This window comes from Cibotium barometz, chromosome 22 (genome assembly GCF_041138505.1).
Source record: "Cibotium barometz isolate CiBa-2024 chromosome 22, ASM4113850v1, whole genome shotgun sequence".
Lineage (NCBI taxonomy): Eukaryota > Viridiplantae > Streptophyta > Polypodiopsida > Cyatheales > Cibotiaceae > Cibotium > Cibotium barometz.
In genome coordinates this window covers 26361492-26432760 of record NC_141067.1, presented here as the reverse complement: position 1 = coordinate 26432760, position 71269 = coordinate 26361492, and the positions used below count along the sequence as shown (strand labels likewise).

At 42.4% G+C, this 71269-nt stretch overlaps 12 protein-coding genes across 12 annotated transcripts; all 12 read left to right on the top strand.

The window, feature by feature from the left end:
- The first annotated feature begins 15181 nt into the window (after nucleotides 1-15181).
- Nucleotides 15182-16996, top strand: LOC147626471 (pentatricopeptide repeat-containing protein At2g13600-like). Its single transcript, XM_086816820.1, has one exon. It carries the CDS (start codon nucleotides 15182-15184, stop codon nucleotides 16994-16996), a length of 1815 nt encoding a protein of 604 aa, XP_086672946.1.
- A 1159-nt stretch (nucleotides 16997-18155) lies between these two features.
- LOC147626470 (pentatricopeptide repeat-containing protein At2g13600-like) lies at nucleotides 18156-19946 on the top strand. The gene has a single exon (XM_086816819.1). It carries the CDS (start codon nucleotides 18156-18158, stop codon nucleotides 19944-19946), a length of 1791 nt encoding a protein of 596 aa, XP_086672945.1.
- A 1507-nt stretch (nucleotides 19947-21453) lies between these two features.
- LOC147626469 (pentatricopeptide repeat-containing protein At1g08070, chloroplastic-like) lies at nucleotides 21454-22896 on the top strand. The gene has a single exon (XM_086816818.1). It carries the CDS (start codon nucleotides 21454-21456, stop codon nucleotides 22894-22896), a length of 1443 nt encoding a protein of 480 aa, XP_086672944.1.
- Nucleotides 22897-24055: 1159 nt separating this feature from the next.
- On the top strand, nucleotides 24056-25846 carry LOC147626468 (pentatricopeptide repeat-containing protein At2g13600-like). The gene has a single exon (XM_086816817.1). The coding sequence runs from the start codon at nucleotides 24056-24058 to the stop codon at nucleotides 25844-25846; it is 1791 nt and encodes a 596-aa protein (XP_086672943.1).
- Nucleotides 25847-27005: 1159 nt separating this feature from the next.
- LOC147626467 (pentatricopeptide repeat-containing protein At2g13600-like) lies at nucleotides 27006-28796 on the top strand. Its single transcript, XM_086816816.1, has one exon. It carries the CDS (start codon nucleotides 27006-27008, stop codon nucleotides 28794-28796), a length of 1791 nt encoding a protein of 596 aa, XP_086672942.1.
- A 1159-nt stretch (nucleotides 28797-29955) lies between these two features.
- On the top strand, nucleotides 29956-31272 carry LOC147626466 (pentatricopeptide repeat-containing protein At1g05750, chloroplastic-like). Its single transcript, XM_086816815.1, has one exon. The coding sequence runs from the start codon at nucleotides 29956-29958 to the stop codon at nucleotides 31270-31272; it is 1317 nt and encodes a 438-aa protein (XP_086672941.1).
- Nucleotides 31273-31697: 425 nt separating this feature from the next.
- LOC147626465 (pentatricopeptide repeat-containing protein At2g13600-like) lies at nucleotides 31698-33488 on the top strand. The gene has a single exon (XM_086816814.1). The coding sequence runs from the start codon at nucleotides 31698-31700 to the stop codon at nucleotides 33486-33488; it is 1791 nt and encodes a 596-aa protein (XP_086672940.1).
- Nucleotides 33489-34647: 1159 nt separating this feature from the next.
- Nucleotides 34648-36438, top strand: LOC147626464 (pentatricopeptide repeat-containing protein At2g13600-like). The gene has a single exon (XM_086816812.1). The coding sequence runs from the start codon at nucleotides 34648-34650 to the stop codon at nucleotides 36436-36438; it is 1791 nt and encodes a 596-aa protein (XP_086672938.1).
- A 1159-nt stretch (nucleotides 36439-37597) lies between these two features.
- On the top strand, nucleotides 37598-39388 carry LOC147626463 (pentatricopeptide repeat-containing protein At2g13600-like). Its single transcript, XM_086816811.1, has one exon. The coding sequence runs from the start codon at nucleotides 37598-37600 to the stop codon at nucleotides 39386-39388; it is 1791 nt and encodes a 596-aa protein (XP_086672937.1).
- Nucleotides 39389-40536: 1148 nt separating this feature from the next.
- Nucleotides 40537-42324, top strand: LOC147626462 (pentatricopeptide repeat-containing protein At2g13600-like). The gene has a single exon (XM_086816810.1). The coding sequence runs from the start codon at nucleotides 40537-40539 to the stop codon at nucleotides 42322-42324; it is 1788 nt and encodes a 595-aa protein (XP_086672936.1).
- Nucleotides 42325-43270: 946 nt separating this feature from the next.
- LOC147626461 (pentatricopeptide repeat-containing protein At2g13600-like) lies at nucleotides 43271-45274 on the top strand. Its single transcript, XM_086816533.1, has one exon. The coding sequence runs from the start codon at nucleotides 43484-43486 to the stop codon at nucleotides 45272-45274; it is 1791 nt and encodes a 596-aa protein (XP_086672659.1). The 5' UTR covers nucleotides 43271-43483.
- A 1159-nt stretch (nucleotides 45275-46433) lies between these two features.
- Nucleotides 46434-48224, top strand: LOC147626460 (pentatricopeptide repeat-containing protein At2g13600-like). The gene has a single exon (XM_086816809.1). It carries the CDS (start codon nucleotides 46434-46436, stop codon nucleotides 48222-48224), a length of 1791 nt encoding a protein of 596 aa, XP_086672935.1.
- Nucleotides 48225-71269: the final 23045 nt, after the last annotated feature.

Below are 71269 nucleotides of genomic sequence, written 5' to 3'. Positions count from 1 at the left end.
GTGGATGAGTGTCAGATTGTGAAAGGTAAGAGGTTAGAACAAATGCGTATCACACTTATGAATTGTTGAAATATACAAGTGAATAGGGTGCGTGTGGGAACAAGCCCTTAGCAAGAGGTTGTAAAAGAGAATCTGTAAATGTGAGAGAAGCTATGAAAAGGTGAGAAGTATCTAGTGGGAGAGAATAAAGGGTAGCATGAGGAGATTTAGGAGGTGTGGAGATATTCTGGGAAGAGGTGGAGAGAATCAAGCAAAAGGGGTGGAGTGAATCAAGGAGAAATCAGTGGGATTAGATGCTTGGATGTAAACTCTATAAATTGAGACATTGGCCTAATGAGAATTTGCTGGTTTTTTATTATCCATGCCTACATTAAGCTATCAGTTAATTGCTCACTAATCACATCTTAATTATCATCTAATCTCTTTCTTAATGATGTTGATTCTAGCATTTGATCCACCATAGCTCATCACATTTCTACAAATTTAACATGGTATCAGAGCCTAGCCTAGAATCCATCAAATTTATGAGCCCATTATCTTGCTAATCACCTAGCTAATCAAGATTAGTAGATAATCAAGTTTTACTTCTTCTTTTCAAAGACCTTCTGTACCCCCAGCTGGTGGAGGGGCTTGATCTCCCTCTAGGATTAACAATAGCCTCCAAGATTTTAGCCACACATAGCCACAAGCCTCATGCTCCAGCCCATTCAAACGATTCGTCAAACTGCCTATTCTAGCTCTGCCAATTTTTGCTAAAACACTAGCACCTTTTTTTTTAAGGGAATTGGAGATCCTATCTGCAACCAGATGAAATGGCACTAATTCCTCTTGGCCCTAGGGGTTTTCAAGGGTGCTCTACAAGCTGGTGAAGACAATTTTTGATTTGATTAAGTCTACAGTGAGATCCAAGCTCTTCATCAAATCTGCAGAGGTGACTTTGGTAAAACAGAGATTAAGTCTACAGTGAGATCCAAGCTCTTCATCAAATCTGCAGAGGTGACTTTGGTAAAACAGAGATTAAGCATTCAATGTTTGGTCAAATCTTGTGTTTCTTGGCTTAATCCTCTATTAGACTAATTGCTATTGATGGCCTTGAAAGGATTTGAGCTCATTTGAACTCTAAGGCCCCAGATCTGGACTCCTCGCATACTCTGCTTTTTGCACACAAAACAGAGAATTAATTTGCTAATCAATGATTAATCAGTACTAATCACTATATTTTGGTGCAATTGAGGGTTCAAATTAACCATTGGGTATCTAATACAGATCCCTGTAACTTCAAATTGCAATTCAGAGATGGTTTGATACTCCAACCATTCCGTACATATTTGTTACCCTTGGTTTAATATAATTTCTAGTGAATTTATGCTGATAAATCTGTTGTAATCATCACACCTAAACACCAGATTGAGTTGTAAAAGGGTAGACACTGCCCTTGAATCTTGAAATCGGATCAAGAGGTAAGACCCCCTTCACATCATCATGAGTACGGCACAAGAGAGCCAAATTTATTAATGGGGAGCAGTTTTACACATGGTAGACAAAAACCATGTATCTGCTTTTATGAGGAAAAATCTGTGGGGGCTAGTTGAGGGAAGAGATGAATGCCCAAAGGTGAGAGGGGAAAATGAGTGGAAGAGTAGGAATGAGAAAGCATTAGGACTTATCGCACTCAGTTTAAACACTCAGTTTAAATGATGAAATCATTCCTCACATCACAGGGATACAATGGGCAAAAGATGCATGGGATGAACTCAATAAATTATTTGGCACTCAAGCAAAAAATTCAAAGATAGATCTGTTAATGCAATTCTACAAACTAGATATGAAGGAAAGTGAACCTTTAATCACACATTTGAATAAATATAAAAGCAATAAACAACAAGTGTCAGCTATTGGCAAAAGGGTAGAAGATGATGAGGCCCTAGCAGTGCTTCTGAAGAGTGTGGACAAAGGTGAATATGAAAACATTGTAGCAACATTAAAGAATGTACCTGAATTGAAGCTGCATGAGATAGAAGGAGCTCTACTAGAGCAAGAGACCAGAGTCAAAGAGAAGAAATGGCTGGACTCGACAGCTGGAGAAGAAAAAGCATTCTTCACCCGAGGAGGATTCTCTTGAGGATGAGGACGAGGAAGAGGTAGAGTAGGAGGAAGGACCTTCACTTGTTTGCCACCACAACTGTGGAAAGCCAGGACACATGGCAAGAGAATGCTACAGTAAACCCAGTGGAGAGAAGGAATGACATTGGCAAACTTCATGGTGGAGGCTCCTTAAAGAAGTGGAGTCAGATTATCTTTTCTGAGAGAGAGAGAGAGAGGGAGAGAGAGAGGGAGAGAGAGAGAGAAAGAGAGAGAGAAACCCCACAACCCAACGTAACCTGCCCCAACAGAGTAAAACCACCTCTGAGCCACCGCCGATGATGTAGGCCATGTGGTAGATGTATGTGTGAGCACTTTAGTCACGGGCACTTGTAGTAGAGAGAGAGTGTGTCAAGGACTATGAGTTTAGGGACTTGAGGCATTGGTCGCGGACTATCAAGTAAGAGGGAAACTTGGTATAGGGTCCAGGTGTGCTAGGAGTATTCACTTGAGGGGAGGTGTTGAAATATACAAGTGAATAGGGTGTGTGCGGGAACAAGCCCTTAGCAAGAGGCTGTAAAAGAGAATCTATAAATGTGAGAGAAGCTATAAAAAAGTGAGAAGTATCTACTGGGAGATAATAAAGGGTAGCATGAGGAGATTTAGGAGGTGTGGAGATATTTTGGGAAGAGGTGGAGAGAATCAAGCAAAAGAGGTGGAGTGAATCAAGGAGAAATGAGTGGGATTAGATGCTTAGATGTAAACTCTATTAATTGAGGCATTGGCCTAATGAGAATTTTCTGGTTTTTTATTATCCATACCTACATTAAGCTATCACTAAAATCACATCTGAATTATTATCTAATCTCTTTTCTAATGATGTTGATTCTAGCATTTGATCCACCATAGCTCATCACATTGCTACAAATTTAACATGAATGAGGTAATGGCATATGCAAAGAGTGAGATCAACATGAGTGAGGAGATTGAGTTTCCTTTGGAAGGTTATAATGAAAGCCCAAACAATCAGACGAGCGATAGGGAGAGGGTTTGCGAGTCAAAATTTCCCTCTTTTAGTGTCCACTCCTTATAAGAGGGAGATATGGTGGTGTGGCTGGGGATGTTTTAGGTACCAAACGAGACACATGAAGTGTTGGCTTGGATGTTTGATAGGATACCCTGGATTACCAATGTTATCAAAGCACAGATTCAAGGGGAAAAATTAGAAGTGGAGGGTAAGGCAACTTATGCAGTAGACTAGCATTTAGGAGGTGACTTGAAGATAATAAAGTGCCTGCTTGGGTGTCCACAAGGTGCTAACACCCCAAGTCCTTGTCCATGGTGCATGAGAATGGTGAGAGAAAAGAAACATAAGAACACAGGAAGGAAGTGGAAGCTGGAGAACCAAGATGATGAGAATGACACAGTGGATGATGATGTTGGCAATTAGGTTGGTGGTGTCTTGTCTCTGCTAACATGCTAGCTGAGCCAAATAGGCATTTGAGACCCGAATGGAATCCTATTATTCCTCAAGAATGTCTACTTTTATACTTTGTATGCATTCATGCATGTGTTTGATCGTCTGCTCAAGTGTCACATTGATTATGCATTTACCATGCAAGGCAAGGAAAGACAACATGAAGCTCTTCAAAAAGTAGAGGAGCTACTCAACTTAATTGGGTGCCATGGCGGCAATGTGCAGCTTACTATTAACAAGAAGACCCCTGGCATGACTCATGAAGTGGCACAGCAAGTGTCCATGAGTGGATATAAGGCAAGACATTTTCTAGAGGCTAGAAAAAGTAAAAAACTCAAAGTCCTAGGACTTTGTGGAAGGATTTGTGTAAATGTACGACACTCGACTACACCAATCCAAGCTTTGTGTTAATTCCATTTTGGATTAACAAATATGCTCCTCCATTTGAGGACATTAATAATAGTGTCATGCAAAGGCACTGAAAAAGTTGTACATTATGAGATATTGGCCACCCAAGGCCTTAGTTAAGTAAGTTTTGGGCACCCAAGTGTGAATAAGGGCCAATTGTATATAAGGCATTTTCTCATAATTAATGAATGGACACAATCTCCCTTTGTGCTATTGAGAGCTCTTGTGTGTGTCTTGAGAGAGAGATTGAGAGAGAGCATTCTAGCACTTGTGCCTCTTCTATACTTGTATGTTGCATGCTTGTGTTGAAGAGTGAGAGAGAGTGATTGCCTTATGTGGTGGTGCGAGCGACTCTACAGGGTGACAGCGTGGAGGTGGAGCTTGGAGGATTGAAGCTCTTAAGTGAGCTTGGAGGCCTAAAGGGACACAAGTTTGAAGCATTGGTAAGTGCCTTTCGACAATTGTGTTCTATTGCTCTTCCCTTAGGTGAATGCTTGAGTTCCCTCTTGGAGGTGTGGTAGCCCATAACATACTTGGAACCGCTACCGGGGAAACACCTTTGTTTCTTCCATCCTCTTTGAGTTTTAGCTCCCATTACATAAGATTCATCATTGCCTTTGCATTCTAGTAGTACATTGTGTAGGAAATGAATGGATAAGATTTGAGTGGAAGTCAAAAATTGTGAGAAATTGGTTGTGTTTGTTGTGTATTTGTGTGGTGAAGTGGTCTTGGGGGAGAGAGCTCCATTGTGTTTTCTAGTTAATTTTGATGTTTGCTCACCGAAATCGTAGGGTGGTGTTCTGTTTTACTTTCTTTTCAAAAAGTTACAAAAATCATAAAATTAAGGAGCCATTGATTGTGCCTTGAACTTGTATTACATTCCTTAGGCATGGCACAATCATCTTGGAAGCGATTGGATAAGGATTTTGTACCCAAAACCACCTCAGTCGACGTGGGAAGTTCCCACGTGAAACTACAGGAAAATAGTTCACGACATGAATTATTTTCTGCAACGCTCTCCCGGAATCAACGCCGCAATTAGCACTGCAAATTCATGGGATTACCTTACCAAAAATAGGTAGCCTTATCCTGACACCTCTAACACCATGGGGTATGACAAATTAAAAGTGTAGAAAATTGTTTACGACGTGAACTATTTCAGAGCATTTCACGGCATGAAACATTTCATGACGTTGTCAGGCACTTTTTTTATGAGGTTTTTTCAGCATATGTACATTCGCATGCATGGGTTCTTAAATAAATGTTTGCCCATTTCCTTTGGCCGGACAACTATGTGGGGCCCACAGGTGTACAGGCAGGCGAGAATATGCATAGTTTATATTTTTTTATTATTAGCAGTATTCAAGTTCTTTTATGCAATAAAATGGGGTGACTGGTGTGTTTATCGTCTTCAAGAAGCTTTAGGAGGATTCAGTGGGTGAGGTCAGCATGTGCGCATAGGTGGTGTCACAGGGTCAGAAGAGTCGAATCTTGCACGCGATCACTTACAGCCACAGCTAGTTTGGTTTTTTTTGACACGTTTTGCGGAAAGGTCATCACGAGGTCACAGGGTGGAGCCCATGTCACACGGTTGTAGGTCTACTAATGATAAAAGTGGAGAAATAATGCAAGAAAAGACGATTGACAGAGGCGGACGGGATGACACAATAAGACTTATGCGAGAATTTACTCCTTTTTGGGAGATTTTCTTATATTTTTGCATTTTTCTCATTCCAAAACTTGTATTAACCCTATTGGCCCTTTAGAACAGTCTTTGGACCTCAATCCATAATTTTCTGAAAATGTGGACCCTTAGGCTAAGGTGTCTAATGTACATATCAATTAATTTCTAATGCACATTTGAAAACTCTTTTTAAACTTCTGTTTCAAGGGAATTCATCTTAAATAAAAGGGATAACACCCGGTTTGCCTACAACTTCCTCACGCTGGGCCGGTTGAATGATTGTAGTGGTGCTTTGAGGGGGCTTTTCCTCAGCGAGCGACGAGTTTGTCGACATACAATAGTCCCGTACAAACACTGGCCAAGAGTGTAGGCTACGGGCAGATGACGCCTCTTGGTGGAAGAGTGTGAAGACCACGGATGCTATGGTGAGGCTCATAGTTCATCTAATCTAACAAGCCTATCAACAGCCAGCAAGCACCAATCGGCAGCCAACAAGAATCCTAGGTAGTAGGCGGCCAGCACCAGTATGAATGGGCACCAGTGTGGGCAATGTAGTAAAGTAAGCGTAGCAATATAAAAGGTATTATATGGATATTACTTGTCCAAAGGTCGACAACAACTCAACTGGCCGACCACCACCTCTTCCAAATATACAAGCATAAAGTCATCCAGCAAGCTCAAGAAGAGGCTAAGGCAAGAGGCTAAGGCAAGGGAGGCCAAGGCCAAAAAGATACTCCAGAAGAGAATGTTGCATGATGTGAACATGGCTTCACTAACTCTCCTAGACGAAGAGGAACTAAACATTGAGCCAGCGTGACTCAGGGTGGGACTGTCTACGGCTAAATGTCATGCAATGAGCATTGCATTGATAGATACGAGATCAAGATCTCATATGAGACATGGGTAGCCTTAGATAAACCGCACCTTGAAACCACCAATGCACAAGTACGCAGTGTGCACTTGACAACTATGAAAGCAAAGGGATTTTTAAGGGTTAATGTTTCCATCAGAAATAATTCCTTGGTTGGGAATGTGTTTGTTATGCCTATAGGTTCCATGAAGCAGGAAATGATCCTAGGACGATCCAGGATTTGCACCAGCAATTGTAATATCCAATGGGAGAAGAGGACAACACTGTTGAACGAGGGCAACAATGTCATTTCTACACCCTTATGGAGCCCGATAAACACAGAAAGTAGGCCATGATTGAGGATATAGAAACACCAAGCACGGTGACATCAGCTCATGGAGCAAAAAATGCATCAATTCCACAATCCCTACGCAAAAAGTAGCCCAAGTCACAGGGTACACAGTAGTGGGTGCCTATGGGTCAACTTGGAAAATAGCTCTACAAGGATGAGAAGGGTGTCAATAAGGAATCAACAAGAAAGGTTCATGATGGAGACAAGAATTAGAAATGGTCTTCATAGGTAAGTTGGCAGTACTCTAAACAAATAGCACTCGACAAAGCATTCGTATAAGCAATGGGTTTGAAAGGACTTGCTAATGGCAAAAGGTTATTACCAGGGCAATACAACAGTATGGGTGCCCAAACTCCACCCAGTGGGGCCACCGTTGCAAACACCTTCCGAATACAAAAAAAAGGGTAGTAAAGGCATTCAAAATCAACTCCCAACTACAACCAATGCTAGAAGTGCACAAACACTGGTATGGAGGAAGAAGCCAACCCAACAAGATGGGTTAAATATAACAAAATCAATACCTGTAACCACCTCGATCAAGGATCTAGACAAGGACATTGAAAGGAGGAAAGAGAAGGTGCAACAAATTGACACTTATACAAGCCCCAATCCATAGAACTCAGTAGAAACACTATTCAGTTAGGTGGAGGGAAGAATCAAGCACTCTCACACGAGGTTAAAACGCCTATAACAACACCTACCCAAAAGTGCCAAAGTACCACACCTTGGTTTCCATGGTAATAAAAAGATGAAGGTATCCATTAGTCACAAAATGGATACAAGGTAAAACTGGGTATCATTCGCTTCTTTAAATGCATGGTTGAGTGTCTGAACATGAAGAGAAATATAGGGTGTCAATCTTGCACACACATGCTCCAAAAAAGTTCATGCCGTGAAATGGTCTTAAAAGCTTCACGCTGTGAATTGATCTTAAAAGCTTCACGTTGTCGCGTGAATTGATCCGAAATGCTTCATGCCGTGAACTGGTACAAAACAATTCACGCTGGTGAACTGGTCCAAAGTGCTTCACGCCGTAGGAAGACACGTGGCATTCTTCATTAAGGCAGCCGCCCAGTTCAACGGCTGTGCCATAAAATCAAAATTCCTTCCTTTTTTGTCATTTTGCATTCGCCGATCATTGTGTGCACAACGCAAGATTTGAGCCCTTCCTTCTTGCATCGCCTTCATTCTCACTTCTTCGAGTACAAGTCAACACATATGGGTTGAGGTGGGAGCTTAGGCCTTTCCCTTGTGTTTTCTTTTCTTTCATGTATTCAAATCATTGATTGTAATCATTGAATACCTTGGATGAACAATGTCTTTGCATTTCGAACAATGTCTTTGCATTTCGAACAATGTCTTATGTCTTCGATTGTCGAACAATGTCATAATCATTGATTGCCCCCGTTATCATCCTTGTACAAACCCCGCTCTGCGGTTTGATCAAATCATGCATTCATCAAATTTATTAAAAAAACAAAACCTAAATAATTTAGAGCCACAAAACCTGCAAGATCACGGCTAGAATCACAAAACCTGCAAGATCACGGCTAGAATCACAAAACATGCAAGATCACGGGGCTAAAGCCACAAAACCTGCAAACTCATGGAATTACCATTTCACGTAACTAAATCTCACAGAATTCCAACTCACGGAATTACCAATTTCACGGAATTCCAACTCACAAAATTACCATTTAACGTAACTAAATCTCACAGAATTCCAACTCACGAAACTAACTCTCATGGGTTTACCCCATTTCATGGGATTACCCCTCACGGCTTGCACTTTCACAGTTGTAGCACCTGCACTTTCACGGCTTTAAGACCTGCACTTTCACGGTACTTCACCCAATCATGGGAATTGGACCCTGTTATATCACAACTAATATACCCCATTAATTGCTCACACCACTAACACACTTCCCATCATAATTAACCTTCTTACCCACTTCCCATCATAATTAACCTTCTTACCATCAAAAAAAAGAGAAAAAATAAAAAAGACAACGACAAGGCGTGGCGCATGTCCCACCAGTCTATGGACTGACCTTTGTTTCCATGTACAGATGTCGACATCAACAGCATCCGACCCGGAAGCCGCAGAGACCCCCATGGTGACACAAGCTAGTGCAACGGGATCCCCGATGAGCCAAAAGAAAAGACTAACATGGGGCCCGAAGATGAGCTACCTGGGTCAATACGCCCAGGCTTTCCATGGTGCCATAATCAGCAAAGAGATCCACACGGCGCATGGAAAGGTGGCTTTACAATACCATAGCTCGGAGTGCCTCCAAATTCTGGAAGATATAGAAGTTAAAGACAAGCTAGAGAAGGTGGGCCTCGGGCGGGATGGCACAAATTCTCCCACGCAACATAGACACATAACTATGTGTAGAGTATATAAAGACTTATGACAAAGCCACTAAGAAGAGTGACTAAAGAAGATGGCACCACGGAGCAAGTATTGATCACAAAAAACTTAATACGTGAGGCTCTGCAGCTACCACCACCAGTAAAGATACATACACATGCCTTTGACAAGATGCCCCTAGATGCAATGTTGAAGAAGAGCTTCTACAACTCTAATGGAGCCGAATACGAGAATATCAAGGATGAAGTCACAGAAAAGGCATGCAGGGCTATGTCATTAATCATGCAGGTAAAGCCAGTGGTGGTGGACAGGTACAACAGGGTGAGACTAAACCAAATAGCAAAGGTACATGAAGAAAAGGAGGATGATTGGGCCTACTATATCCACAGCAGGGAGATGGAAAATTACCTTAAGTCTCATCAGTCCAAGATTTGCAACCGGTACACCTGATGACACATGTACTAAACCATGTGGCTCGGAGGCCTCTCCCAGAACCAAAACCAGAAGAGAGAATGCAATTGGCACTACTAATAGAGCAACCAACATTGACTGCTGCAGAAATGCAAGAAGGGCAAGCTGTACTCATATAATGAAGGAGATCAAGAGAGGAAGGAAAAAGAAGATTGAAAGAAAGATGAGGGGATTCATACCAGATGTTGCTGAAGAAACATAGAGAATTGAGGCTGAACTGGCGCAAGAAATAAAGTCATACCAAGAAGTACTAGGGCAACAGGAAGCGAGTGTGTTAGCGAGGCAACACAAAAAGAGAGGATGGAAGCATAGCACATGACTCCTCAAAGCCTGGCCCAATTAATCTTCAAAAATTTGTCTCCCTTGAAGAATTCCACGATGTCAAACACACTTGCGGGGTTGCAGCCCACAAAGCCTAAACAAGAAGCATTGCCAGCAGCAGCAGGGAGAACCCCAAGGACTCGAAGAAGCTACATCTCTCACAGTGCAACTCACAGAAGAGCCACTGGATAATACAGGCAAAAGGCCAAGGGCTGAAGATACACCAAGTCCAAGAAAAAGGAGACATCTGGAGGACGAGGAGGTGATACCAGAAACTTCATTCCTACATAATCTGGATTATGAAAAATTCTTTCAGAAAACCGTGGAAGGACTGGATGAGCTCGTGAATCTGCCACATGCAAGACTGGAAGGGGCCACGGCCCCCACAAGTGCTTCACTGTGGGAGTAGGAACAACGGGTATGGCGGTGCCATCTACTCACGACCCACATGCTTCATGATTACAATGCCACACTTTGGAAGCAAGTTCAAGAGGCAAACAACGAAGTCTAGACATTGCAAGAACACCTCGCAGCAAGCAGAGGCAACCCATAGGGATGTGATCCTAAAGAGTTTAAACGCAACTGAGAATTAAAGAGAATACAGATTTAAAAGCACATATGGAGCAAGCCAAAGAGCAACTTCAGAAGGAAGTCACACATAACTAGGAGCTAGCAGCTATCCATGCCCAGCAGGTACAAGAGCTCAAGCACACTTCCCTAGCCAAGGAAGAAGAGCTATAAGGCCAAATCTAAACACTATCATTAACCCTGAAAGAAGCAGAAAACAAAGTGACCCACTTGCAACAAGAAAGAGAATAGAACAACAAAGCAAATGCAGAGAAGATTAGAGCACTTAATGACACCATCAGCACCAATCAGGCTGAGATACAAAGAATGATGATTACACACCAACAAGAGGCAATGGTACAAGTCACACAACAGCTATAAGACAGTTAATAATTAGCTGCAGAAAGACTTCAAAGGATCACTAAGGCTCAGGGAAGAGAGGCTACCGTGCAGACGAGCACAAGAAAAAGCAACAAGGCGCTTTGAGGAGCTAGATGCTACCAGGATGGTCAGTGAAACAACGATTTCAAACCTTCTCAGCACCAAGGATTCATACATCCAAGAATTGGAACGTCAATTGGCCATCCAAGAACAAAGTCAACGACAAGAACCCACAGATGAGATGCGCCTACTCCTTGAGCGAGCCTTGGAGATAGGTCAGTTGTGTCAGTAACTCCTTAGGCCCCTCCTCAAACTCTTACTCTCTTTTTGTCTACACTAACCCTCTCATTGCTTTAATATGATATAAACTTGTCTGAGGACCTAAGCCTAGGAGAACTAACACTCATTAAGAAAAATACGGAACGTGATGCTGACCCCATTATCATTATGGGAATTTTTTGGGGGACGTAGTTCTAACTGATCCTCAAGATATTTACTTTTATCCCTTGCACCCAATTGTGCTAAACCTTCGTAGTTGGTGTCAGGTTCTCCAGAACTCCAAAATCCTAGACAATAGCGTCGATAAATTAGACCTGTTTGTTCCAAATGACATTCCTGACACACCGGCCAACTACGAGGTAGTAGCCCAAAGTTATCAATGGATCATAAGCCATGGGTGGCTAGAAGTATACACCAGCACTTAAACCTATGTGAATCCTCGTTATATCATCCTTTTGGTATTCTAAAACTATATCATAATATCTACAAGCATCTAGAAAAAGCAATGTTAACCAAGGTGCTTTACACTTTTGATAAAACACATATTAAGTATTCTAACATAAATCGTGAGGATATAACTGAGCTCCAAGATTATATGAAGCTACACAAACCTAGCCACCCATCCCCAAGTTCAGGCCATGGTCAGGAAGAAACTTCAAGTTCATCATTTAACCCTACTTACCCCGCGTATTCTAATGTCGCTAGTAAATTACTTAATCCGTATCCTAATGCTCCTCGTACTGACAAGTCTCAAGCAGACTGCATTTTTTCTACTCTCCCTTCTCAACCCTTAGAATTTCCCACTAACACTCTCACCCCCGAGGAGGTACCGACACGTGACCCGTCTCCCCCATGACAAACCCAGGAGGTACATCACACTCTCCCACCCACAAGACACCATTGAATCTTTTACTAATGATACTATTCTAGAGTCCTTGTCTGGTGCAGAGTATGAAGGATTTATTTGGGCTGGGAATCCACTGCTAAAGCCAAAACTTATGTTCAAGGTGTTAATGAAGAACACCCTTTGAACCAACTTGGTGGATTTTACCAAAAGCATACTCAGATGTCACACCGACAAAGCAACCTTATGTACCGTACCCTCTCCGAGCACCTCGCCTGGAAATAGAAGAACTCCTACCTTTGGCTAGAGAGGGCACTTTATGGTCTAACGTGACACGGCACACCAAGTTAGCAAATCCACAATTGGTCGACCTGTTGGAAATAAGAATGGTGACATTTATGATCAGTTATTGCTTCCGCAAGTGGAGGAAAGTTCATCCAGTCCACACAAGAGGAGTGTATACAACAATTATCACAGATGCAAACCCCAAGCTGGAAGATTTCAGCATACAGCTAGACTGGAGGAAAGAGTACCTCACAATCCCACAATATAGTCGTGAATATATGTGTGCGCCACCAACTCAAAGAGTGGATCCCTTGTACATGCCACTGAAGAGAATATGGACACCTTTGGAGTTCAAGAGGCCAAGCAACGGGATTCACATGTATGTTATAACTTCCCCATCTTCATGCCAGCCACATTTACAGACATAAGAGAACAAAGGAAGCACAGATGCTGAATTGGATACAGGTATGGCACCGTATCTTGGACCCGGCAATAGTGGCCAACGTTTGATTCTTAAAATTGCTCGTGGTCCTGATTGATCAACCCAAGGAACGATATGATGGGTATGATACGGAGCAGCTGCAGTTTGACATGAATCAAGGACCCTCTAAGAGAGGCATGTGGTTGTGTTATCATCACCTAAGTTGTCTTCTAGCCTATAAGCATGTCACATTCGTAGACATGATCGACATTAAGTTTTGGAGATCACACTCGGGATTCAGAAGAACCCTAATGTCAGGACTATGGTCCTACGGAAGTCGAACCCTAGCATAAGTTAATAGCTTTCGGAGTCTCGAGAGTATTATTAGTGCTAGCGGGGTTCAGGGGTTAATGGGCATTAGGGTTTGGTCGATGTGTGTACACATCTAAGTTAGCACGGCTCTTAAGTAAGATGGGCAGCCGGGCTAGGAGGTGTGGACACAGGCCAGGGTTTTGGTATAAAACCCAACGAGAAACCCTAACTCGTCATTATATGGTTGGGAGGTGAACCGACTTCCACCCTCTCTTCTTCTCCACAAAAATATTCAATCACGCCGTAACTTCTATCGTTCGGCGACCATGTCTTTCGACCTCGGTAAAACAGGTTCCGAGGATAAAACCTACATCAAGTAGGGCTGATGTCATCAAAGTGTGCCAAATTGCCACGTGTAGAGCTTACGTCATTAAAGTGTACGTCTAAATGCCACGTGTAGGGCTGACATCATCAAACTGTATGCCAAATCACCATGTGTAGGGCTTACGTCATCTTTGTCATCATGATGACATTGCACTATATAAAAAGGAGAAAATATACAATTTTTTTGTCGGGTTTCATTGATGGATCGAGAGCTATTTTTCTTTATTTTCGAATTTATCTTATCGCTCCGTGGACGGCAGGCACCTCCTCGCATCGGTTTTTCCTCCTCGCTCAGTGGTGGGCAGCAGGCACCATTCCATCGAAAGCACAATACTAATCATCAACTTGAATTGGATTTGCTCTATCGCTCCGTGGGGACGGCAGGCAATTGGTTTGGCGAGAGGCACTCATTCCGTCGATAACGCGATATAGATCATCATCTTGAGTTGGTTTTGCACTATCGCTCCATAGACGGCAAGTATGACTTGTACGAAGCAGACCGTGATGATGGGTATGATACGGAGCAGCTGCTGCAGTTTGACATGAATCAAGGACCCTCTAAGAGAGGCATGTGGTTGTGTTATCATCACCTAAGTTGTCTTCTAGCCTATAAGCATGTCACATTCGCAGACATGATCGACATTAAGTTCTGGAGCGTAAGGGGTCCTTTGGATAGCATAAGGGGTCCTTTGGATTGAATAATCCACTCGAGGTTAGTGCTAGAAATCTGTGGTTCATTAATCCAAAATTTGTGGATAGCATTAGGGCTCCTCTGGATTGAATAATCCACTTGAGGTTAGGATAAGGGGTCCTCTAAATTGAACAATCCACTCGAGGTTAGTGCTAGAAAAGAGATCAAACTTGGTTCATCCAAAATTTGTGGATAGCACAAGGGGTCCTCTGGATTGAATAATCCACTCAAGGTTAGTGCTAGAAAAAAGACATTTTTTACTAACCAGTCAATATAAGGGGAAGTCTTGACCTTGGCCATTTTCTTGTTCAAAAATCTACATATCAATTGGTTTTAAGGGGAAGACTTGACCTTATCTTGTTAAAAAATCTACATATCAATTGGTTTTACACCAAAATCTTAGCCATAAAGTTTAAAGCCAACAAAAATTTCAATTGAATTTTTTGTTATTTCAATGTAAAAATCTCCTAAGGACAATTTTCTTCTAGCACTGCTCGAGGTACATATTATTGTAAGCCTAATGGATGTTAAAAGTATGGACGGGCATGTGATTGCCGCTTCAATACCACCATTACTAAGGCCGTGCGGCGTGAGTAGATATGGGCACTATTACTCTTGTCTAATTCAAGTGTGGGATAGGCCACCCCATTACCTAGATACAAAGAACTCTTTTGAATCCATTATATGTAGGATATGCTTCATTACCATGATACCATCATTTCCAAGCAGTGTTCACAAAAAAACCTGCATACTATATACAATGGACCTGAAACATTATTGTTTTTACCTCCGAATTTTATTTTTTCAATTTTAGCAAACTGACAAAATTTAAAGCTAAGATGTTCAAGAAAAACCTAAGGCTCAAAGATAAAAATTTATGTGAGCTCTTACGAGCATTGCCAAGGGCCTCGAGTGTTGTGTGAGGGGCATGAGTGTGGCATAGGCTCTTTTACCCGGACACGACGAACTCGTCTGAATCCGTTTTCTGCAGGATGAAGATGCCGCTTCGATGCCCTCGCTTGATGCGCTCGGATCTGCTAGAGGCTGGGTCAGCAAATCTTGCTAGCTGGGCTTCCTCTCTGCTGAAACGCGTGGGCCAATCAAAAGCTCTACCCGATGGGCGGCGTATCCACGACAGTCTCATCAGACATGGACACGTGGGCGACACCCACCTCGGCAATTGCCTCATTGAAATGTACGGCAACTGTGGTAGCGCCCACGATGCCAGGTCAGCCTTCGATAGCATCGCTTACCCTAATTTGTGCTCTTGGAACATGCTCATCAAAGCTTATGGTCATAATGGGTGCCTTGAGTATGCACATTGCATGTTTGGCCGCATGCCCCATAGAGATATCGTCTCATGGACCGCCATGATCTCTGTGCTTGCCCAGCATGGCCATGGAATAGAGGCGCTTCAGCTCTACCATCAGATGCATGTGGAAGGCATCCAACCTAACAAGATCACCTTCATTGGTGCCCTCAATGCATGTGCTAGCATGCAAGCCCTAGCGGAGGGGCTAGGGCTTCATGTCGCTATCCTTGAGGCGGGATATGACGAAGATGTGGTGGTTGGAACGGCACTTGTCAAAATGTACGGCAACTACGGGAAATTGCATGTAGCATGGAGTGTGTTTAGCGGAATGCCTCGCCGCGACGCTATTGCTTGGAATGCAATGATTGCAGTTTTTGTGCAGAATGGGGATTTCAACAATGCTATGCGAGCATTTAAAATGGCACCCGAGAGGAATACGGCTTCTTGGAACACCATGATTGGTGCATGTATGCAAAGTGGATATGGGGAGGTGGCGCTCGAAATCTTTCATCAGATGGATCTAGAAGGTTCAAAACCGAGTGCGATAACGTTTGTATGTACTCTAAATGCATGTGCGAGCTTGGCATCCCTTGAAGATGGGCAAATGATACATATACAGATAGTTGAATTGGGATTTGAGCATGGAGTCGAGATAGATAATGCACTAATCAGCATGTATGGCAAGTGCAAGTGCATGTGGGATGCAAGGAGTGTGTTTGGAAAAATGCGCTATGTGGATGTTGTATCATGGACTGCAATCATTGTATCGTGCACTGAAAATGGGCACGTCAAGGAGGCGCTTGATTTTTTCCATGCGATGCAGCTTGAAGGAGTTCAGCCAGATGAAGTAGCTTTTATATGCTCCTTGGATGCATGTGCCATGTTGGCCACCCTTGAAGAAGGGCAGAAAATGGCTAATGCCATTGTTAAGCTTGGGTTAGACGAGCGTTGGATGGTAAAAACTGCCCTTATCGACATGTATGGTAAGTGTGGGAGTTTGCAAGAAGCAAGGCACACGTTTGGTCAATTGCCCAGGAGCAATGTCGCGACTTGGAATGCCTTAATGACAGCACTTTCTCATAATGGGCTAATGGAGGAGGTTGTTGATCTCTTGCATCAGATGCAACAACATAACATTAAGCCAAATCCAGTCACCTTTAGCTGTGTTCTTAATGCATGCAGTCATTCAGGATGGGTTGATAATATAAGTCAAGTTTTTCTCTCCATAGATAAAGATCATGGCGTTGCATACACAGAGGATCATTACCTGTGTGTGGTTGACCTTCTTGCTCGGGCAGGGCAGTTGGAAGAAGCAGAAGACATGATCAAGAACTTTCCATTTGGAAATGATGAGGGTTTAGCATGGCAATGCTTACTAGGTGCTTGTAAAGTCCATAGTGACATAGAGCGAGCGGTACGGGTGGCCAATCATTGCTTTGATATTGATCCGGAAAATGCTTCCCCATATACACTGTTGTGCAATATTCAGTTCTGCAGGTGATAGTTGGGATGCTGTTCAGAAGCCACCAAATGTGTGTTTGAGCATGTGGAAACAGGGTTAGGCTCCATCCTTTGCTTGATGCAGCTGATAGCTCATTTCTAGCTAGAGGCGAGTCATTTCTAGTTAGAGGCGAGGCCTTGAGGAAAATCAGGAACTAATCAACATTCTTGCTTTTCTCTGGCTGGTGTATATAGAACAGAAGGTCGCGGAAAGTTGCTATCGATTTGTAGTACATGTAGTGGTTACAGTCTAGGAGCTCAAAGTTTCACGTGCTGCCTTGCCTTCGGCAGCGCACACAAGAGGAGTTGAGCTTTAAATGACATGGCCAGTTGGTCCTAATTAGGAGGGCCAGCTCTAAAGGCATCTTGAATTCAAACTTGGAGCCCATAATCAAAGCTTTGATTCTGTGTTTAGAGGCTCTTAGACAGATGAAAGAAGGATCCTGCTTATGAACTTTAATTGCCATTTGAAAACAACAGATTGAGATGGTCTTGCTGTTGCAGATAGACTGAAGGTATTTATACATGCCAAAAGTCTTAGCCATAAAGTTTAAAGCCAACAAAAATTTCAATTGAATTTTTTGTTATTTCAATGTAAAAATCTCCTAAGGACAATTTTCTTCTAACACTACTCGAGGTACATATTATTGTAAGCCTAATGGATGTTAAAAGTATGGACGGGCATGTGATTGCCGCTTCAATACCACCATTACTAAGGCCGTGCGGCGTGAGCAGATATGGGCACTATTACTCTTGTCTAATTCAAGTGTGGGATAGGCCACCCCATTACCTAGATACAAAGAACTCTTTTGAATCCATTATATGTAGGATATGCTTCATTACCATGATACCATCATTTCCAAGCAGTGTTCACAAAAAAACCTGCATACTATATAAAATGGACCTGAAACATTATTGTTTTTACCTCCGAATTCTATTTTTTAAATTTTAGCAAACTGACAAAATTTAAAGCTAAGATGTTCAAGAAAAACCTAAGGCTCAAAGATAAAAATTTATGTGAGCTCTTACCAGCATTGCCAAGGGCCTCGAGTGTTGTGTGAGGGGCATGAGTGTGGCATAGGCTCTTTTACCCGGACACGACGAACTCGTCTGAATCCGTTTTCTGCAGGATGAAGATGCCGCTTTGATGCCCTCGCTTGATGCGCTCGGATCTGCTAGAGGCTGGGTCAGCAAATCTTGCTAGCTGGGCTTCCTCTCTGCTGAAACGCGTGGGCCAATCAAAAGCTCTACCCGATGGGCGGCGTATCCACGACAGTCTCATCAGACACGGACACGTGGGCGACACCCACCTCGGCAATTGCCTCATTGAAATGTACGGCAACTGTGGTAGCGCCCACGATGCCAGGTCAGCCTTCGATAGCATCGCTTACCCTAATTTGTGCTCTTGGAACATGCTCATCAAAGCTTATGGTCATAATGGGTGCCTTGAGTATGCACATTGCATGTTTGGCCGCATGCCCCATAGAGATATCGTCTCATGGACCGCCATGATCTCTGTGCTTGCCCAGCATGGCCATGGAATAGAGGCGCTTCAGCTCTACCATCAGATGCATGTGGAAGGCATCCAACCTAACAAGATCACCTTCATTGGTGCCCTCAATGCATGTGCTAGCATGCAAGCCCTAGCGGAGGGGCTAGGGCTTCATGTCGCTATCCTTGAGGCGGGATATGACGAAGATGTGGTGGTTGGAACGGCACTTGTCAAAATGTACGGCAACTACGGGAAATTGCATGTAGCATGGAGTGTGTTTAGCGGAATGCCTCGCCGCGACGCTATTGCTTGGAATGCAATGATTGCAGTTTTTGTGCAGAATGGGGATTTCAACAATGCTATGCGAGCATTTAAAATGGCACCCGAGAGGAATACGGCTTCTTGGAACACCATGATTGGTGCATGTATGCAAAGTGGATATGGGGAGGTGGCGCTCGAAATCTTTCATCAGATGGATCTAGAAGGTTCAAAACCGAGTGCGATAACGTTTGTATGTACTCTAAATGCATGTGCGAGCTTGGCATCCCTTGAAGATGGGCAAATGATACATATACAGATAGTTGAATTGGGATTTGAGCATGGAGTCGAGATAGATAATGCACTAATCAGCATGTATGGCAAGTGCAAGTGCATGTGGGATGCAAGGAGTGTGTTTGGAAAAATGCGCTATGTGGATGTTGTATCATGGACTGCAATCATTGTATCGTGCACTGAAAATGGGCACGTCAAGGAGGCGCTTGATTTTTTCCATGCGATGCAGCTTGAAGGAGTTCAGCCAGATGAAGTAGCTTTTATATGCTCCTTGGATGCATGTGCCATGTTGGCCACCCTTGAAGAAGGGCAGAAAATGGCTAATGCCATTGTTAAGCTTGGGTTAGACGAGCGTTGGATGGTAAAAACTGCCCTTATCGACATGTATGGTAAGTGTGGGAGTTTGCAAGAAGCAAGGCACACGTTTGGTCAATTGCCCAGGAGCAATGTCGCGACTTGGAATGCCTTAATGACAGCACTTTCTCATAATGGGCTAATGGAGGAGGTTGTTGATCTCTTGCATCAGATGCAACAACATAACATTAAGCCAAATCCAGTCACCTTTAGCTGTGTTCTTAATGCATGCAGTCATTCAGGATGGGTTGATAATATAAGTCAAGTTTTTCTCTCCATAGATAAAGATCATGGCGTTGCATACACAGAGGATCATTACCTGTGTGTGGTTGACCTTCTTGCTCGGGCAGGGCAGTTGGAAGAAGCAGAAGACATGATCAAGAACTTTCCATTTGGAAATGATGAGGGTTTAGCATGGCAATGCTTACTAGGTGCTTGTAAAGTCCATAGTGACATAGAGCGAGCGGTACGGGTGGCCAATCATTGCTTTGATATTGATCCGGAAAATGCTTCCCCACATACATTGTTGTGCAATATTCAGTTCTGCAGGTGATAGTTGGGATGCTGTTCAGAAGCCACCAAATGTGTGTTTGAGCATGTGGAAACAGGGTTAGGTTCCATCCTTTGCTTGATGCAGCTGATAGCTCATTTCTAGCTAGAGGCGAGTCATTTCTAGTTAGAGGCGAGGCCTTGAGGAAAATCAGGAACTAATCAACATTCTTGCTTTTCTCTGGCTGGTGTATATAGAACAGAAGGTCGCGGAAAGTTGCTATCGATTTGTAGTACATGTAGTGGTTACAGTCTAGGAGCTCAAAGTTTCACGTGCTGCCTTGCCTTCGGCAGCGCACACAAGAGGAGTTGAGCTTTAAATGACATGGCCAGTTGGTCCTAATTAGGAGGGCCAGCTCTAAAGGCATCTTGAATTCAAACTTGGAGCCCATAATCAAAGCTTTGATTCTGTGTTTAGAGGCTCTTAGACAGATGAAAGAAGGATCCTGCTTATGAACTTTAATTGCCATTTGAAAACAACAGATTGAGATGGTCTTGCTGTTGCAGATAGACTGAAGGTATTTATACATGCCAAAAGTCTTAGCCATAAAGTTTAAAGCCAACAAAAATTTCAATTGAATTTTTTGTTATTTCAATGTAAAAATCTCCTAAGGACAATTTTCTTCTAACACTACTCGAGGTACATATTATTGTAAGCCTAATGGATGTTAAAAGTATGGACGGGCATGTGATTGCCGCTTCAATACCACCATTACTAAGGCCGTGCGGCGTGAGCAGATATGGGCACTATTACTCTTGTCTAATTCAAGTGTGGGATAGGCCACCCCATTACCTAGATACAAAGAACTCTTTTGAATCCATTATATGTAGGATATGCTTCATTACCATGATACCATCATTTCCAAGCAGTGTTCACAAAAAAACCTGCATACTATATAAAATGGACCTGAAACATTATTGTTTTTACCTCCGAATTCTATTTTTTAAATTTTAGCAAACTGACAAAATTTAAAGCTAAGATGTTCAAGAAAAACCTAAGGCTCAAAGATAAAAATTTATGTGAGCTCTTACCAGCATTGCCAAGGGCCTCGAGTGTTGTGTGAGGGGCATGAGTGTGGCATAGGCTCTTTTACCCGGACACGACGAACTCGTCTGAATCCGTTTTCTGCAGGATGAAGATGCCGCTTTGATGCCCTCGCTTGATGCGCTCGGATCTGCTAGAGGCTGGGTCAGCAAATCTTGCTAGCTAGGCTTCCTCTCTGCTGAAACGCGTGGGCCAATCAAAAGCTCTACCCGATGGGCGGCGTATCCACGACAGTCTCATCAGACACGGACACGTGGGCGACACCCACCTCGGCAATTGCCTCATTGAAATGTACGGCAACTGTGGTAGCGCCCACGATGCCAGGTCAGCCTTCGATAGCATCGCTTACCCTAATTTGTGCTCTTGGAACATGCTCATCAAAGCTTATGGTCATAATGGGTGCCTTGAGTATGCACATTGCATGTTTGGCCGCATGCCCCATAGAGATATCGTCTCATGGACCGCCATGATCTCTGTGCTTGCCCAGCATGGCCATGGAATAGAGGCGCTTCAGCTCTACCATCAGATGCATGTGGAAGGCATCCAACCTAACAAGATCACCTTCATTGGTGCCCTCAATGCATGTGCTAGCATGCAAGCCCTAGCGGAGGGGCTAGGGCTTCATGTCGCTATCCTTGAGGCGGGATATGACGAAGATGTGGTGGTTGGAACGGCACTTGTCAAAATGTACGGCAACTACGGGAAATTGCATGTAGCATGGAGTGTGTTTAGCGGAATGCCTCGCCGCGACGCTATTGCTTGGAATGCAATGATTGCAGTTTTTGTGCAGAATGGGGATTTCAACAATGCTATGCGAGCATTTAAAATGGCACCCGAGAGGAATACGGCTTCTTGGAACACCATGATTGGTGCATGTATGCAAAGTGGATATGGGGAGGTGGCGCTCGAAATCTTTCATCAGATGGATCTAGAAGGTTCAAAACCGAGTGCGATAACGTTTGTATGTACTCTAAATGCATGTGCGAGCTTGGCATCCCTTGAAGATGGGCAAATGATACATATACAGATAGTTGAATTGGGATTTGAGCATGGAGTCGAGATAGATAATGCACTAATCAGCATGTATGGCAAGTGCAAGTGCATGTGGGATGCAAGGAGTGTGTTTGGAAAAATGCGCTATGTGGATGTTGTATCATGGACTGCAATCATTGTATCGTGCACTGAAAATGGGCACGTCAAGGAGGCGCTTGATTTTTTCCATGCGATGCAGCTTGAAGGAGTTCAGCCAGATGAAGTAGCTTTTATATGCTCCTTGGATGCATGTGCCATGTTGGCCACCCTTGAAGAAGGGCAGAAAATGGCTAATGCCATTGTTAAGCTTGGGTTAGACGAGCGTTGGATGGTAAAAACTGCCCTTATCGACATGTATGGTAAGTGTGGGAGTTTGCAAGAAGCAAGGCACACGTTTGGTCAATTGCCCAGGAGCAATGTCGCGACTTGGAATGCCTTAATGACAGCACTTTCTCATAATGGGCTAATGGAGGAGGTTGTTGATCTCTTGCATCAGATGCAACAACATAACATTAAGCCAAATCCAGTCACCTTTAGCTGTGTTCTTAATGCATGCAGTCATTCAGGATGGGTTGATAATATAAGTCAAGTTTTTCTCTCCATAGATAAAGATCATGGCGTTGCATACACAGAGGATCATTACCTGTGTGTGGTTGACCTTCTTGCTCGGGCAGGGCAGTTGGAAGAAGCAGAAGACATGATCAAGAACTTTCCATTTGGAAATGATGAGGGTTTAGCATGGCAATGCTTACTAGGTGCTTGTAAAGTCCATAGTGACATAGAGCGAGCGGTACGGGTGGCCAATCATTGCTTTGATATTGATCCGGAAAATGCTTCCCCATATACACTGTTGTGCAATATTCAGTTCTGCAGGTGATAGTTGGGATGCTGTTCAGAAGCCACCAAATGTGTGTTTGAGCATGTGGAAACAGGGTTGGGCTCCATCCTTTGCTTGATGCAGCTGATAGCTCATTTCTAGCTAGAGGCGAGTCATTTCTAGTTAGAGGCGAGGCCTTGAGGAAAATCAGGAACTAATCAACATTCTTGCTTTTCTCTGGCTGGTGTATATAGAACAGAAGGTCGCGGAAAGTTGCTATCGATTTGTAGTACATGTAGTGGTTACAGTCTAGGAGCTCAAAGTTTCACGTGCTGCCTTGCCTTCGGCAGCGCACACAAGAGGAGTTGAGCTTTAAATGACATGGCCAGTTGGTCCTAATTAGGAGGGCCAGCTCTAAAGGCATCTTGAATTCAAACTTGGAGCCCATAATCAAAGCTTTGATTCTGTGTTTAGAGGCTCTTAGACAGATGAAAGAAGGATCCTGCTTATGAACTTTAATTGCCATTTGAAAACAACAGATTGAGATGGTCTTGCTGTTGCAGATAGACTGAAGGTATTTATACATGCCAAAAGTCTTAGCCATAAAGTTTAAAGCCAACAAAAATTTCAATTGAATTTTTTGTTATTTCAATGTAAAAATCTCCTAAGGACAATTTTCTTCTAACACTACTCGAGGTACATATTATTGTAAGCCTAATGGATGTTAAAAGTATGGACGGGCATGTGATTGCCGCTTCAATACCACCATTACTAAGGCCGTGCGGCGTGAGCAGATATGGGCACTATTACTCTTGTCTAATTCAAGTGTGGGATAGGCCACCCCATTACCTAGATACAAAGAACTCTTTTGAATCCATTATATGTAGGATATGCTTCATTACCATGATACCATCATTTCCAAGCAGTGTTCACAAAAAAACCTGCATACTATATAAAATGGACCTGAAACATTATTGTTTTTACCTCCGAATTCTATTTTTTAAATTTTAGCAAACTGACAAAATTTAAAGCTAAGATGTTCAAGAAAAACCTAAGGCTCAAAGATAAAAATTTATGTGAGCTCTTACCAGCATTGCCAAGGGCCTCGAGTGTTGTGTGAGGGGCATGAGTGTGGCATAGGCTCTTTTACCCGGACACGACGAACTCGTCTGAATCCGTTTTCTGCAGGATGAAGATGCCGCTTTGATGCCCTCGCTTGATGCGCTCGGATCTGCTAGAGGCTGGGTCAGCAAATCTTGCTAGCTGGGCTTCCTCTCTGCTGAAACGCGTGGGCCAATCAAAAGCTCTACCCGATGGGCGGCGTATCCACGACAGTCTCATCAGACACGGACACGTGGGCGACACCCACCTCGGCAATTGCCTCATTGAAATGTACGGCGACTGTGGTAGCGCCCACGATGCCAGGTCAGCCTTCGATAGCATCGCTTACCCTAATTTGTGCTCTTGGAACATGCTCATCAAAGCTTATGGTCATAATGGGTGCCTTGAGTATGCACATTGCATGTTTGGCCGCATGCCCCATAGAGATATCGTCTCATGGACCGCCATGATCTCTGTGCTTGCCCAGCATGGCCATGGAATAGAGGCGCTTCAGCTCTACCATCAGATGCATGTGGAAGGCATCCAACCTAACAAGATCACCTTCATTGGTGCCCTCAATGCATGTGCTAGCATGCAAGCCCTAGCGGAGGGGCTAGGGCTTCATGTCGCTATCCTTGAGGCGGGATATGACGAAGATGTGGTGGTTGGAACGGCACTTGTCAAAATGTACGGCAACTACGGGAAATTGCATGTAGCATGGAGTGTGTTTAGCGGAATGCCTCGCCGCGACGCTATTGCTTGGAATGCAATGATTGCAGTTTTTGTGCAGAATGGGGATTTCAACAATGCTATGCGAGCATTTAAAATGGCACCCGAGAGGAATACGGCTTCTTGGAACACCATGATTGGTGCATGTATGCAAAGTGGATATGGGGAGGTGGCGCTCGAAATCTTTCATCAGATGGATCTAGAAGGTTCAAAACCGAGTGCGATAACGTTTGTATGTACTCTAAATGCATGTGCGAGCTTGGCATCCCTTGAAGATGGGCAAATGATACATATACAGATAGTTGAATTGGGATTTGAGCATGGAGTCGAGATAGATAATGCACTAATCAGCATGTATGGCAAGTGCAAGTGCATGTGGGATGCAAGGAGTGTGTTTGGAAAAATGCGCTATGTGGATGTTGTATCATGGACTGCAATCATTGTATCGTGCACTGAAAATGGGCACGTCAAGGAGGCGCTTGATTTTTTCCATGCGATGCAGCTTGAAGGAGTTCAGCCAGATGAAGTAGCTTTTATATGCTCCTTGGATGCATGTGCCATGTTGGCCACCCTTGAAGAAGGGCAGAAAATGGCTAATGCCATTGTTAAGCTTGGGTTAGACGAGCGTTGGATGGTAAAAACTGCCCTTATCGACATGTATGGTAAGTGTGGGAGTTTGCAAGAAGCAAGGCACACGTTTGGTCAATTGCCCAGGAGCAATGTCGCGACTTGGAATGCCTTAATGACAGCACTTTCTCATAATGGGCTAATGGAGGAGGTTGTTGATCTCTTGCATCAGATGCAACAACATAACATTAAGCCAAATCCAGTCACCTTTAGCTGTGTTCTTAATGCATGCAGTCATTCAGGATGGGTTGATAATATAAGTCAAGTTTTTCTCTCCATAGATAAAGATCATGGCGTTGCATACACAGAGGATCATTACCTGTGTGTGGTTGACCTTCTTGCTCGGGCAGGGCAGTTGGAAGAAGCAGAAGACATGATCAAGAACTTTCCATTTGGAAATGATGAGGGTTTAGCATGGCAATGCTTACTAGGTGCTTGTAAAGTCCATAGTGACATAGAGCGAGCGGTACGGGTGGCCAATCATTGCTTTGATATTGATCCGGAAAATGCTTCCCCATATACACTGTTGTGCAATATTCAGTTCTGCAGGTGATAGTTGGGATGCTGTTCAGAAGCCACCAAATGTGTGTTTGAGCATGTGGAAACAGGGTTAGGCTCCATCCTTTGCTTGATGCAGCTGATAGCTCATTTCTAGCTAGAGGCGAGTCATTTCTAGTTAGAGGCGAGGCCTTGAGGAAAATCAGGAACTAATCAACATTCTTGCTTTTCTCTGGCTGGTGTATATAGAACAGAAGGTCGCGGAAAGTTGCTATCGATTTGTAGTACATGTAGTGGTTACAGTCTAGGAGCTCAAAGTTTCACGTGCTGCCTTGCCTTCGGCAGCGCACACAAGAGGAGTTGAGCTTTAAATGACATGGCCAGTTGGTCCTAATTAGGAGGGCCAGCTCTAAAGGCATCTTGAATTCAAACTTGGAGCCCATAATCAAAGCTTTGATTCTGTGTTTAGAGGCTCTTAGACAGATGAAAGAAGGATCCTGCTTATGAACTTTAATTGCCATTTGAAAACAACAGATTGAGATGGTCTTGCTGTTGCAGATAGACTGAAGGTATTTATACATGCCAAAAGTCTTAGCCATAAAGTTTAAAGCCAACAAAAATTTCAATTGAATTTTTTGTTATTTCAATGTAAAAATCTCCTAAGGACAATTTTCTTCTAACACTACTCGAGGTACATATTATTGTAAGCCTAATGGATGTTAAAAGTATGGACGGGCATGTGATTGCCGCTTCAATACCACCATTACTAAGGCCGTGCGGCGTGAGTAGATATGGGCACTATTACTCTTGTCTAATTCAAGTGTGGGATAGGCCACCCCATTACCTAGATACAAAGAACTCTTTTGAATCCATTATATGTAGGATATGCTTCATTACCATGATACCATCATTTCCAAGCAGTGTTCACAAAAAAACCTGCATACTATATAAAATGGACCTGAAACATTATTGTTTTTACCTCCGAATTCTATTTTTTAAATTTTAGCAAACTGACAAAATTTAAAGCTAAGATGTTCAAGAAAAACCTAAGGCTCAAAGATAAAAATTTATGTGAGCTCTTACCAGCATTGCCAAGGGCCTCGAGTGTTGTGTGAGGGGCATGAGTGTGGCATAGGCTCTTTTACCCGGACACGACGAACTCGTCTGAATCCGTTTTCTGCAGGATGAAGATGCCGCTTTGATGCCCTCGCTTGATGCGCTCGGATCTGCTAGAGGCTGGGTCAGCAAATCTTGCTAGCTGGGCTTCCTCTCTGCTGAAACGCGTGGGCCAATCAAAAGCTCTACCCGATGGGCGGCGTATCCACGACAGTCTCATCAGACACGGACACGTGGGCGACACCCACCTCGGCAATTGCCTCATTGAAATGTACGGCAACTGTGGTAGCGCCCACGATGCCAGGTCAGCCTTCGATAGCATCGCTTACCCTAATTTGTGCTCTTGGAACATGCTCATCAAAGCTTATGGTCATAATGGGTGCCTTGAGTATGCACATTGCATGTTTGGCCGCATGCCCCATAGAGATATCGTCTCATGGACCGCCATGATCTCTGTGCTTGCCCAGCATGGCCATGGAATAGAGGCGCTTCAGCTCTACCATCAGATGCATGTGGAAGGCATCCAACCTAACAAGATCACCTTCATTGGTGCCCTCAATGCATGTGCTAGCATGCAAGCCCTAGCGGAGGGGCTAGGGCTTCATGTCGCTATCCTTGAGGCGGGATATGACGAAGATGTGGTGGTTGGAACGGCACTTGTCAAAATGTACGGCAACTACGGGAAATTGCATGTAGCATGGAGTGTGTTTAGCGGAATGCCTCGCCGCGACGCTATTGCTTGGAATGCAATGATTGCAGTTTTTGTGCAGAATGGGGATTTCAACAATGCTATGCGAGCATTTAAAATGGCACCCGAGAGGAATACGGCTTCTTGGAACACCATGATTGGTGCATGTATGCAAAGTGGATATGGGGAGGTGGCGCTCGAAATCTTTCATCAGATGGATCTAGAAGGTTCAAAACCGAGTGCGATAACGTTTGTATGTACTCTAAATGCATGTGCGAGCTTGGCATCCCTTGAAGATGGGCAAATGATACATATACAGATAGTTGAATTGGGATTTGAGCATGGAGTCGAGATAGATAATGCACTAATCAGCATGTATGGCAAGTGCAAGTGCATGTGGGATGCAAGGAGTGTGTTTGGAAAAATGCGCTATGTGGATGTTGTATCATGGACTGCAATCATTGTATCGTGCACTGAAAATGGGCACGTCAAGGAGGCGCTTGGTTTTTTCCATGCGATGCAGCTTGAAGGAGTTCAGCCAGATGAAGTAGCTTTTATATGCTCCTTGGATGCATGTGCCATGTTGGCCACCCTTGAAGAAGGGCAGAAAATGGCTAATGCCATTGTTAAGCTTGGGTTAGACGAGCGTTGGATGGTAAAAACTGCCCTTATCGACATGTATGGTAAGTGTGGGAGTTTGCAAGAAGCAAGGCACACGTTTGGTCAATTGCCCAGGAGCAATGTCGCGACTTGGAATGCCTTAATGACAGCACTTTCTCATAATGGGCTAATGGAGGAGGTTGTTGATCTCTTGCATCAGATGCAACAACATAACATTAAGCCAAATCCAGTCACCTTTAGCTGTGTTCTTAATGCATGCAGTCATTCAGGATGGGTTGATAATATAAGTCAAGTTTTTCTCTCCATAGATAAAGATCATGGCGTTGCATACACAGAGGATCATTACCTGTGTGTGGTTGACCTTCTTGCTCGGGCAGGGCAGTTGGAAGAAGCAGAAGACATGATCAAGAACTTTCCATTTGGAAATGATGAGGGTTTAGCATGGCAATGCTTACTAGGTGCTTGTAAAGTCCATAGTGACATAGAGCGAGCGGTACGGGTGGCCAATCATTGCTTTGATATTGATCCGGAAAATGCTTCCCCATATACACTGTTGTGCAATATTCAGTTCTGCAGGTGATAGTTGGGATGCTGTTCAGAAGCCACCAAATGTGTGTTTGAGCATGTGGAAACAGGGTTAGGCTCCATCCTTTGCTTGATGCAGCTGATAGCTCATTTCTAGCTAGAGGCGAGTCATTTCTAGTTAGAGGCGAGGCCTTGAGGAAAATCAGGAACTAATCAACATTCTTGCTTTTCTCTGGCTGGTGTATATAGAACAGAAGGTCGCGGAAAGTTGCTATCGATTTGTAGTACATGTAGTGGTTACAGTCTAGGAGCTCAAAGTTTCACGTGCTGCCTTGCCTTCGGCAGCGCACACAAGAGGAGTTGAGCTTTAAATGACATGGCCAGTTGGTCCTAATTAGGAGGGCCAGCTCTAAAGGCATCTTGAATTCAAACTTGGAGCCCATAATCAAAGCTTTGATTCTGTGTTTAGAGGCTCTTAGACAGATGAAAGAAGGATCCTGCTTATGAACTTTAATTGCCATTTGAAAACAACAGATTGAGATGGTCTTGCTGTTGCAGATAGACTGAAGGTATTTATACATGCCAAAAGTCTTAGCCATAAAGTTTAAAGCCAACAAAAATTTCAATTGAATTTTTTGTTATTTCAATGTAAAAATCTCCTAAGGACAATTTTCTTCTAACACTACTCGAGGTACATATTATTGTAAGCCTAATGGATGTTAAAAGTATGGACGGGCATGTGATTGCCGCTTCAATACCACCATTACTAAGGCCGTGCGGCGTGAGTAGATATGGGCACTATTACTCTTGTCTAATTCAAGTGTGGGATAGGCCACCCCATTACCTAGATACAAAGAACTCTTTTGAATCCATTATATGTAGGATATGCTTCATTACCATGATACCATCATTTCCAAGCAGTGTTCACAAAAAAACCTGCATACTATATAAAATGGACCTGAAACATTATTGTTTTTACCTCCGAATTCTATTTTTTAAATTTTAGCAAACTGACAAAATTTAAAGCTAAGATGTTCAAGAAAAACCTAAGGCTCAAAGATAAAAATTTATGTGAGCTCTTACCAGCATTGCCAAGGGCCTCGAGTGTTGTGTGAGGGGCATGAGTGTGGCATAGGCTCTTTTACCCGGACACGACGAACTCGTCTGAATCCGTTTTCTGCAGGATGAAGATGCCGCTTTGATGCCCTCGCTTGATGCGCTCGGATCTGCTAGAGGCTGGGTCAGCAAATCTTGCTAGCTGGGCTTCCTCTCTGCTGAAACGCGTGGGCCAATCAAAAGCTCTACCCGATGGGCGGCGTATCCACGACAGTCTCATCAGACACGGACACGTGGGCGACACCCACCTCGGCAATTGCCTCATTGAAATGTACGGCAACTGTGGTAGCGCCCACGATGCCAGGTCAGCCTTCGATAGCATCGCTTACCCTAATTTGTGCTCTTGGAACATGCTCATCAAAGCTTATGGTCATAATGGGTGCCTTGAGTATGCACATTGCATGTTTGGCCGCATGCCCCATAGAGATATCGTCTCATGGACCGCCATGATCTCTGCGCTTGCCCAGCATGGCCATGGAATAGAGGCGCTTCAGCTCTACCATCAGATGCATGTGGAAGGCATCCAACCTAACAAGATCACCTTCATTGGTGCCCTCAATGCATGTGCTAGCATGCAAGCCCTAGCGGAGGGGCTAGGGCTTCATGTCGCTATCCTTGAGGCGGGATATGACGAAGATGTGGTGGTTGGAACGGCACTTGTCAAAATGTACGGCAACTACGGGAAATTGCATGTAGCATGGAGTGTGTTTAGCGGAATGCCTCGCCGCGACGCTATTGCTTGGAATGCAATGATTGCAGTTTTTGTGCAGAATGGGGATTTCAACAATGCTATGCGAGCATTTAAAATGGCACCCGAGAGGAATACGGCTTCTTGGAACACCATGATTGGTGCATGTATGCAAAGTGGATATGGGGAGGTGGCGCTCGAAATCTTTCATCAGATGGATCTAGAAGGTTCAAAACCGAGTGCGATAACGTTTGTATGTACTCTAAATGCATGTGCGAGCTTGGCATCCCTTGAAGATGGGCAAATGATACATATACAGATAGTTGAATTGGGATTTGAGCATGGAGTCGAGATAGATAATGCACTAATCAGCATGTATGGCAAGTGCAAGTGCATGTGGGATGCAAGGAGTGTGTTTGGAAAAATGCGCTATGTGGATGTTGTATCATGGACTGCAATCATTGTATCGTGCACTGAAAATGGGCACGTCAAGGAGGCGCTTCGTTTTTTCCATGCGATGCAGCTTGAAGGAGTTCAGCCAGATGAAGTAGCTTTTATATGCTCCTTGGATGCATGTGCCATGTTGGCCACCCTTGAAGAAGGGCAGAAAATGGCTAATGCCATTGTTAAGCTTGGGTTAGACGAGCGTTGGATGGTAAAAACTGCCCTTATCGACATGTATGGTAAGTGTAATACCACCATTACTAAGGCCGTGCGGCGTGAGTAGATATGGGCACTATTACTCTTGTCTAATTCAAGTGTGGGATAGGCCACCCCATTACCTAGATACAAAGAACTCTTTTGAATCCATTATATGTAGGATATGCTTCATTACCATGATACCATCATTTCCAAGCAGTGTTCACAAAAAAACCTGCATACTATATAAAATGGACCTGAAACATTATTGTTTTTACCTCCGAATTCTATTTTTTAAATTTTAGCAAACTGACAAAATTTAAAGCTAAGATGTTCAAGAAAAACCTAAGGCTCAAAGATAAAAATTTATGTGAGCTCTTACCAGCATTGCCAAGGGCCTCGAGTGTTGTGTGAGGGGCATGAGTGTGGCATAGGCTCTTTTACCCGGACACGACGAACTCGTCTGAATCCGTTTTCTGCAGGATGAAGATGCCGCTTTGATGCCCTCGCTTGATGCGCTCGGATCTGCTAGAGGCTGGGTCAGCAAATCTTGCTAGCTGGGCTTCCTCTCTGCTGAAACGCGTGGGCCAATCAAAAGCTCTACCCGATGGGCGGCGTATCCACGACAGTCTCATCAGACACGGACACGTGGGCGACACCCACCTCGGCAATTGCCTCATTGAAATGTACGGCAACTGTGGTAGCGCCCACGATGCCAGGTCAGCCTTCGATAGCATCGCTTACCCTAATTTGTGCTCTTGGAACATGCTCATCAAAGCTTATGGTCATAATGGGTGCCTTGAGTATGCACATTGCATGTTTGGCCGCATGCCCCATAGAGATATCGTCTCATGGACCGCCATGATCTCTGCGCTTGCCCAGCATGGCCATGGAATAGAGGCGCTTCAGCTCTACCATCAGATGCATGTGGAAGGCATCCAACCTAACAAGATCACCTTCATTGGTGCCCTCAATGCATGTGCTAGCATGCAAGCCCTAGCGGAGGGGCTAGGGCTTCATGTCGCTATCCTTGAGGCGGGATATGACGAAGATGTGGTGGTTGGAACGGCACTTGTCAAAATGTACGGCAACTACGGGAAATTGCATGTAGCATGGAGTGTGTTTAGCGGAATGCCTCGCCGCGACGCTATTGCTTGGAATGCAATGATTGCAGTTTTTGTGCAGAATGGGGATTTCAACAATGCTATGCGAGCATTTAAAATGGCACCCGAGAGGAATACGGCTTCTTGGAACACCATGATTGGTGCATGTATGCAAAGTGGATATGGGGAGGTGGCGCTCGAAATCTTTCATCAGATGGATCTAGAAGGTTCAAAACCGAGTGCGATAACGTTTGTATGTACTCTAAATGCATGTGCGAGCTTGGCATCCCTTGAAGATGGGCAAATGATACATATACAGATAGTTGAATTGGGATTTGAGCATGGAGTCGAGATAGATAATGCACTAATCAGCATGTATGGCAAGTGCAAGTGCATGTGGGATGCAAGGAGTGTGTTTGGAAAAATGCGCTATGTGGATGTTGTATCATGGACTGCAATCATTGTATCGTGCACTGAAAATGGGCACGTCAAGGAGGCGCTTGGTTTTTTCCATGCGATGCAGCTTGAAGGAGTTCAGCCAGATGAAGTAGCTTTTATATGCTCCTTGGATGCATGTGCCATGTTGGCCACCCTTGAAGAAGGGCAGAAAATGGCTAATGCCATTGTTAAGCTTGGGTTAGACGAGCGTTGGATGGTAAAAACTGCCCTTATCGACATGTATGGTAAGTGTGGGAGTTTGCAAGAAGCAAGGCACACGTTTGGTCAATTGCCCAGGAGCAATGTCGCGACTTGGAATGCCTTAATGACAGCACTTTCTCATAATGGGCTAATGGAGGAGGTTGTTGATCTCTTGCATCAGATGCAACAACATAACATTAAGCCAAATCCAGTCACCTTTAGCTGTGTTCTTAATGCATGCAGTCATTCAGGATGGGTTGATAATATAAGTCAAGTTTTTCTCTCCATAGATAAAGATCATGGCGTTGCATACACAGAGGATCATTACCTGTGTGTGGTTGACCTTCTTGCTCGGGCAGGGCAGTTGGAAGAAGCAGAAGACATGATCAAGAACTTTCCATTTGGAAATGATGAGGGTTTAGCATGGCAATGCTTACTAGGTGCTTGTAAAGTTCATAGTGACATAGAGCGAGCGGTACGGGTGGCCAATCATTGCTTTGATATTGATCCGGAAAATGCTTCCCCATATACACTGTTGTGCAATATTCAGTTCTGCAGGTGATAGTTGGGATGCTGTTCAGAAGCCACCAAATGTGTGTTTGAGCATGTGGAAACAGGGTTAGGCTCCATCCTTTGCTTGATGCAGCTGATAGCTCATTTCTAGCTAGAGGCGAGTCATTTCTAGTTAGAGGCGAGGCCTTGAGGAAAATCAGGAACTAATCAACATTCTTGCTTTTCTCTGGCTGGTGTATATAGAACAGAAGGTCGCGGAAAGTTGCTATCGATTTGTAGTACATGTAGTGGTTACAGTCTAGGAGCTCAAAGTTTCACGTGCTGCCTTGCCTTCGGCAGCGCACACAAGAGGAGTTGAGCTTTAAATGACATGGCCAGTTGGTCCTAATTAGGAGGGCCAGCTCTAAAGGCATCTTGAATTCAAACTTGGAGCCCATAATCAAAGCTTTGATTCTGTGTTTAGAGGCTCTTAGACAGATGAAAGAAGGATCCTGCTTATGAACTTTAATTGCCATTTGAAAACAACAGATTGAGATGGTCTTGCTGTTGCAGATAGACTGAAGGTATTTATACATGCCAAAAGTCTTAGCCATAAAGTTTAAAGCCAACAAAAATTTCAATTGAATTTTTTGTTATTTCAATGTAAAAATCTCCTAAGGACAATTTTCTTCTAACACTACTCGAGGTACATATTATTGTAAGCCTAATGGATGTTAAAAGTATGGACGGGCATGTGATTGCCGCTTCAATACCACCATTACTAAGGCCGTGCGGCGTGAGTAGATATGGGCACTATTACTCTTGTCTAATTCAAGTGTGGGATAGGCCACCCCATTACCTAGATACAAAGAACTCTTTTGAATCCATTATATGTAGGATATGCTTCATTACCATGATACCATCATTTCCAAGCAGTGTTCACAAAAAAACCTGCATACTATATAAAATGGACCTGAAACATAATTGTTTTTACCTCCGAATTCTATTTTTTAAATTTTAGCAAACTGACAAAATTTAAAGCTAAGATGTTCAAGAAAAACCTAAGGCTCAAAGATAAAAATTTATGTGAGCTCTTACCAGCATTGCCAAGGGCCTCGAGTGTTGTGTTAGGGGCATGAGTGTGGCATAGGCTCTTTTACCCGGACACGACGAACTCGTCTGAATCCGTTTTCTGCAGGATGAAGATGCCGCTTTGATGCCCTCGCTTGATGCGCTCGGATCTGCTAGAGGCTGGGTCAGCAAATCTTGCTAGCTGGGCTTCCTCTCTGCTGAAACGCGTGGGCCAATCAAAAGCTCTACCCGATGGGCGGCGTATCCACGACAGTCTCATCAGACACGGACACGTGGGCGACACCCACCTCGGCAATTGCCTCATTGAAATGTACGGCAACTGTGGTAGCGCCCACGATGCCAGGTCAGCCTTCGATAGCATCGCTTACCCTAATTTGTGCTCTTGGAACATGCTCATCAAAGCTTATGGTCATAATGGGTGCCTTGAGTACGCACATTGCATGTTTGGCCGCATGCCCCATAGAGATATCGTCTCATGGACCGCCATGATCTCTGTGCTTGCCCAGCATGGCCATGGAATAGAGGCGCTTCAGCTCTACCATCAGATGCATGTGGAAGGCATCCAACCTAACAAGATCACCTTCATTGGTGCCCTCAATGCATGTGCTAGCATGCAAGCCCTAGCGGAGGGGCTAGGGCTTCATGTCGCTATCCTTGAGGCGGGATATGACGAAGATGTGGTGGTTGGAACGGCACTTGTCAAAATGTACGGCAACTACGGGAAATTGCATGTAGCATGGAGTGTGTTTAGCGGAATGCCTCGCCGCGACGCTATTGCTTGGAATGCAATGATTGCAGTTTTTGTGCAGAATGGGGATTTCAACAATGCTATGCGAGCATTTAAAATGGCACCCGAGAGGAATACGGCTTCTTGGAACACCATGATTGGTGCATGTATGCAAAGTGGATATGGGGAGGTGGCGCTCGAAATCTTTCATCAGATGGATCTAGAAGGTTCAAAACCGAGTGCGATAACGTTTGTATGTACTCTAAATGCATGTGCGAGCTTGGCATCCCTTGAAGATGGGCAAATGATACATATACAGATAGTTGAATTGGGATTTGAGCATGGAGTCGAGATAGATAATGCACTAATCAGCATGTATGGCAAGTGCAAGTGCATGTGGGATGCAAGGAGTGTGTTTGGAAAAATGCGCTATGTGGATGTTGTATCATGGACTGCAATCATTGTATCGTGCACTGAAAATGGGCACGTCAAGGAGGCGCTTGATTTTTTCCATGCGATGCAGCTTGAAGGAGTTCAGCCAGATGAAGTAGCTTTTATATGCTCCTTGGATGCATGTGCCATGTTGGCCACCCTTGAAGAAGGGCAGAAAATGGCTAATGCCATTGTTAAGCTTGGGTTAGACGAGCGTTGGATGGTAAAAACTGCCCTTATCGACATGTATGGTAAGTGTGGGAGTTTGCAAGAAGCAAGGCACACGTTTGGTCAATTGCCCAGGAGCAATGTCGCGACTTGGAATGCCTTAATGACAGCACTTTCTCATAATGGGCTAATGGAGGAGGTTGTTGATCTCTTGCATCAGATGCAACAACATAACATTAAGCCAAATCCAGTCACCTTTAGCTGTGTTCTTAATGCATGCAGTCATTCAGGATGGGTTGATAATATAAGTCAAGTTTTTCTCTCCATAGATAAAGATCATGGCGTTGCATACACAGAGGATCATTACCTGTGTGTGGTTGACCTTCTTGCTCGGGCAGGGCAGTTGGAAGAAGCAGAAGACATGATCAAGAACTTTCCATTTGGAAATGATGAGGGTTTAGCATGGCAATGCTTACTAGGTGCTTGTAAAGTCCATAGTGACATAGAGCGAGCGGTACGGGTGGCCAATCATTGCTTTGATATTGATCCGGAAAATGCTTCCCCATATACACTGTTGTGCAATATTCAGTTCTGCAGGTGATAGTTGGGATGCTGTTCAGAAGCCACCAAATGTGTGTTTGAGCATGTGGAAACAGGGTTAGGCTCCATCCTTTGCTTGATGCAGCTGATAGCTCATTTCTAGCTAGAGGCGAGTCATTTCTAGTTAGAGGCGAGGCCTTGAGGAAAATCAGGAACTAATCAACATTCTTGCTTTTCTCTGGCTGGTGTATATAGAACAGAAGGTCGCGGAAAGTTGCTATCGATTTGTAGTACATGTAGTGGTTACAGTCTAGGAGCTCAAAGTTTCACGTGCTGCCTTGCCTTCGGCAGCGCACACAAGAGGAGTTGAGCTTTAAATGACATGGCCAGTTGGTCCTAATTAGGAGGGCCAGCTCTAAAGGCATCTTGAATTCAAACTTGGAGCCCATAATCAAAGCTTTGATTCTGTGTTTAGAGGCTCTTAGACAGATGAAAGAAGGATCCTGCTTATGAACTTTAATTGCCATTTGAAAACAACAGATTGAGATGGTCTTGCTGTTGCAGATAGACTGAAGGTATTTATACATGCCAAAAGTCTTAGCCATAAAGTTTAAAGCCAACAAAAATTTCAATTGAATTTTTTGTTATTTCAATGTAAAAATCTCCTAAGGACAATTTTCTTCTAACACTACTCGAGGTACATATTATTGTAAGCCTAATGGATGTTAAAAGTATGGACGGGCATGTGATTGCCGCTTCAATACCACCATTACTAAGGCCGTGCGGCGTGAGTAGATATGGGCACTATTACTCTTGTCTAATTCAAGTGTGGGATAGGCCACCCCATTACCTAGATACAAAGAACTCTTTTGAATCCATTATATGTAGGATATGCTTCATTACCATGATACCATCATTTCCAAGCAGTGTTCACAAAAAAACCTGCATACTATATAAAATGGACCTGAAACATTATTGTTTTTACCTCCGAATTCTATTTTTTAAATTTTAGCAAACTGACAAAATTTAAAGCTAAGATGTTCAAGAAAAACCTAAGGCTCAAAGATAAAAATTTATGTGAGCTCTTACCAGCATTGCCAAGGGCCTCGAGTGTTGTGTTAGGGGCATGAGTGTGGCATAGGCTCTTTTACCCGGACACGACGAACTCGTCTGAATCCGTTTTCTGCAGGATGAAGATGCCGCTTTGATGCCCTCGCTTGATGCGCTCGGATCTGCTAGAGGCTGGGTCAGCAAATCTTGCTAGCTGGGCTTCCTCTCTGCTGAAACGCGTGGGCCAATCAAAAGCTCTACCCGATGGGCGGCGTATCCACGACAGTCTCATCAGACACGGACACGTGGGCGACACCCACCTCGGCAATTGCCTCATTGAAATGTACGGCAACTGTGGTAGCGCCCACGATGCCAGGTCAGCCTTCGATAGCATCGCTTACCCTAATTTGTGCTCTTGGAACATGCTCATCAAAGCTTATGGTCATAATGGGTGCCTTGAGTATGCACATTGCATGTTTGGCCGCATGCCCCATAGAGATATCGTCTCATGGACCGCCATGATCTCTGTGCTTGCCCAGCATGGCCATGGAATAGAGGCGCTTCAGCTCTACCATCAGATGCATGTGGAAGGCATCCAACCTAACAAGATCACCTTCATTGGTGCCCTCAATGCATGTGCTAGCATGCAAGCCCTAGCGGAGGGGCTAGGGCTTCATGTCGCTATCCTTGAGGCGGGATATGACGAAGATGTGGTGGTTGGAACGGCACTTGTCAAAATGTACGGCAACTACGGGAAATTGCATGTAGCATGGAGTGTGTTTAGCGGAATGCCTCGCCGCGACGCTATTGCTTGGAATGCAATGATTGCAGTTTTTGTGCAGAATGGGGATTTCAACAATGCTATGCGAGCATTTAAAATGGCACCCGAGAGGAATACGGCTTCTTGGAACACCATGATTGGTGCATGTATGCAAAGTGGATATGGGGAGGTGGCGCTCGAAATCTTTCATCAGATGGATCTAGAAGGTTCAAAACCGAGTGCGATAACGTTTGTATGTACTCTAAATGCATGTGCGAGCTTGGCATCCCTTGAAGATGGGCAAATGATACATATACAGATAGTTGAATTGGGATTTGAGCATGGAGTCGAGATAGATAATGCACTAATCAGCATGTATGGCAAGTGCAAGTGCATGTGGGATGCAAGGAGTGTGTTTGGAAAAATGCGCTATGTGGATGTTGTATCATGGACTGCAATCATTGTATCGTGCACTGAAAATGGGCACGTCAAGGAGGCGCTTGATTTTTTCCATGCGATGCAGCTTGAAGGAGTTCAGCCAGATGAAGTAGCTTTTATATGCTCCTTGGATGCATGTGCCATGTTGGCCACCCTTGAAGAAGGGCAGAAAATGGCTAATGCCATTGTTAAGCTTGGGTTAGACGAGCGTTGGATGGTAAAAACTGCCCTTATCGACATGTATGGTAAGTGTGGGAGTTTGCAAGAAGCAAGGCACACGTTTGGTCAATTGCCCAGGAGCAATGTCGCGACTTGGAATGCCTTAATGACAGCACTTTCTCATAATGGGCTAATGGAGGAGGTTGTTGATCTCTTGCATCAGATGCAACAACATAACATTAAGCCAAATCCAGTCACCTTTAGCTGTGTTCTTAATGCATGCAGTCATTCAGGATGGGTTGATAATATAAGTCAAGTTTTTCTCTCCATAGATAAAGATCATGGCGTTGCATACACAGAGGATCATTACCTGTGTGTGGTTGACCTTCTTGCTCGGGCAGGGCAGTTGGAAGAAGCAGAAGACATGATCAAGAACTTTCCATTTGGAAATGATGAGGGTTTAGCATGGCAATGCTTACTAGGTGCTTGTAAAGTCCATAGTGACATAGAGCGAGCGGTACGGGTGGCCAATCATTGCTTTGATATTGATCCGGAAAATGCTTCCCCACATACATTGTTGTGCAATATTCAGTTCTGCAGGTGATAGTTGGGATGCTGTTCAGAAGCCACCAAATGTGTGTTTGAGCATGTGGAAACAGGGTTAGGCTCCATCCTTTGCTTGATGCAGCTGATAGCTCATTTCTAGCTAGAGGCGAGTCATTTCTAGTTAGAGGCGAGGCCTTGAGGAAAATCAGGAACTAATCAACATTCTTGCTTTTCTCTGGCTGGTGTATATAGAACAGAAGGTCGCGGAAAGTTGCTATCGATTTGTAGTACATGTAGTGGTTACAGTCTAGGAGCTCAAAGTTTCACGTGCTGCCTTGCCTTCGGCAGCGCACACAAGAGGAGTTGAGCTTTAAATGACATGGCCAGTTGGTCCTAATTAGGAGGGCCAGCTCTAAAGGCATCTTGAATTCAAACTTGGAGCCCATAATCAAAGCTTTGATTCTGTGTTTAGAGGCTCTTAGACAGATGAAAGAAGGATCCTGCTTATGAACTTTAATTGCCATTTGAAAACAACAGATTGAGATGGTCTTGCTGTTGCAGATAGACTGAAGGTATTTATACATGCCAAAAGTCTTAGCCATAAAGTTTAAAGCCAACAAAAATTTCAATTGAATTTTTTGTTATTTCAATGTAAAAATCTCCTAAGGACAATTTTCTTCTAACACTACTCGAGGTACATATTATTGTAAGCCTAATGGATGTTAAAAGTATGGACGGGCATGTGATTGCCGCTTCAATACCACCATTACTAAGGCCGTGCGGCGTGAGTAGCTATGGGCACTATTACTCTTGTCTAATTCAAGTGTGGGATAGGCACCCCATTACCTAGATACAAAGAACTCTTTTGAATCCATTATATGTAGGATATGCTTCATTACCATGATACCATCATTTCCAAGCAGTGTTCACAAAAAAACCTGCATACTATATAAAATGGACCTGAAACATTATTGTTTTTACCTCCGAATTCTATTTTTTAAATTTTAGCAAACTGACAAAATTTAAAGCTAAGATGTTCAAGAAAAACCTAAGGCTCAAAGATAAAAATTTATGTGAGCTCTGCCAAGGGCCTCGAGTGTTGTGTGAGGGGCATGAGTGTGGCATAGGCTCTTTTACCCGGACACGACGAACTCGTCTGAATCCGTTTTCTGCAGGATGAAGATGCCGCTTTGATGCCCTCGCTTGATGCGCTCGGATCTGCTAGCTGGGCCAGCAAATCTTGCTAGCTGGGCTTCCTCTCTGCTGAAACGCGTGGGCCAATCAAAAGCTCTACCCGATGGGCGGCGTATCCACGACAGTCTCATCAGACACGGACACGTGGGCGACACCCACCTCGGCAATTGCCTCATTGAAATGTACGGCAACTGTGGTAGCGCCCACGATGCCAGGTCAGCCTTCGATAGCATCGCTTACCCTAATTTGTGCTCTTGGAACATGCTCATCAAAGCTTATGGTCATAATGGGTGCCTTGAGTATGCACATTGCATGTTTGGCCGCATGCCCCATAGAGATATCGTCTCATGGACCGCCATGATCTCTGTGCTTGCCCAGCATGGCCATGGAATAGAGGCGCTTCAGCTCTACCATCAGATGCATGTGGAAGGCATCCAACCTAACAAGATCACCTTCATTGGTGCCCTCAATGCATGTGCTAGCATGCAAGCCCTAGCGGAGGGGCTAGGGCTTCATGTCGCTATCCTTGAGGCGGGATATGACGAAGATGTGGTGGTTGGAACGGCACTTGTCAAAATGTACGGCAACTACGGGAAATTGCATGTAGCATGGAGTGTGTTTAGCGGAATGCCTCGCCGCGACGCTATTGCTTGGAATGCAATGATTGCAGTTTTTGTGCAGAATGGGGATTTCAACAATGCTATGCGAGCATTTAAAATGGCACCCGAGAGGAATACGGCTTCTTGGAACACCATGATTGGTGCATGTATGCAAAGTGGATATGGGGAGGTGGCGCTCGAAATCTTTCATCAGATGGATCTAGAAGGTTCAAAACCGAGTGCGATAACGTTTGTATGTACTCTAAATGCATGTGCGAGCTTGGCATCCCTTGAAGATGGGCAAATGATACATATACAGATAGTTGAATTGGGATTTGAGCATGGAGTCGAGATAGATAATGCACTAATCAGCATGTATGGCAAGTGCAAGTGCATGTGGGATGCAAGGAGTGTGTTTGGAAAAATGCGCTATGTGGATGTTGTATCATGGACTGCAATCATTGTATCGTGCACTGAAAATGGGCACGTCAAGGAGGCGCTTGGTTTTTTCCATGCGATGCAGCTTGAAGGAGTTCAGCCAGATGAAGTAGCTTTTATATGCTCCTTGGATGCATGTGCCATGTTGGCCACCCTTGAAGAAGGGCAGAAAATGGCTAATGCCATTGTTAAGCTTGGGTTAGACGAGCGTTGGATGGTAAAAACTGCCCTTATCGACATGTATGGTAAGTGTGGGAGTTTGCAAGAAGCAAGGCACACGTTTGGTCAATTGCCCAGGAGCAATGTCGCGACTTGGAATGCCTTAATGACAGCACTTTCTCATAATGGGCTAATGGAGGAGGTTGTTGATCTCTTGCATCAGATGCAACAACATAACATTAAGCCAAATCCAGTCACCTTTAGCTGTGTTCTTAATGCATGCAGTCATTCAGGATGGGTTGATAATATAAGTCAAGTTTTTCTCTCCATAGATAAAGATCATGGCGTTGCATACACAGAGGATCATTACCTGTGTGTGGTTGACCTTCTTGCTCGGGCAGGGCAGTTGGAAGAAGCAGAAGACATGATCAAGAACTTTCCATTTGGAAATGATGAGGGTTTAGCATGGCAATGCTTACTAGGTGCTTGTAAAGTCCATAGTGACATAGAGCGAGCGGTACGGGTGGCCAATCATTGCTTTGATATTGATCCGGAAAATGCTTCCCCATATACACTGTTGTGCAATATTCAGTTCTGCAGGTGATAGTTGGGATGCTGTTCAGAAGCCACCAAATGTGTGTTTGAGCATGTGGAAACAGGGTTAGGCTCCATCCTTTGCTTGATGCAGCTGATAGCTCATTTCTAGCTAGAGGCGAGTCATTTCTAGTTAGAGGCGAGGCCTTGAGGAAAATCAGGAACTAATCAACATTCTTGCTTTTCTCTGGCTGGTGTATATAGAACAGAAGGTCGCGGAAAGTTGCTATCGATTTGTAGTACATGTAGTGGTTACAGTCTAGGAGCTCAAAGTTTCACGTGCTGCCTTGCCTTCGGCAGCGCACACAAGAGGAGTTGAGCTTTAAATGACATGGCCAGTTGGTCCTAATTAGGAGGGCCAGCTCTAAAGGCATCTTGAATTCAAACTTGGAGCCCATAATCAAAGCTTTGATTCTGTGTTTAGAGGCTCTTAGACAGATGAAAGAAGGATCCTGCTTATGAACTTTAATTGCCATTTGAAAACAACAGATTGAGATGGTCTTGCTGTTGCAGATAGACTGAAGGTATTTATACATGCCAAAAGTCTTAGCCATAAAGTTTAAAGCCAACAAAAATTTCAATTGAATTTTTTGTTATTTCAATGTAAAAATCTCCTAAGGACAATTTTCTTCTAACACTACTCGAGGTACATATTATTGTAAGCCTAATGGATGTTAAAAGTATGGACGGGCATGTGATTGCCGCTTCAATACCACCATTACTAAGGCCGTGCGGCGTGAGTAGATATGGGCACTATTACTCTTGTCTAATTCAAGTGTGGGATAGGCCACCCCATTACCTAGATACAAAGAACTCTTTTGAATCCATTATATGTAGGATATGCTTCATTACCATGATACCATCATTTCCAAGCAGTGTTCACAAAAAAACCTGCATACTATATAAAATGGACCTGAAACATTATTGTTTTTACCTCCGAGTTCTATTTTTTAAATTTTAGCAAACTGACAAAATTTAAAGCTAAGATGTTCAAGAAAAACCTAAGGCTCAAAGATAAAAATTTATGTGAGCTCTTACCAGCATTGCCAAGGGCCTCGAGTGTTGTGTGAGGGGCATGAGTGTGGCATAGGCTCTTTTACCCGGACACGACGAACTCGTCTGAATCCGTTTTCTGCAGGATGAAGATGCCGCTTTGATGCCCTCGCTTGATGCGCTCGGATCTGCTAGAGGCTGGGTCAGCAAATCTTGCTAGCTGGGCTTCCTCTCTGCTGAAACGCGTGGGCCAATCAAAAGCTCTACCCGATGGGCGGCGTATCCACGACAGTCTCATCAGACACGGACACGTGGGCGACACCCACCTCGGCAATTGCCTCATTGAAATGTACGGCAACTGTGGTAGCGCCCACGATGCCAGGTCAGCCTTCGATAGCATCGCTTACCCTAATTTGTGCTCTTGGAACATGCTCATCAAAGCTTATGGTCATAATGGGTGCCTTGAGTATGCACATTGCATGTTTGGCCGCATGCCCCATAGAGATATCGTCTCATGGACCGCCATGATCTCTGCGCTTGCCCAGCATGGCCATGGAATAGAGGCGCTTCAGCTCTACCATCAGATGCATGTGGAAGGCATCCAACCTAACAAGATCACCTTCATTGGTGCCCTCAATGCATGTGCTAGCATGCAAGCCCTAGCGGAGGGGCTAGGGCTTCATGTCGCTATCCTTGAGGCGGGATATGACGAAGATGTGGTGGTTGGAACGGCACTTGTCAAAATGTACGGCAACTACGGGAAATTGCATGTAGCATGGAGTGTGTTTAGCGGAATGCCTCGCCGCGACGCTATTGCTTGGAATGCAATGATTGCAGTTTTTGTGCAGAATGGGGATTTCAACAATGCTATGCGAGCATTTAAAATGGCACCCGAGAGGAATACGGCTTCTTGGAACACCATGATTGGTGCATGTATGCAAAGTGGATATGGGGAGGTGGCGCTCGAAATCTTTCATCAGATGGATCTAGAAGGTTCAAAACCGAGTGCGATAACGTTTGTATGTACTCTAAATGCATGTGCGAGCTTGGCATCCCTTGAAGATGGGCAAATGATACATATACAGATAGTTGAATTGGGATTTGAGCATGGAGTCGAGATAGATAATGCACTAATCAGCATGTATGGCAAGTGCAAGTGCATGTGGGATGCAAGGAGTGTGTTTGGAAAAATGCGCTATGTGGATGTTGTATCATGGACTGCAATCATTGTATCGTGCACTGAAAATGGGCACGTCAAGGAGGCGCTTGGTTTTTTCCATGCGATGCAGCTTGAAGGAGTTCAGCCAGATGAAGTAGCTTTTATATGCTCCTTGGATGCATGTGCCATGTTGGCCACCCTTGAAGAAGGGCAGAAAATGGCTAATGCCATTGTTAAGCTTGGGTTAGACGAGCGTTGGATGGTAAAAACTGCCCTTATCGACATGTATGGTAAGTGTGGGAGTTTGCAAGAAGCAAGGCACACGTTTGGTCAATTGCCCAGGAGCAATGTCGCGACTTGGAATGCCTTAATGACAGCACTTTCTCATAATGGGCTAATGGAGGAGGTTGTTGATCTCTTGCATCAGATGCAACAACATAACATTAAGCCAAATCCAGTCACCTTTAGCTGTGTTCTTAATGCATGCAGTCATTCAGGATGGGTTGATAATATAAGTCAAGTTTTTCTCTCCATAGATAAAGATCATGGCGTTGCATACACAGAGGATCATTACCTGTGTGTGGTTGACCTTCTTGCTCGGGCAGGGCAGTTGGAAGAAGCAGAAGACATGATCAAGAACTTTCCATTTGGAAATGATGAGGGTTTAGCATGGCAATGCTTACTAGGTGCTTGTAAAGTCCATAGTGACATAGAGCGAGCGGTACGGGTGGCCAATCATTGCTTTGATATTGATCCGGAAAATGCTTCCCCATATACACTGTTGTGCAATATTCAGTTCTGCAGGTGATAGTTGGGATGCTGTTCAGAAGCCACCAAATGTGTGTTTGAGCATGTGGAAACAGGGTTAGGCTCCATCCTTTGCTTGATGCAGCTGATAGCTCATTTCTAGCTAGAGGCGAGTCATTTCTAGTTAGAGGCGAGGCCTTGAGGAAAATCAGGAACTAATCAACATTCTTGCTTTTCTCTGGCTGGTGTATATAGAACAGAAGGTCGCGGAAAGTTGCTATCGATTTGTAGTACATGTAGTGGTTACAGTCTAGGAGCTCAAAGTTTCACGTGCTGCCTTGCCTTCGGCAGCGCACACAAGAGGAGTTGAGCTTTAAATGACATGGCCAGTTGGTCCTAATTAGGAGGGCCAGCTCTAAAGGCATCTTGAATTCAAACTTGGAGCCCATAATCAAAGCTTTGATTCTGTGTTTAGAGGCTCTTAGACAGATGAAAGAAGGATCCTGCTTATGAACTTTAATTGCCATTTGAAAACAACAGATTGAGATGGTCTTGCTGTTGCAGATAGACTGAAGGTATTTATACATGCCAAAAGTCTTAGCCATAAAGTTTAAAGCCAACAAAAATTTCAATTGAATTTTTTGTTATTTCAATGTAAAAATCTCCTAAGGACAATTTTCTTCTAACACTACTCGAGGTACATATTATTGTAAGCCTAATGGATGTTAAAAGTATGGACGGGCATGTGATTGCCGCTTCAATACCACCATTACTAAGGCCGTGCGGCGTGAGTAGATATGGGCACTATTACTCTTGTCTAATTCAAGTGTGGGATAGGCCACCCCATTACCTAGATACAAAGAACTCTTTTGAATCCATTATATGTAGGATATGCTTCATTACCATGATACCATCATTTCCAAGCAGTGTTCACAAAAAAACCTGCATACTATATAAAATGGACCTGAAACATTATTGTTTTTACCTCCGAATTCTATTTTTTAAATTTTAGCAAACTGACAAAATTTAAAGCTAAGATGTTCAAGAAAAACCTAAGGCTCAAAGATAAAAATTTATGTGAGCTCTTACCAGCATTGCCAAGGGCCTCGAGTGTTGTGTGAGGGGCATGAGTGTGGCATAGGCTCTTTTACCCGGACACGACGAACTCGTCTGAATCCGTTTTCTGCAGGATGAAGATGCCGCTTTGATGCCCTCGCTTGATGCGCTCGGATCTGCTAGAGGCTGGGTCAGCAAATCTTGCTAGCTGGGCTTCCTCTCTGCTGAAACGCGTGGGCCAATCAAAAGCTCTACCCGATGGGCGGCGTATCCACGACAGTCTCATCAGACACGGACACGTGGGCGACACCCACCTCGGCAATTGCCTCATTGAAATGTACGGCAACTGTGGTAGCGCCCACGATGCCAGGTCAGCCTTCGATAGCATCGCTTACCCTAATTTGTGCTCTTGGAACATGCTCATCAAAGCTTATGGTCATAATGGGTGCCTTGAGTATGCACATTGCATGTTTGGCCGCATGCCCCATAGAGATATCGTCTCATGGACCGCCATGATCTCTGTGCTTGCCCAGCATGGCCATGGAATAGAGGCGCTTCAGCTCTACCATCAGATGCATGTGGAAGGCATCCAACCTAACAAGATCACCTTCATTGGTGCCCTCAATGCATGTGCTAGCATGCAAGCCCTAGCGGAGGGGCTAGGGCTTCATGTCGCTATCCTTGAGGCGGGATATGACGAAGATGTGGTGGTTGGAACGGCACTTGTCAAAATGTACGGCAACTACGGGAAATTGCATGTAGCATGGAGTGTGTTTAGCGGAATGCCTCGCCGCGACGCTATTGCTTGGAATGCAATGATTGCAGTTTTTGTGCAGAATGGGGATTTCAACAATGCTATGCGAGCATTTAAAATGGCACCCGAGAGGAATACGGCTTCTTGGAACACCATGATTGGTGCATGTATGCAAAGTGGATATGGGGAGGTGGCGCTCGAAATCTTTCATCAGATGGATCTAGAAGGTTCAAAACCGAGTGCGATAACGTTTGTATGTACTCTAAATGCATGTGCGAGCTTGGCATCCCTTGAAGATGGGCAAATGATACATATACAGATAGTTGAATTGGGATTTGAGCATGGAGTCGAGATAGATAATGCACTAATCAGCATGTATGGCAAGTGCAAGTGCATGTGGGATGCAAGGAGTGTGTTTGGAAAAATGCGCTATGTGGATGTTGTATCATGGACTGCAATCATTGTATCGTGCACTGAAAATGGGCACGTCAAGGAGGCGCTTGATTTTTTCCATGCGATGCAGCTTGAAGGAGTTCAGCCAGATGAAGTAGCTTTTATATGCTCCTTGGATGCATGTGCCATGTTGGCCACCCTTGAAGAAGGGCAGAAAATGGCTAATGCCATTGTTAAGCTTGGGTTAGACGAGCGTTGGATGGTAAAAACTGCCCTTATCGACATGTATGGTAAGTGTGGGAGTTTGCAAGAAGCAAGGCACACGTTTGGTCAATTGCCCAGGAGCAATGTCGCGAATTGGAATGCCTTAATGACAGCACTTTCTCATAATGGGCTAATGGAGGAGGTTGTTGATCTCTTGCATCAGATGCAACAACATAACATTAAGCCAAATCCAGTCACCTTTAGCTGTGTTCTTAATGCATGCAGTCATTCAGGATGGGTTGATAATATAAGTCAAGTTTTTCTCTCCATAGATAAAGATCATGGCGTTGCATACACAGAGGATCATTACCTGTGTGTGGTTGACCTTCTTGCTCGGGCAGGGCAGTTGGAAGAAGCAGAAGACATGATCAAGAACTTTCCATTTGGAAATGATGAGGGTTTAGCATGGCAATGCTTACTAGGTGCTTGTAAAGTCCATAGTGACATAGAGCGAGCGGTACGGGTGGCCAATCATTGCTTTGATATTGATCCGGAAAATGCTTCCCCATATACACTGTTGTGCAATATTCAGTTCTGCAGGTGATAGTTGGGATGCTGTTCAGAAGCCACCAAATGTGTGTTTGAGCATGTGGAAACAGGGTTAGGCTCCATCCTTTGCTTGATGCAGCTGATAGCTCATTTCTAGCTAGAGGCGAGTCATTTCTAGTTAGAGGCGAGGCCTTGAGGAAAATCAGGAACTAATCAACATTCTTGCTTTTCTCTGGCTGGTGTATATAGAACAGAAGGTCGCGGAAAGTTGCTATCGATTTGTAGTACATGTAGTGGTTACAGTCTAGGAGCTCAAAGTTTCACGTGCTGCCTTGCCTTCGGCAGCGCACACAAGAGGAGTTGAGCTTTAAATGACATGGCCAGTTGGTCCTAATTAGGAGGGCCAGCTCTAAAGGCATCTTGAATTCAAACTTGGAGCCCATAATCAAAGCTTTGATTCTGTGTTTAGAGGCTCTTAGACAGATGAAAGAAGGATCCTGCTTATGAACTTTAATTGCCATTTGAAAACAACAGATTGAGATGGTCTTGCTGTTGCAGATAGACCTATGAAAGAAGCCATGAGTTGAGCTTTTTGTAGGGACATGAATCCTTGGTTGCCAGTTCAGATATCATGCTTGCCATCATGAGAGAAGGTCCATTCATTGGAAACGTATAGTATGTGTTCCCTGTTGGGGGTTATGCATGGGTTATGGGCCAAGTAATCACCTGTGATTTATGGACCCACTCTTATACACATACATACTCACTCACACATGCACGTGCACACTTATTTGTACTTGCATGTGCACCACACTCCTATGTGCACACACATTTGCACCTACACGTGCACCACACCTCCATGTGCGGACACATTTGCAGTGTGTATACACATTTGCATGCATGCATTCACCCGTGTGCTTGCACCTTTGCAACTCACATATGTGCACACATTTCCACCTGCACATGCACATAACTTTACACATCACCCATGCACATTTGCATGCACACTTACACACACGTGTACACATTTGCATGCACACTTACACACACATGTACACATTTGCATTTGCACGTACACCACACCCCCATGTCCACACATTTGCATCGTGCACACACATTTCCACTTGCACGTACACACACCTTTGCACATCGAGTATGCGCATGTGCACACATATTATGCTCATGTGCAAACACAATGTGCAAATGTGTACAATTTTGTCCTTAATATTTTTCATTAAATATTGAAACTTACCCAGGTTATTATTTTCCCTTTTTCAATAAAATTTACCATTTTTTCGTTTTGATCTGAATTAGATGCAAGTGTGCACAGATTTTTAATCATATGAACTGTGCTAATTTTACTTAAAAATATTTTTTTTTCCTAATTTATTAATGAGATTTTTACAAAGAATTTACACATTTTCTTTCTCTTCAGTGTGACTACAATATTTTACATACTCAGTTTAATTTATTATTGGTAAGAGGGATCTTATATGTGTGCACACACATATGCGCACATATTTATACCCGCACGTGCAACACACTCCCATGTGCGTACACATTTACATCATGCACACATTTGTATCCACATGTGCACCACACCCCCATGTGCACACATTTGTATTATGCACACATTTGCACGTGTGCATTCTCCCGTGCACGAACCTTTGCACCTCGCACATGTTCACACACATTTCCACATGCACATTACACACCTTTGCACATCGCATTTGTGCATGTGCGCATACATTTGCACCTGCATGTGCATACTCACTTACACATGCACACGCACACACATTTGCACGTGCACCGCCTGCATCACATCCCCACGTTACACCTGCACGTGCACTACACTCCATGGGCACACACATTTTGCCCACAAATGCACCACGTCCCCATGTGCACACACATTTGCATGCATACATTTAGGCATGTACGTACCTTTGCACCTCGCACACGTGCACACATTTCCACCCACACGTGCACACATGTTTACACATCGCGTATGTCACACATTTGCATGTACGCATGCACACTCACACATGCATGTACACACATATTTGTACCCACACATGCACCACAATCCCATGTGCACACACATTTGCACCCTTGTGTGCACACACATTTGCACCATGCACACACGCATGCACACTCACTTACACATGCACGTGCACACATATTTGCACTCGTGTGTGCACCACACATTTGCACCTATACAGCATGCACCACACCCCCATGTGCGTACACATATTTGCACAAGCACATGTACCACACGTCCATGTGCACACATTTGCACCATGTACACATTCTCATGTGCGCGTTCACCCATGCACACACAATGTGCCCTCTCCTCCCTTCCTCCCCAATGCACATTTACACCCGTACATTTACACACACTCATTTGCTCACACATGTATCCCACATTCATTACACCTTTGCACAATTGCACATGCACATCTAGGTGCACATGAACACACTCATTTACACATTTACACTTTTACTCACGTAAGCGTACACACCATGCATCTTTGCATATCTTGCATGTGCACACATCTGCACTCTCGTGCATGTGCACACATCTGCACATGCACTCTCGTGCATGTGCACACATCTGCACTCTCATTTGTCCATGATGGTGGAACACCCATTATCCCTTCGTATCTCGTTCACACACTTCGCATGTGAGTATCTACTCTCTTGCCATTTCATACTAGAGTTATGTGTTGTTGGATTGAAGACATGTCTCTTTGTGGTATGGGACACTAAGGATAGGTATGTGGTTCTTCATTACTATGATGTGTGTATCCTTGGGCTCGGGGGTGTGGAACACAATGAAATGGTGGGTTTGGATGCTATTAGTATTTTCAAGGATTAAATTGTGTGTGAACCTTATGTAGTGCGTGCATCATGTGAGTCCTATAGGTCGTTTTGGTACGGACGCTTCTCTCATTTAGAACCCACTCTTGGGGCATGTTTAGGTGAGGTGCCTCCACCTCACGCTAGAGGCAAGAGGAACACATAAACTTCCACCTCACATTGGAGCGCATAGAGCTTGACCTGGATTGCAATGAGCTGATAATACAGTTGAAAATAAGAATTCTTTATTGAAAGGCAATTATAATTACGCGTGAAACTAACTTCATGTAGCCTGAAAATGTAGGTAATGCACCTCGATTGCAATGAGCTAATAATACAGTTGAAAATAAGAATTCTTTATTGAAAGGCAATTATAATTACGTGTGAAACTAACTTCATGTAGCTTGAAAATGTAGGTAATGCACGGCAATTCTAAAGCACGCCAAAATTTTTTGGCCCTCCACTTTGTTGGGGGCCTCATATGTCATGGAGCGAACGCTAGGGCCATGTTTGAACACAACTATTGCTTTTTGACAAGCTTACCCTTCATTTTTTGACAGCGAGAACACTAATTTTTGCAAGTTTTTTTTTTACCAATTTCTATGTAATTTATGACAAGAGTCCTCAAATTTTACTAGTATCTTACAGCGCATGATAGGTCGTCAAAAATCAAGCTTGCTAAACACAACCTTAGGCTGCATGGTTGGCGCATATGACTCAGGACATATGACTCAGGACTCGTGAGTGCTCAAGGCTCATAGAATCATGACTAGCATTTGGGAAAGTGGTGTTTTACCTTATCATCTAGCCTATTGGATTGATTAGACTCGTGTCCAAAAGGATTTCATGCGATAGAGAGATAATTGATAAAATAGTGTAAATTTGGAAAAATGTATGCCTTTATTAGGTGTAACAATGGCAGTAGTTCGGTGGATAGAGCGTTTGTGTTATTCCCCAAGGTTGTGGATTCAAATCGCACTAGCTACAGTGCAGATGTTCTTGTAACTTGTCGGACGGTGGGTGTCGGGTTGTAGATTAGTCGCCCAATTTTTTTTAAAAAAAGGAGCCAATGGGAAATCCGTTATTGGACCGGCAGCCGGTAAACTTAAAGTACAAATTGTAATAAATAACATGTCACCGGTTCCTTGGCGTTTGCCAAGTGGCGACATGTGAGTAGTTGAATGACACGTGCCAATGCCTGTGGCACGTGTCCGTGTGAAACCAATATAAATGCAGAACCTCCTCGTACAAACAGCAAACTCTTCCGTTTTGATCCTTTGTTCTCGTCTCTGTGGAAGCTATGGCGCAATATGATGAGGAGCCTCTGCGTAGAACAGACGCCAACGAGGTGGCCTTCCAGCAGCGCTTGCCGGAGACCCAGAAGTACACCACCACCACACAGCAAGGGATTGCCGCCATGCCCCAAGCGGCCTTTCATGTGGACAAGCCCATTTCTGTCTCAGAAACTGGCCATGGCGGCCTCTCCGGCCCTGGCAACGACATCAGCAGCACGGTAAATCATGGTGCATTTCATGGGGCACATGATGGTGCAGGCCATGATCATGAAGGGGAGGGCCTCGCAGAGAGAGCCAAGGATGTCATTCATGGTGTAAAAGACACAGTCACAGGCAAGAAACAGCATGATGCCGCCATTCCTGTTGCTGATCAACATGCAGCTCATCAACAAGAAGGCTTTGCAGGCAAGGTGAAGGAGTTTGTCACTGGCCAGAAGCCTGGACGGGGCACAGATACCTCCGACGGATCTGGTGAATGGCCTCTCGAGGCAGGATACCCTAACCCTAACCCTAGCCCTAGCCCTAACTCCAATCCTCCCACTGCTACATACAGAGACCCCCATGGTCACCCCATAGAGGGTCCTCGTGATGATGATGCGAAGAACGAGGGCGTTATGTCCAAAGTCATGGATAAGTTTAACTTAGGTACAAACAAGGATTTTGCTCAGTAGATGGAAGTATTGTATTGTGTGCTTATGTTATTTTTTCTTGCTTGTAAATCTTGTAGATGATCACCTTTGCTATCTTCTCTGTGTTTAAGTTATCGTCAAGATTTAGCAAATCATCAGGTAATGTCTATGGAGTGATTAGGCAGTCTTTTAATTAAGTCATGAAGCTGCTTTATTGCTTAATTTAGTTGATTTAAGTGCATAAACTTGACCATATTAACTATGGTAAGTGCATATAGTTCAGTTCACTAATAAAATATGAAAATAAACAATCGGCATGTGTGGTCTTCTTTTTTTCCTAACATAAGAGTTGAAATTTCTTATAAAATCGTGAAAATAACCAACCATAGGCACGAGGACCCTCCCCCCTTTTGAGAGAGAGAGAGAGAGAGGGAGGGAGAGTTGCAAAAGAAATGAAAAAAAAAATTTAAAAAACTTAGGGAAAAAATGCAAAATTTTCGAGACTTTGGAAAAAGAAATGCAAAAAAATTGGCCTACCTAGTAAGGTTGGATCTTTGATAAGTTTGTTTTTTTACTAGGTTGGATCTTTGGTAAGTTTTATCTTCATTATTAAAAGTTTTAATTTTTACAAGGATTCCAAAGTTGCTTATGCAATAATCCCCTTCCACACCAAGGAGGTGGTTAAACTCATCACTATGTTTAATGAAAAAGCCTACAAATGAAGTATAATTAACCTTCAACACAAACTCATCAATGGTAAAACCTACAATATAAGATTTCTAAAGTTTCCATTAGCCCACAATATACTCATCAATGGTAGAACCTACAATATAAGATTTCTAAAGTTTCCATTAGCCCACAATAAAAGTTTTTTTTTTTAAATTCCCATTTGGCAATAGGAGCTAGAAAAAATGCATTTCTAAAATAGCTTTAGAGCGCACAATTCTTCTCACCAAACAACTTAAGAGGACTCTTCTTCGTGTTTATTGTGTAACTTAAAAGAATTCACTAATTTGCATAAATTTACATCTAATGTTGTAATCTTCTTCTACTTTCTAACCAAACTTAGATCATCCCAATCTTATCACTCCCTCTCCCTAATCTCAACTAGAAGCTTTAATGTGAATTTAATCAATCCCTAAGACTAACCCTAGTCCTAACCCTAATTTGTCCCCTTTCCCTGTCCCACCTATGTTGAATCCTATCTCTTGATCTTAACTTATCAAGATAGGGAGGTTTCTCTCTTATCATAACTCCTAGCATACATCTAAGAATCCCTAATAAAGCTTTCCCACCATATCCCTTGCCCTTGTTGTCCTCGTTAGCAACTTCCCCCTCTAGAAAAAGAACATTGATTTTTTTAACAACTTCCCCCTCTATAAAAAGAACGTCAAAATAACCACCTAATGCTTTAGGGTCCACATCAAAATAACCACCTAATGCTTTAGGGTCTAGATGCAATGATAATGATTAGCCTCTTTGAGAAGGACAATGGGGTGTCACTCAACCATGCCAAATGCTATCAAAATCCCCTAAAATAATTATGTTGAGAGATGAAAATGCAATCCAACTCTTGCTAGACTTCAATCTCCTGACAAAAATGCATGAGTCCAAGGTATATCATGTCACAACTCTTGGTTCAATAACTTCTTCCTATATGAGATCTTATTCTCATTGTTCTGCGTCAAGATTATGTTATCCACATAAAGGACAATTATCATCACGTACGTATTTTGCTAAGAGAACATATAAATTTTCATCCACCGAGCTTTTTGAAAGACTAATACTTATAAAGGAATTATCAATCTATTGGTACCATGCTCATGGAGCTTGTTTCAGCCCATACCTTTCTTCTAAGACTATAAAATTTATCTTTTGAATTGGGGATGCCAAGTCTTGATAGTTGTGTCACATACACATCCTCCTTGAGATGTGGGTTTATAAAAGATGATTTTACATCCATTTGCATGGCTAGCCATCCCTCGTTTGATCCTAAGGTTAGGACTACACAAATTATGCTCAATTTGGCTATGGGGGTGAATGTCTCTTGGAAGTCAAATCACTTAACTTATGTAAACACCTTCATCATGAGGACTTAAGCCTTGTACCTCTCCAATAAGCCATCAAATCCACACTTAGCTTTATACACCTACTTTGGTACCAAAGACCTCTGTCAATCCACAAGCTCCCAAGTTTGGTTCTTCATGATGGAGTCATACTCTATGTGCATGGCTTGTGCCTCCTTCAAACGTATGGGATCTTGAATCTTCATCATCTCTACCATGTCATTGACTACATAATTAATAATGATTAGCATACTTTGGTCAGTGCATCAAAAATGGTTGTGAAAAAATAGTTATTGTGACCTTGTTGTGGTTCAATATGTCTACTTTCTTCATCTTCAGATCATGGAATAGATGTAAGCTACATTTTTCCTTTAGAGCAAGCTACCCTTTTTCCTTCAGAGAGAGGGATCTTGCAAGCTGCCCTTTTTCCTTCAAAAAGAGGAAGCTTGCAGTTTTCGCTTTACCTTAAGAGAGAGAGCTTGGAGGTTTAAATTGAAACTTCCTAAGCTTCTTTCCTGTCTCATTCTTAACCACTCTTGACCATTGATAGTCATGCCTTATAATCCTCGGCCTTATCCTTTAAAAAATATGCCCTCGTCTTCATGTTGTAGTTCTCAATTAGCAACATGAGGTAAGAAGAACTACCCAGAGAAATAATTGGCATATTTCCACAAAAAAATTAACAAGGACAAACCAAAAATGAGACTTTGCTCTATAGATGGCATTTGGAAAACATGGATGTCAATGTTGCTTACTCATCAATGTTTCTTGCCCACCATACAAGCTTCACATGCACCTAGCATTTGGTAGGTGTGTCACAATCCTTAGGTTAGGTGCCTAAATCTCTCATGCCATAGCTTGTGCCCACATCGACTTGAGTAGAAAATATTGAGAGCTTACCTTTAAAGGTTCTCATTAAAGATAAAAGTACTTTTATCTTAAACTTGTAGAGAGAGAAATTGGCACCATCCAGCTTCCCTTCATTACCAAACATTGATGGTCAAGCCCAAGAGGCATTTCTTACAGGTTGAGCCATTTCTTCAAATCTCCTTCATGCAGCAACTTAACAAAGATCCTTGTCTAAAGACCAAGCTCTAATACCATTTAAGAATTTACAACTTATAAAGTAACACAAATAGTAAGACCTTCATAGAGAATAAGATCTAGTAAGATATAGAAGGAGTAGTTTCAAATTATTGCTATAAAGTGATACTACATGTGATGGCAACTGCCTTCCACCCACGCGCACTCCGATGAGGGAGCTTAGATGATGATCTAGATGCAGACTATATGTATGAAGGAAGGATGTCATAGTAGCAGTGAAGGAGACTATATGCACTATGAAGGAAGGGTGTTCAAAGCAGTGAAGGTAATAATGATATAATGGAATAATCTACCAGATTCGTTGATATATAGTACCTAGGGGCTATTGGATGATGGAGATCAGCCCATGTCAGGAATTATTCATTGATTCTAGATACACTCAACCAACCACATTATCCAACCAGGGTAACCTATTGACTTTGTGGTGCAATTTTGAGGCCCATTCGAGGTCATCCACATGTCTATTCAAGCCCCATAGCTTGAGAACAGTGTCCCATGTCCCCTCTATCCATGGGTATGTCCACACTTGCATGTAGTCTATTTGGCATAATTCAAAACCTATCTAAGCCATCTAGCAACATATGGTCCCACCCTAATGTCCAAACTAAGCTATATCGGGCATCTGTTTTGGCTACTCTACCACGAAGTGGCCTCTCCTCATAAAGGGGGCCTTACAATGTAGAGCTAGCTAGTATGCACACCATCAACATAATGAGGGTGGAGCATCTATTTCTAGTATGTACATATTTTTAGCCTCCTTAGATCCAAGTTTTTAAATCTCCCACACCTTCCCATCACTATCATTATCCTTGCACACTTGCTCCTCTACTCCACTCGGCAGCATTTTTTTGAGCTACCTTTGCTAATGATTTGCATCTCCAACCTACTTGTATGTTGTTGTGATGATTTTCCACTCCACTTTGTCTCAGTGTGATGATGAATCCACCCAATAGGAGAGAGAGAGAGAGAGAGAGAGAGAGAGAGAGAGAGAGAGAGAGAGAGAGAGAGAGAGAGAGAGAGCTTCATAACATCTTTTTCTCCTTTTGTCACCTCTACCAAAAGTGATCCTCTGACCAACCATTCATTTAAATAAACCACAAATGCAAATGCAAAATGGCTTTTGTCACCTTTTACCAAAAGTGGTCCTCTAACAATCCATTCATTTAAATGAACCACAAGTTATCGCCTCTACCAAAAGTGATCCTCTGACCAACCATTCATTTAAATGAACCACAAATATAAATGCAAAATGGCTTTTGTCGCCTCTACCAAAAGTGATACTCTAACAATCCATGGATTTAAATGAGCCATAAATTCAAATGTAAAACAACACATCACACTAAAATCGACTGCCTATTGCCTTTTTTCAAACATCAATTGAAAAAAAGTGGAGTGAGGCCATGCGTCTCTGTGTGCCACGTCTTCATTAACTTAGTAAATAAATAATTTTTATGAAAAAATATGTAAGATTACCATGTAATACATTAGGAAGAGAATTTCTTGACAAGTTCCCTTGATGAAAGCTAGGCAAAGGGTAGATGGAGGGAATTTTAATTAGCCAAAGTGCTAAGCAAAGGGTAAATGTGAACAAAAATTTGATTAGCCAAAGTGCTAGTAAATATGTCAAAGTAATTACCATCCTTGTTGTTGCTAGTAACATGAGTAGAAAAAAACCATATAAGGAAATAAATATTTTTAGCAACATAAAGCTAACACTTGATATAGAACCCTAATGTAAGCTAACACTTGAGATGATAAAACCCTAATATATAACCCCAATGTATAGCATAAAATGGTTAGCTCGTAAGACATGGCAAAACCCTAATGTACAACAAGCCTTACATCACAATATATATGTATTGTTGTAGGGAAAGAGAGGGTCACGACTCTGCTTAAATTAGCCAATATGCTAATTTAGCCCTATCGTATAGCATGCCTTGCATCATAATTATAGGGCAAGAGAGAGTCACAACTCCTCCAATGAATTAGCCAGTATGCTAAAAGTATAGTTCTAGTATGCAAAGTTACCAACATGAGACCATATACCACTCTTGGATGAACATGAAAAATAGTTTAGTCACCAAGTGATTAATACACTACAAGAAACAGGGGGTATAGTTGTTTTCCTATCTACGAAGAAAATCAAAGGATCTAGAGAGTGAAAATTTTATGTTTTGTGGCTATACATGTGGTTGGTAACATGGCTCTATAGGTTCATGATTGGGCCACATTCTAACTGCCTTTATATAACTACATTATGACTGTGAAATGAAAAAAACACAAAAAATTTGGGGAAGAATGGGGGAGATTAATCCCCCTTATTTGGCCCCAATTTTAGTAAATTAAGTGCAAATTATTAAGAGCCCAATTTTGTTTGGTAAAATTACACATCATTAAGAGCACATTAAGGAGATAAAGATATCATAATATTTATGAGCATAGGAAGATATTAAATTTAATATCCAAAGTGTCTTTCTAAGTGTCTTTCTAAGTGTCGATATAAGTTCCATGCCAACAATCACAACATATTATCAATCATGACAAAAAAAACTAAAACTAAAAGTGTATAACATTGTGACAATAAGATAATATTATCCAAAATTACCAAATGAAGAGTTACATAGTGGGAGAGAATAATGTCAACACTATTGATCCACTAATGTTCTAATTTTCTCTCCTCACACATTTTGATTGTTGTCTCCCCTTGTGGTCTCATCCTCAACCCTCACATTTCTATTATTTTGAGGCCCTATATTTACATTACTTTCTAGTTGCACATGCCCACCATGATTTTGAGGCTCTATATTTACATTACTTTCTAGTTGCACATGCCCACCATGATTCGTTAGAAACATGATGCCACAACAAAAGTAACACAAGTGAAACACTAAGAGGTTACAGGTTAGGACTTACTTGCCATGCTTGCAAAGCAGGGCCTCCATAAATAATAATCCATCCTGCTTCTCACACCCTTTCAAAGATAGTTTTGGTTCAAGTCAAGAGCTTACCTAAGTCTTACCAAAGCATGTGTCATTTTGGGTCTTTCCTTAGAGCCACAAACTGTAACTTCCCTATGTGCGTACACTAGTCAATCGTGTCCTCACTCCGTTGTTACACCGGAATGCTCTCTTACCAAAGATGTGAAGGGAGAGATCTCTATGCCTAGATGGAGGTAATAAGAGATGGTCCTTTGATGATTTTCTATCATAGAACACAGGGAATGAAGGGGAAGACGACAACCTACAACCAAATCTAGCAGCATGCATCCATCAAGAAAGATTCGATAGCATACAAGCAAGCAAGAAGAGGGAATAGGAGATATAAGTAAAACATTGCAATGGAATGATTGCTTATTGTCAAAAATGACTTATATACAAATGACTAGTTTTTTCACACTAGTTTGGCCGGTTTCTATTGCTAGTCTTAAGCAACTATGTATATGGACTTTATAGAGTTTCCTTATTTGACATCAAGCACAAGGTAAGGATACTTTATATGATCTAGCATCATTTTACAAAAGATAAGTTCCTATTTGAGGGAGTAACATGGAAAAGATCCTTCTGTTTCCCCTTCCTAATGGTGGCCACACCCTCGTATCACCTAAGTCATGATGATGAAGTAATTGTCGAGGTGGAAAGGTGTCGATTGTCCAAGATATGCCATAAAGTTAGCGCCACTGAAGGTTAAATGGTACAGTTCAAGGTCAATCCGTAGCCGGATACAGGGCAAAGTGGTGGGAATCTTTAGGTAGGCAGTGTGTCGAGGTAGAATGAAAAGTGATAGGCAATGTAGAGGTTCATTATGCTAGGCCTCTGCTTGGTTATCCAAGCAACGTGGACCATTCAACATTAGGGGCCTGCATGAACTAACTCACAAGTCCAACAACATAGCTCAAGTCTATCCTTGTAATGGTCATGTAGATCAAACTACCCACTATGCGCCTGTATGTAGTGGGGTCCTCTAAAAGCTCACCTGTATCTGCAAAAAGCTTTGTGTTCTGCTCCAATGGCACTAAAATAGGCTTACAGCCTGTCATACCATACTTGGACAACATGTACAAGCCATACTACCTCTGTAATAGAAAAATACCATGAGGTGATCTCACCACCTCTATGCCCAAGTAATACCGCAGCTCACCCAGATCCTTCATCTCAAACTTCTGCTTCAAAAGCATCCTGACATCATGTATGTCTGCACTATCACCAGTGATAATCAAGTCATCCAACATAGATGACTAATAGCATGATCCATCTATCTGTCTTTTTCACATATAGTGAAAAATTTGCATTGGATATCTGAAATCCAATGGTAACAAGATACTCCCCGATCTTGTTTGACCATGCTCTAGGTGCTTGCTTCAAGCCATACAAGGCTTTGCATAACTTGCACACAAAATATGGATGTGCATCACTCTCATAACCTGGTGGCTGCATCATGTACACTTCTTCTTGAAAATCACCATGCAAGAAGGCATTCTTTACATCCATTTGATGTAAAGACCAACCCTTTGCTACAGCCATAGCAATGACAACTCTCACGGTTGCCATTCTTGCAACCGGGCTGAATGTCTCCTCATAGTCTGCGCATAGTCCTAGGCAACCAATCTTGCCTTCTTGTACCTGCTCACTGAACCATCCGCATTGTGCTTGACTTTATACACCCACTTACATCCAATTGCCTTCTTTTCCTTAGGCAAAGGCACTAACTCCCATGTTGCATTTGCATCCAATGCTGCCATCTCCTCATCCATGGCATCTTCCCATTTCTTATTTCCAATTGTCTACTCGAAGCAAGTGGACTCAACCTTCTATATTGCTTTTATCATGTAAGCATAATGATGGGCTGTATATCCATCATATCTCAACCTGTCAACAGGGTATCTAACCCTCGTAGACCTGCGTACACTTGGATCACTGCCAGGTGTCCTCAAAACAGCCCTGGTTCTCCTTACACCAGAGGTAACCACAGAAGACGGAATGCCAAGCTCCTCATCAAGGCTCTGCTCAAAGCCACTAGAGTCACCATCCACATATGAGTGACCTGCTGACAGATCATGCACAAAAGGTTGATCTACCTTTTCCTTCCCTTTTCGTGATACGTGTACCTGCATCATTCCTCAACCTTCCTGACCATAGGCTAACATTGGATACACTGCCAATGATGGGCTGTATATCCATCATATCTCAACCTGTCATCAACAGGGTATCTAACCCTCGTAGACCTGCGTACACTTGGATCACTGCCAGGTGTCCTCAAAACAGCCCTGGTTCTCCTTACACCAGAGGTAACCACAGATGGAATGCCAAGCTCCTCATCAAGGCTCTGCTCAAAGCCACTAGAGTCACCATCCACATATGAGTGACCTGCTGACAGATCATGCACAAAAGGTTGATCTACCTTTTCCTTCCCTTTTCGTGATACGTGTGTACCTGCATCATTCCTCAACCTTCCTGACCATAGGCTAACATTGGATACACTGCTCGAGGACTCCCCAGGTCCACTCAGCACCTATGATTGCTGCTCTACATGTGGTGCAGCATCAGTACTTCTTACATCTGCATCTTCTATTGCCTTCACTACTGGTGCATACCAGCTGCTCATCTCATCGAAGACAACATCTCTACTTACTCGCATCTCACGAGTGGTAGGGTTATAGCATCTATAACGTTTTTGCTCCATAGCACAACCAATGAAGATGTATTTCTCTGCCTTTGGATCCAACTTTGTTCTCACTTCATCAGGAACATGTACATAAGCAATACACCCAAACACTTTCAAGTGAGACACATCCAGTCTTATGTCTGTAAACTTCTATTCAAGAGTCATACCATGAACAACTATAGTGGGTATCCTGTTTATAATGTACACAGCAGTTTGCTACTACTTCTGCCCAAAAGTATGTGGCATATTCTTTTTAGCCACCATCAAGGCACATGCCACTTCTGCAATGTGCTTGTTTTTCCTTTCTGCAACACCATTTTGTTACGGAGTGTACTTGCACGTAAACTACCTCTTAATTCCCTGCTTTCTCAAGAAATTGCTGAACTCATTGGAGAAATATTCTCCCCCACCATCTGATCCTAGGCATTTTATTTGCATGCCTTTTTCCTTCTCGACCAAGGCTTTAAATCTCTGAAAGTGAGCAAACACCTCACTTTTCTCCTTCATGAAATAAACCCACACTTTCCTAGTGTGGTCATCAATGAATGTAACATAGTACCTGCAACCTGCAATTGTTGCAGTCTTGGTCGGTCCCCATACATCTGAATGTATGACATCCAATGGCCTTGCGCACTGACATGCTTTTCATGTGGGAAGGCATGTTTGGCATGCTTACCAAGTTGGCATGCTTCACATACCTTATGCATACCGTCAACCTTAAACTTTGGCAAACCTACAACAATATTTTGGACCTGCATAGACTTCAGTCGCTGTATATTCACATGACCAATGCAGTTGTGCCATATGTCAATATATCTGCAATGACACATGTTCCATGCGCAAACATGGCTGCCTTTATCTTAGGCATATTCACATCCAAATTAAACATCCTGCCGTTTCTGTTACCCTTTATAACCAAGCGACACTTATTTTTGAAGTCTTCCACAAAACATCCTTGAGGATTAAACCTCACTTGCAAACCCTGCTTAACCATCTGTCCAACAAAAACCAGGTTCTTTGTTATATTCAAAACATGAAGTATATCAGCCACAAGTACTTCATTTTGCCATCCTGCATAGACAATGTCACTTTACCAACATGCACAATTGGATACGCAGTATCATCACTTATTTCTACATAACTTGGCTTTTTTATTTTTTACATATCTCTAAACCACTCAGCATGACTGGTCATGTGGTTAGAGGCGCCAGAATCCACATACCATATATCTTAAGATCCTGACACATCCCTTATTATGGAGCTAAGCATGTGCTGCATCACAAACAGCTGCTCACTTCTATCATCACCTCCATGTTTGCTAGATGATGCATAGTTGCCTTGCTACAACTTCCCACTTTTAATGTCATTCTACTTTTTGTAGCAGTCCTTTGCCATGTGTCTTGGTTTGCCATAGTAATAGCACTCTATGCTATTTGCATTTTGATTTCTTTGCCAACCACCTCAGCCTCTTTGGCTCCCCCTACCTCTAGACTGGCCTCTTCCACTTGTGTATGATTGATGCCTGGGATTGTTTTTGTTGTCCAAAATTTTGACTTCCTTGTCAGCCACCATCACCTTGGCCTCGACCACGGCCTCTACCTCTACCTCTACATGAATTAGAAGACCTATTTTTTCTCCACTTTTTAAGTAATCTTGCATAAGGTCTTATTATTATGAGTGGCAAGCACAACCTCTATGTGTATATTGCAGGTGAGGAGATCCACTCCTTTTCCACCTATTTCCTTGTACAGACTTGTGCCTAGCCCCTCTATAAAAGAGTGTAGTTTAGGTACAAGAAGTTGGCAAGGGAATTCTACACAAATGGCTATGTTGTCGATCGATGCAGGTTCATTTGCTCTATCTTCTCATCCCACAATCCTGTTAGAGAAGTACTGTAGGATGATGTGAGTAGATGGAATGACATATGGCGAATGAAAAACAAGGAGTTTGAGAATGTGATCAAAGATATGGAGTGGGCATTCTTGTCCAAAAAGATGTTTTATGTGTGGCACGGCAATCATTGTGTTGTGGCATGGGTGGAGGAGATTAGTAAATGTGAGGCATCTTAAATTTCTAATTTTTTGAATGTGGTGCTACATTTTTTAAAAGATCAATGGACTAATTAGGTTTGCACTCAATGTGGTATTTAAGAATGTTGTATCAAGACATCCATGTGTTGATGCTATCCTTATTGAATTTAATGAGGATAGTGAGACATCCATGTATTGATGCTATCCTTATTGAATTTAATGAGGATAGTGAGAGGGAGGTCCTGACAGTCATAGCTTGCTTAAATAGGTAAGGGAATATACACATTACGAGAAAATGTCTTAAATCTCTTTGACTTAGGATGGTCCAACTGTAGTATGTTTTATCTTTTTTCATAACTCATAATTTGTTTGTCATAGGATAATTGAAGTGGGCTGTCGTCTCTTGTGGAAAACATTTGTCTCATTAGGGTGCTCAAATTAGCAAATAAAGAAACAATTATGAAGCACAAAAGCGATGAACAAGGCATGGATGGAGAAGCAAGCCTCGATGCAAAAAAAAAAAAGGTCGCCCATCTTGGTACAATTGTGAACTTTTAGAACTATTCCAAATAGTATTCCAGGTACAATCTTCTATCTTCTAACATTTGTAATAAATGATTAACATTTATATATTCTCATACTAATGAAGTAACATGTGAAATATACAATGAGTGCCTTGCCCAAGAGATTGACTCCCTTTTACCTTGCCTCCAAATGAGTTTGAAGACAAATGGAGAACTACATTTTATAAAGATGAAAGAAAGAGGAGGCATGCTACTAGACGGTTGGCCATGATTGCAAACCCTACACAAGGAGAAGGTTTCTTTGAGTAAGAGAACTATGCTCTTCCCTCTTAATCTTTTTGGTAGGCAATGACATATTTTGGTTTTAATGTTGCAGTTGAATTTTAGTGTTGTGTGTTACAGTCGAGTAGTGCAAGTAAATTAGGATGACAAACTAGATTTTTTAACAGAGGATAGGTTGTATAGCTTGGCATCTAGCACATTGCCAAATGACTAGAAAGCTATGATTTTAGATACCTTGATTGATGGAGATTCACAAAGGCTGAAGGACTTACAAATTCCAAAGAGTAAGTAATAGTTATTTCTTCTTAATATATACAAAGCACATTATCTTGTATTAATAACAATTTCAATGGCAACGTAGAAAATGCAAGTTTATTCAAAGAGTGGCTAAGATGAGAAGTGATATGATACAAGATTGGAGCACAAGGTGTGGCATTCCTTGTAGAAATAACAAATAAGTACAAAATACATTTTCCAGATACATTTCCAGAGGACTATATTTTGCGAAGTTGTTTAAGGAAATGGTGGGGTCCCTAAAAAAACAAGGCATGGTAGCTTCAAACCCTGTTGTCATCAAAGCTACTACGTGTGTTGTATTTAGGTGTGTAACAATCTAGAAAAGCTATGTACTACTTTATTGTGTTCTTATATTCATAATATAAGAATGGAAACTTTATTGTGTTCTTATATTCATAATATGAATGGAAACAATTATATGTAGATGGATTCGTAAGTGCCATGCTGAGAAATATATTGCAGTTGTGCTAGCCATTGCAAATGAGTGGTGGGATCCAGGACATGAGAACATGATGTATACATAACAACAACTTCGAGAACTTTAGGATGCATGTATATACAAGAGATGTCCACTATTCCTTGACTTTCCAAATAAAAAATTCCCCAAGAACGAGAAGGAGATGTACACTCAGGCTTGTAAATTAAATCAATCCAAGATGGTATGTACTATATAATTAGATATTTCAGTTGATTTCTAATATTATATCTTTTTGAATCATGATTTATATTGTGAAGACTCAAATTCTGTGACCAATCACATCTTCAAAAAAAGGGAAAAGGGCTTATGGAAGATCAAGGAGCTGATGAAGATGAAGAGAATGATGATGAAGAAGGGGAAAAAGTTCCATAGAAGGATACTACGAATGAAGAGGAAGAAGAAAAGGTACGAGGGGAAGAAGATGATTATGATCAGAGAATGATGAAAGTGATTCCGAGAGGATAACACTCGGCCCATCGAGGCGACCCAAAAATTGAGGAAGTGGATCATGCAGCAACACAAGCAAGGCACTCTTTACTCGCTGATTAGTTTTATTATTCAATAGTTAGGATATTAAGGTAGATGATTTAGTTATGGGTCTAGAGATGCTTGGCAACAAGAGGTGAGGGGTTTTATAATTACATAGTTGATTTAGTTATGGGTCTAGAGATGCTTGGCAAACAGGAGGTGAGGGGTTTTATAATTACATAGTTGGAATACTAATGTAGATGAATTAGTTATAGATCCAGAGAAGCTTGGCAAGAGGTGAAGCGCCAAATGCACCATTTTGATATAATAATCCACCTAGCCTAGGTGTTTTAACACGAATCCAAATGAATTTTCTAGGTATGATTTTGCTAAATAGTAATGACAATGTAATGTACATGTGTAGTTAATGTACTTACAAAATGTATGCTTTATAGGAGTGTCTCATCATGCGCCCTCTACAGTAGTCCTCGGTGTTTTGAGCATGTTGCAAAATTAAAGTGCTAGTTCCTCTATTGTTATACAAGCCTTGATGCTCACAGAGGTGTACTAATAAATTATGCAACACATACGTAATGACAATAAATGTGTGTATTTTTTATCGTGTAATGACAAGTAATGTGTAACTCTTCTCAACATAGTGTAGCAGCACATAATTTTGTAAAAGTGAGAGAATTTATTAGAGATCCTTTCAAGATATGCCATGAAATTTAGAACCAGGAGTGTCCAAAGGACCTAGCACGTCTTTTTAATATATTGCAATGTTACAGGACCATGGTACATGGAGATTAGATTATTCCACAAATTAAATAATAATAAAAATTAACCATAACATCATAGTATATATCAAGAGCATAAATCAAAGAACATAAAAATGAAAGAATACAAGACTGGGTGCAATCTCCCCCCGACGTGTGTGGCTCCACTCCCACATGCGGTATTTAAATCATATTAATAAATTTATCCCTTGGAGCCATAAATAACATAGATTTTCCAAAATTGGGCTTTTTACAAAATTGGACCTTAGTCCAATGCTTTTAAAGCATCTCATCAAAAATAAACCTTGCCCAACATATGTACAATGGACCAAACTAATACGAAATTAAATATTTAGCACACATGTGCTTGGCTAAATAATCTCGTCCAATGTCCACCTTGGTCGTCTCGAACCCGTGATCTATACTCAACATAGCCCACAATGTTAGATCACAATTACTTTGGAATCACTCACAAAAATAATTATAACAATTGAGAATCATTCATTACCATACTTCACACATGAATCATGCATCACACATAATTATTTTGGATTCACTCCCATGATAAAATATTCTGAAAAATCTCACTCTCGTGATAGTCCTCCCGTTTGAGAAGAACAACCGTCCTCGATTGTACTATTAAAACACACAGGTGATCAAACACATTAATTGTTCCCACATTAGATTCACTCACAATGTCATTATGTATTTAAGTGTATTCACTCCCACATATTCTCACACGCATCACACGTGCCTTAGAGTTGATCGGACTCACTCACATCAAACTCCTACATTGGATTAACTCACAATGTTTTCATACGCATCACACGTATTCAAAAGTATACCACACGTCTCACACGTGTCACAGCTAGTTGGACTCACTCACAACAACCAACTAGGGTTACCGTCATTAATTCAAAAGAGTTGATCGGACTCACTCACGTCAAATTCATAGAACCTTTACACACGTCACATGTACCTTAGAGTTGATCAAACTCACTCACAATCAAACTCACACATTTCTTACATGTGACACACATGCTACACTTGGTTGGATTCACTCACAACCAAATTAATCACTCACAACCAAATTAATCACACTTGGTTGGATTCACTCACAACCAAATTAATCACACTTGGGTCACCTAAGATATTCTTTTTACTTATTGGATCTCCCAATAAATTAATTACCGTAACATTCCCTCTTGTTCGGGTTGCAATTGGCCTCAGTTACGCATTTATTCATAAACACCAACACAAGTATCTCTCACAGACACCTGGTTAATCTTGTTTAAAAATAGAAAGAGAATAATTTGAAGAAAGTGTTTTAAATGAGGTGTTAGAGTTTAAAGGATGAATGTGAAATAACAATAAGTTACATACATTCTTTGGTGATCAGTCGAAAAATATATGTGCATCATTGTTAGTTCACCCAAGTCCTGATAGTGAATGATCTAATATGTATTTTCTTCCGCGTATAGAAAGTGCATATCAATCATTGAACTATCTTGACCAATATATTAGAATTTAACTATAAAATTAAACAATGTAAAGTATAAGTTTTAGGCTTACCTCGATTATCATAAATACCTTGATATTGAGAATTACGCTCTGGATTGAAAGAGAAGTTGTTGTCCTCATGGTTGACTCGTGAAAAAATATAACAATCCTTGATGAAATCTGTAAGAAGTAAATCTCAAGAATTTTTTTTAAAAAAAGTCTCATGTTGCTTGTGTTGAAATCCTTAATTTAATCTCTAAACAGTAATGGTAGATACCAAGCTTATACATATAATACATGTACAAACTCAAGTTTATATACTAGTGAGGTGGAATGATCTTATGGCCTAAAATAATGTCAGCCTTGAAGTTAGCATCTAGTATGAGTCCTTGTAGAGTGAAGAAAACATTTAAAACCATTGAATTCTAACGATGGGTCAAGATCGTAATAATGATAATCACTTTTTATATATAATAATAATAATAATAATAATAATAATAATAATAAAACCTTGAAGTTCAGTGCCGCCCGTTGTTTGGATCACAAGGAGTAGAGGGAATCAAAAATATTTTCAAGCCCCTTTTTAAAAAAAAAATTAAGCTTGTATATATAAGCTTATTAATTAAACTTACTAGTATTGGACCCGCGCGTTGCTGCGGCGGCAGGTAGAGTTCTAGAAAAAATAAACTCAGTTTCTCCAATTTAGGTCATGTTTTAGGTAAACACAATACATTATTTCAAGTGACTTCATATATACATATCTCAAAATAACATCCATGTCTCGTAGATTTATGGCGAAAACAAAAATATCATAGTAATGTAGCATACGAAGATGCAAAAAGGACCAATATTACATATTCTCAAAATGCAAAATATCATAGTAATGTAGCATACGAAGATGCAAAAAGGACCAATATTACATATTCTCAAAATGCACCACAAAATACGTATTCTCAGTCAATAATGTCAGAATCAACAAATTGAATTCTTCTCTTGTGAGAAGGATCATTCAATTGTCTCCTCATCACAATACGCTCTCTATTGTAAAGCGGTGATCCATCCCGCACATGCTCTACTATCGATGAATGCAAAGGACCTGCACAAACGAAACAATGATAAATCAAATCTGCACATAACGACACATCGATAAATAAAATCTCAAAAAATCTTATAATAGAAAAACATAATCAAAATTACCTCGTACAATAGAACATCGAGTGGATGGTACATGAGGAGCTCTAGTATAAAACGCATAACGAATACCAATGGTCATGATGGATGTAAGAAACAACCACTCATCGGGTACTGAATACCCCTCAAATGATGCAAAGCATCTGTCCATCTCTCTCCAAAACAAATAGACACCCCAGTCCTCATCAGGAACACCAATCCCGTACATCTCGATGCCTTCGTCGACAACTCTTACCATAAACGTATCAATGTTATGTAATATCCTAAAATCAAAGCATAACAAATAGGTTATACAATTATTTATATATAGGTTCAAAAAATATTCATACAATGCCTAACAATTACACTTATACTTACCCATCCCTATAAGCATCAATCATAATCCCTGCTACGTGACCTGCAGTAATAGGAGCTGACCATAGCGGTGGCTCTGTACAGATAGACATTAGTATAGAATGTCATGTTCCATACTTTGTAATCAAGAAAAGTTAAGCAAATATAGAGAATAACTCACCTACTATCCTCGACAAAGGCATGTCCAATGTAAAGGTAATCTTAGACATGTCTGTCAAAACATAAACAACAAAAATAGGTACTTTTACCATGGACAAATATGTATAAAAGAAGAAAGCACAACAAAATTAATCAAATTGTGGAACTTAAATAAGAAACCTGACTTGTCACTCTGAAGTCATCAAGATCTCCTTATAAACAATATTGTTTGTTGTAAGTGTATAACTTTGAAGATCATCAAATGAACACTCCACATTAGCATTATCCTCAAGTAACACTTTCACAGCATGAGGAGACCGTGCTCGTGACAACGCGACATACAATTGTCCATGAGTAAACACTGGAGTCACCAAATACAACCCCAAGACATTTAGGGTTTGGCCTTGTGATTTGTTTATTGACATGCCAAATGCCAGCCGCACGGGAAACTGTCTCCGCCTCATGGTGAATGGTAGTTGGTGGGCCTCGCTGCATATAAAGGTAATCCGTGGAAGAAATACTCTTTCACCAACTTTAGTACCAGTGATGATTTCAGTCTCCAAGACTTTAGAGTGAAAGGCCTTACATATCATCCGTGTACCATTACAGAGTCCACGTCTTGGATCCAAGTTACGAAGCAAAATAACAGGAGCTTCTAACTTTAAAACCAAGCAGTGAGGTGGATATCCGCCCCGAAGGTCGATTGTGTTCAAAAATTCTGTGGAATATAGGAAAGAATTTTCATCATTTTCAAGAATTGAATCTGCACTGAAATATTGCTTAGGCTCACCAGGCATTGCATCCAAAGCTGTCTTATTCACAATATCCACTTGACTGTTTATCGGAGCAAGAATAGCACGCTCACTAAAGTATGAAGCATATGTCGTAGTGATAGCCAATTCAGAGTATACCCAATGTACCAAGTCTTTAAGAGTCGATCTTTGCAAGACCATATTACTTGGTAGTGTCACCATCATATTATCATCGCTACAATCCAGTCCATTCCCAATATTCATGACCCACTGTTTAAACTCATTGCATCCATTAGTATTGCTTGATTGAATACGCATATTTCCAGTTAACTTTAGAACTTTGATAGAGTTCCATAGAAAGGAACGACACAATGCTGCATTAACAATATCCTCACGTCTTCCCTTCATAATAACAGGCAAGATTTGTCTAAAATCTCCTCCCATTAATACAACCTTTCCACCAAATGGCTTATCTGAGAATAATACATCTTGTAAGCTCCTATCCAATGCTTCAAAAGCATAACGATGAATCATTGGAGCCTCATCCCAAATAATGAGCTTACAAACTCTCAAAACCTCAGCAAGTTGTCCATGTACAGGGATTTTGCAAGTTGAAGAACTGTTTAGCTCCAGAGGTATCTTGAATCTAGAATGTGCAGTACGTCCATTCGCCAAGAGTAGAGAAGCAATACCTGACGA

Bases quoted from the DNA above. Each gene is read 5' to 3' on its own strand.
- LOC147626467 (XM_086816816.1), top strand. From the start codon at position 27,006: ATGCGCTCGGATCTGCTAGAGGCTGGGTCAGCAAATCTTGCTAGCTGG.
- LOC147626470 (XM_086816819.1), top strand. From the start codon at position 18,156: ATGCGCTCGGATCTGCTAGAGGCTGGGTCAGCAAATCTTGCTAGCTGG.
- LOC147626464 (XM_086816812.1), top strand. From the start codon at position 34,648: ATGCGCTCGGATCTGCTAGAGGCTGGGTCAGCAAATCTTGCTAGCTGG.
- LOC147626463 (XM_086816811.1), top strand. From the start codon at position 37,598: ATGCGCTCGGATCTGCTAGAGGCTGGGTCAGCAAATCTTGCTAGCTGG.
- LOC147626462 (XM_086816810.1), top strand. From the start codon at position 40,537: ATGCGCTCGGATCTGCTAGCTGGGCCAGCAAATCTTGCTAGCTGGGCT.
- LOC147626466 (XM_086816815.1), top strand. From the start codon at position 29,956: ATGCGCTCGGATCTGCTAGAGGCTGGGTCAGCAAATCTTGCTAGCTGG.
- LOC147626468 (XM_086816817.1), top strand. From the start codon at position 24,056: ATGCGCTCGGATCTGCTAGAGGCTGGGTCAGCAAATCTTGCTAGCTGG.
- LOC147626469 (XM_086816818.1), top strand. From the start codon at position 21,454: ATGATCTCTGTGCTTGCCCAGCATGGCCATGGAATAGAGGCGCTTCAG.
- LOC147626465 (XM_086816814.1), top strand. From the start codon at position 31,698: ATGCGCTCGGATCTGCTAGAGGCTGGGTCAGCAAATCTTGCTAGCTGG.
- LOC147626460 (XM_086816809.1), top strand. From the start codon at position 46,434: ATGCGCTCGGATCTGCTAGAGGCTGGGTCAGCAAATCTTGCTAGCTGG.
- LOC147626461 (XM_086816533.1), top strand. From the start codon at position 43,484: ATGCGCTCGGATCTGCTAGAGGCTGGGTCAGCAAATCTTGCTAGCTGG.
- LOC147626471 (XM_086816820.1), top strand. From the start codon at position 15,182: ATGCCGCTTCGATGCCCTCGCTTGATGCGCTCGGATCTGCTAGAGGCT.